The following is a 72,089-nucleotide window of genomic DNA, read 5'->3' on the forward strand; positions in this document are numbered from 1 at the left end:
TGTAGTCGCATATATACATACAGTAAGAATGTCTGTTTCATTCTACTATCTTTCCTATCCCCACACCCCCTCCCATCACTTCCTTCTACCTAATCTAAGGTAATGTTATTCTTCCCTAGTGCCCCCTGCCTTATTGTGAATTAGCATCCACATGTTAGAGAAAACATTCAGCCTTTGGTTTTGTGGGGTTGGCTTAATTTGCTTAGCATGTTATTCTCCAACTCCATCCATTTACTGGAAAATGACAAAAATTCATTCTTCTTTAAAGATGAGTAATTTTCCATTGAGTATATATACCATACTTCTTCTATTCATTCATCTATTGAGGGACACCTAAGTTGGTTCCATAGTCTACCTATTGTGAATTGAGCTACTATAAACATTGATGTGGTTGTATCACTATACTATGCTGATTTTAGGTCCTTTGGGTATAAAACAAGGAGTGGTATAGCTGGGTCAAATGATGGTTCCACTCCCAGTTTTCTGAGGAACCTCCATACTGCTTTCCATAGTGGTTGCACCAACTTGCAGTCCCACCAACAATGTATGAGTGTACCTTTATCATCACATTCTCGCCAATATTTATTGTTGCCTATATTCTTGATGATTGACATTCTGACAGGAGTGAGATGAAGTCTTAGAGTAGTTTTAATTTGCATTTCTCTAATTGCTAGAGATGTTGAACACATTTTTATATATTTGTTGATCAATTGTATTTCTTCTCTGTGAAGTGTCTGTTCAGTTCCTCAGCTAATATATTGATTGGGTTATTTGGGGTTTTGGTGTTAAGTTTTTTGATTCTTTATATATCCTAGAGATTAATGCTTTATCAGAGGTGCACATGGTAAAGATTTTCTCCCAATCTGTAGGCTCTCTCCTTGCGTTATTAATTATTTCATTTGCTGAGAAGAAGCTTTTTAATTTGAATCCATCACAATTATTGATTCTTGACTTTACTTCTTGCACTTTAGGAGTCGTTTTAAGGAAGTCAGATCCTAGATCAACATGGTGAAGATTTGGGTCTATTTTTTCTCCTATTAGGCAGAGGGTCTCTGTTTTAGTGCCTAAGTCTTTGAGTTGATTTTTGTGCAGGTTGATAGAGGTTTAAATTCATTTTGCTACATATGGATTTCCAGTTTTACCAGCACTATTTGTTGAATAGGCTATCTTTTCTCCAGTGAATGAATGATTCTGGCACCCTTGTCTAGTATGAGATATTTATGTGGGTTTGTCTCTGTGTCCTCATTCTGTAACAATGGTCTACAAGACTATTTTGGTGCCAATACCATGCCAGTTTTGTTACTATCGATCTATAGTATTGTGATGCCTCTGCTTTACTTTTCTTGCTAAAGATTGCTTTAGCTATTCTGTGTCTCTCATTTTTCCAAATAAATTTCATGATTGCTTTTTTCTATTTCTATGAAGAATGTCATTGAGATTTTCATAGAAATTGCATTAAATATGTATAACACTTTTGGAAGTATGGCTATTTTGACAATATTAATTCTTCCTATCTAGAAGCATTAGAGATCTTTCCATCTTCTGAGGTTTTCCTCAATTTCTTTCTTTAGTGTTCTGTAGTTTTCATTGTAGAGGTCTCTCACCTCTTTTGTTAGATTGATTCCCAGGTTTTTTGTTTTGTTTTGGTTTGGTTTGGGTTTTGTTTGTTTATTTGTTTGAGGCTATTGTGAATGGAGTAGTTTTCCTAATTTCTCTTTCAGTGGATTCATTGCATATGTACAGGAATTCATTTGATTTATGGGTGTTTATTTTATAGTAATATTTGAGTTCTTCTTTACCCTTTAACTTTTTTCTTTTGTCTAATTGCTCTGGCTAGAGTTTCAAGGATGTTGTTGAATAGAGATGGTGAAAGAGGACATCCTTGTCTTGTTCAAGTTTTTAGTGGGAATTCTTTCAATTTTTCTTCATTTAGAATGATGCTGGTCTTGGGTTTAACATATAAAGCTATTACAATGTTGAGGTATGTTCCTACTATTCCTAGTTTTTCTAGTGTTTTCAACATGAAGGTGTGCTGTACTTTGTCAAATGCTTTTTCTGCACCTATTGAAATAATCATGTGATTCTTGTTTTTAAGTCTATTAATATAATGAATTACATTTATTGATTTCCATATGTTGAACCAACCCTGCATCCCTGGGATGAATCCCACTTGATCATAGTGTACTATCTTTTTAATATGTTTATGTATGTGACTTGACAGAATTTTATTGAGAATTTTTACATCTATGTTCATCAGGAATATTAGTCTGAAGTTTTCTTTCCTTGACATGTCTTTGTCTGGTTTTGGTATCAGAATGATTTTAGGCTCATAGAATGAATTTGGAAGGATTCTCTCCTATTCTATTTCATGGAATAGTTCTAGGAGTATTGGTGTTAATTCTTCTTTGAAAGTCTTATAGAACTCAGCTGAGAATCCATCTGGTCCTGGGCTTTTCTTGGTTGGTACAATTTTGATAGCATTTTCTATTTCAATACTTGAAATTGATCTGTTTAAATTATGCATGACCTCCTCATTCAGTTAGGGTGGGTCATATATGTCTAGAAATTTGTTGATGTCTTTGATACTTTCTATTTTATTAGAGTATAGATTTTCAAAATAGCTTCTAATTATCTTCTGTATTTCAGACATGTCTATTGTGATATTTCCTTCTTCATCTTGTATTTTAGTAATTTGTGTTTTCTCTCTTTTTCTCTTCATTAGCATGACCAGGTATTTATCTATTGTATTTATTTTTTCAAAGAATCAACTTTTTTTGTAATTTTTTCAATTATTTTTGTATGTTTCAATTTCATTTATTTCAGCTCTGATTTTAATTATTTCTTGTCTTCTACTTCTTTGATGTTGATTTCTTCTTCTTTTTTCTAGAGCTTTGAGGTGTAATGTTATGCCATTTATTTGTTGACTTTTTTTTCTTTTAATGAATGCACTCAATGAAACAAACTTTCCTCTTAGTACTGCCTTCATAACGTCCCAGAGATTTTGATATGTTGTATCAGTGTTCTCATTTACCTCTAAGAATTTTTTTATTTCATCCTTGATTTCCTCTACTATCCATTAATAATTCAACTGTTTATTATTTAATCTCCATTTGTTACAGTAGCTTCTATTTTTTATTTTATCATTGATTTCTAATTTAATTCCATTGTGGTCTGATAGAATGCAGGGTATTATCTCTGGTTTTTTGTTTTGTTTTGTCTTGTTTTATTTGTTTGTTTGTTTTTGGTATTTACTAAGAGTTGCTTTGTAGCATAAGATATGGTCTACTTTAGAGAACAAGCCATGTGCTCCTAAGAAGAAAATATCCTTGCTCGGATATAATATATATATGTTAAATCTAAATTATTGATTGTATTACTTAGTCTATAGTTTCCTTATTTAGTTTTTGTTTAGAATATCTGTCCATTATTTAGACAGGTGTGTTAAAGTCACCCAGTATTATTGTATTATGGTCTATTTGACTCTTGAAATTGAAAAGGGTTTATTTGATGTACAGATGCTCCATTATTTGGGGCATAAATATTTATAATTGTTATGTCCTGTTTGTATATACTTCCCTTAAGAAGTATGAAATGTCCTCTTTATCTCTTCTGATTAACTTTGATTTTAAATATACTTTATCTGAAATGACAATAGAAACCCCTGCTTATTTATGTAATCCATATGAGTGATAAGTTTTTTTCCCATCTTTTCACCTTCAACCTATGGATGTCTTTGCCTATGGGTGAGTCTCTTGAAGACAGCATATTATTGGATCTTGCTTTAAATCCAATCTGCCAGTCTATATCTTTTGATTGATGAGTTTAAGCTGATAACATTCAAGGCTATTATTGAGATATGACTTGTATTCCCTGTCATTTTGATTTATTTCTGGTTTTTGATTTGTCTTAGTTTCTCATTTGGTTGAATGTCCCTTTAGTGCAGATCCTCCCTTTACTGGTTTTCACTTTTTTTTTCCCCACTCTGTAGTGTAGGTTTTCTAGTTGTGAATTCTTTTAATTTCTGCTTATAATGGAATGTTTTAATTTCATCTTCAAATCTGAAACTTAATTTTTCTGGATATAAAATTCTTGTTTGACATCCATTTTCTTTCAGAACTTGAAGTATATTATTCCTGGACCTCCTAGCTTTGGGGGTCTGGGTTGAGAAATCAGTTGAGATTGAATTGGTTTCCCCCTATACTTAATTTGATTTTTTTTCTCTCACAGACTTTAAGATTTTATCTTTATTCTGTGTGTTACTCATTCTCATTATAATGTGTCTTTGTGTGAGTCTTCTATATAATTTTGTATATTTGGGATCCTGCAATACTCTTGTATTTCAAATTCCATTCCATTCTTCACATTTGGGAAATTTTCTGCTATTATATCATTGAAAATATCGTACATTCCTTTTGTTTGTACTTCTGCTCCTTCATCTGTTCCAATAACTCTTAAATTTGGTCTTTTTATGTTATCCCATAATTCTTGGATGTTCTTTTCATGGTTTCTTACCATCTTCTCCACATGTTCAATTCTACTTTCAAAACTATATATTTTGTCTTCATTGTCTGATGTTCAGTCTTCCAAGTGGTCTAGTCTGTTGGTGATGCTTTCTATTGAATTTATAATTTGCTTTACTGATTCCTTTATTTTGAGAATTTTGCCTGTTTGTTTGTTTGTTTGTTTTTGTCATGATCTCTAACTCTTTATTGAAGTGGTTTTTCATTTCCTATATTTTTCTTTGATTTTACTTCTCTGACTATCCTTTCCTTCACATATCAATTTAACTGTATACAGTCGGAACTCCTTCTTGAACATTTCTTCTACTACTGTTATCAGTAGCTTCTGTTGTTGAAGCATTTTGGTTTGTTTGGAACACCTTATTTCCTTGTTTTTTTTCATGATGTTATTGTTTTTCCATCTGAAAGTATTGATCTAAGGCAGGATAAATTCTAACCTGTAGACCTATAGTGTTCCTGAAGGTTTCTAGTGCTTCTTCTCTACTGGTGAGACCAATATCGACAGCACCCAGTGTACACAATATATACCCTTAAATCTGATGGCTCCCACTAAGGCATCTACTGTTTTCTCATAATTCACATAAGAATACAATAAAAATGCAAAACACCATTCATATATAATTGTCCTCCACACACTGATACATAAAAAACATCCTATTCCAAATATAGTAGGGAGATTAGTGAATCAGAAAATATAATAAAATAAAATAAATCTTGCTGGAAGGTCACACTGTCTCTGTCAGTTTCTCAGCCCTGTCTCTAACGTCACTCAGGATCACCAAACCCAGATCAGCCCTCACAAACCCAGTCTCTATCCCACCAATCTGGGCTTCAGATACCTCAGGCTTGACCATGTTGCAGTCCCAAGATCTCAATGCTGCTCCTACTTGCAGAGAGAACACTAGGGATACACTCATGCAAAGGAGCAACCCTGAGATACAGCAGCAAGACAAGGGCCATCAGCACTATCAGCTGGAAAACCTCAGGCTCCTCCAAACCCACAGGCACCCCCACATTAGACCGCAGGTCCCAACTGGAGTTCCCAGTCAGAGGCTTCTGTGATGGTAAACCTGCTGGCATCCAGACCTCAGGCCCTGGCTGGTGTCCCAAAATGGGTGCAGCCACAAGCAACCAAACCTGGAATCTCTCCCAAAGCAGTCCTCTAGGCCACGGTAGCAGCAGTAGTGGTAGTGATTGTTGGCAGCAGGCAGCAGGTCAACAGTTGCAGTGGCTGCAGCAGCACCTGTGGGGACAGTGACACCAGGCAATCTCCAGGATCAGCATCAGTGTCAGCAGTGTCAGCAGTGTCAGCCGCGGTTTCTTCTGTGGCAGCAGCACCCAGAAAGAAGGCCTCCAGATGACCTCAGGCTGGCAGCAGGGGAATCAAAGGCAGCAGCAATGGAGGTAGCAGTGCAGGTAGTGGTTAATTGACAGGAGACTTCCGGTTCAGGGGCAGTGACCTCAGAGGTAGGGAGAAGGTAACCAAGGTCCAAGGTCTTTCCCAGAGAAGAGACCTCCAGGCATGGCACCAACATCTGCAGCAGACTCTTGGTATACTTTTTAAGGTTAAAATACTTTCATTTAACAAAAGGAAAGGCTGGGGCAAGAGGCATAGTTCAGTGGTAGAGCACGTATTTAGCATGCATGAGGCCCTGGGCCAATCCCCAGCACGGGAGAATGTGCGAGCACGTATGTGCTCACACTCACACTCACACTCACACACACACACACACACACACACACACACACCTTTGTTACCTCCCATTAGTCACCATTAATATCTATATTAGTCATGTTTTCCTACTTGTTGGTGCCTATTTGCCAAGATCACAGGCCTAGTGGACTGCTCTCATCTTTATATGGTTATCTTCTCTGTCAGTCTGTCTGATTTCTCCACACTCCTGACTTCTTCACCATCTTTTTGTCCAGTATTCCATCCCCTCAGGGCCGTATGCTCATCCTTAATACAATAAAATAAGGTGAACTAATCCTTGCTAACTTCTTCCTAAATATGCTATTAAATCTTCAGTAAGTATTATGTAACCAAATACAGTAAATCGTAGTTTAATTCTAGAGAGATTTTATAATGTGACCAAAAAGAAGTGGCATTGAATTTACCATAATCTGAATTTCTTAGTAGACTTGGTCACATCTGACTAGCTTCTCACTTGCATATAGAATTCCAGAAGGTCTTAATGGGGTACCTCCCTTATGAGTCTGCTGAATGAGAAGACATCTGTTAGGCTGGTTATATAGAAGGACTTAGGTGAAGATGACTCCATGCTAATACTCATGGCTTGTTACATCATCTCATTCTGAATATTTGTATATTCCTTTAATGAGCAAGCAGCATTATCTTTAAAATCCATTCAATCTATTATGAGATAACTATTATAATGTTCACTTTATAAAGCATAAAACTAGGATTAGGGAGAAGATGCATTCCACACTCTTCTTTTTTTTTTCACTTTGCTTCCATATGTTGAACCCTTGAATCCACTCCTAATTCTAATTCTGTGAGTACTTACTTAGTATACATCATAGTCCCCAGTCTTGCCCCAATTGTGTAATGGCATGTTTGAAAGCCTACAAAAAATTCTTGTGTGTTATTATTTCTATGAGTTTTCAATTTATACAAATAATTGTGCCCAGAAGTATTAACAACCATCAGAAGTATAAATTAGTTCAATTGTTTAATTTTAAAAGAAGCATACTGCAGTAAAAAAAAATCCACGGAAGCTTTATAGCTGTCACTAGGATAGGAAGAGTAAAGATAGCAACATATATATATTATGCTAGCTGAGCAAAGAGAAAAAAAATAATTTGTATAATTGAATGAACATGAGAATATTATGAATTGAAGTACACTATATGGTACATAAATGGTATAAGTGGCATGTATATTGAACATCTTATAATTACATTAAGAATTTAATTGTACTATAGTCTGTTTTTTGCAACTGACCTATACATTGGATTCCATACAATATAATGAAGTTCATTCTATATTAATCAAAAACCTTGGTGCATAAAAGGACCTAAAACATCAACAAAACCAGTCTCCTCTCTTTAGAGGTGAGGGCTTGCAGATAAATTAGGGTGAAATGTGTAGCACAGTGCCTGATGGCTTGTCAGTACAGCACTGGAGCTCTGGTGTCTTGTTTTCCCAGAAGTGGAGATGATCCTCTGCCCAACTGTGAAGACCATACAGTAATATAGAAGAAATCATACAGAGAGGTGACTTTGACTGTTCCAGCATCACTAAAGAGTATTCTGATTAATCAAATAGTCCATATAGCATGAGCTATACACAAAATTTTATTTTTCTAAGAATTTGATTTTTTTCCAAAAAATTCAACTTTTCAATTGAATATGCATAACAGAAACTAAATGATACATAACAATTATATGAAGAATTTAAAAGATTCCATGATATCTCATCATTAGTGGAGCTTTAGAGTTCCAGTTATAAACCAACCACTTTGAGCCCTGACTTCACCTGTCTAGCTATGTGATCTTAGGCATATAATTTTACTGCTCTCTGCAGTGTTCACAGTGACATCATAATAGTAAACAGGTACTCAGCATAGGGATGTTGATATGATTAGTTAATTTATACACAGTAGACACTTAGAGTACTTCTTATCATACAAAAGAAGCATGGTAAATATTTTTAATTATTTCTGCAGTTAACATCAATTTTAGACATTGTGTAGACAATGTAGATGCTTGATATGTTTTTCGAATCACTTCAGGGCATGCTCTGAAAAATGTTTATTACTAGTTGTGATAGCAACATATTTAAACATACATCACTTGCCTCTTTTTATTAAAAAAAAAAATAAAAATAACCTAAAATATTATTGACTGTTTGTTGCTTGAATGTCAGATGACTGAGTGGACATTAATTTCATCTATGTGGATATGCCAGCCTATGTAACCCATATGTGTGTTAAACATACAGTTTAAACTGCCTTGTAGATCAATTTTCAACCTGTTGCCTCTCCTTGAACTCTTACTGAAACAAGGACAATTTATCTATTATTAATGAATGATAACTTTTCATTCTGCTTTGTTTCAGCTAACCCATTGAGCTGTCACAATAAAAGCGACAACCATGATATTTTGCAAGATCAATGCAGTGACAAAGAATTGCAAACCTACTTGTAAGGATATATGACCATATAAACACAATGAAATAATATATATTTGGTCCTTGGCATTTGTGTATAAAGTAATAATCATTTTTTAGTCAGAATGGTTTGTATAATTATAAAATACAATTTTCCATGTATTCCAGGATTTATATTTACAATTATGCTGAAATGAAAGCATCTTCAGGCACAACTATAATGGAATGAAAGCATCTTTTGGGAAAGTTATGCTTTAAGTTGTTAACCAAATTTATATAATATCTAACATCAGTAATATTAGGCATAGGCTACAAAATTGAATTTATTTTCTCCTTCATGATTTTCTATTGATTTTATTGGCTTTTAGAAATAATTATCAAAAATAATTTTTCAAACACACACCCCTCTATTAATGTTTAAATAAACATTGGTCACTTTATGTAGTTTTTCTACCAATAAGAATAATCAACAAATAGCTAACTTGGTACTTTTTGTTTGCTTTTTGCCCTTATATAATATCATATCCTTTGTCTACAGGGCCTCATTCTGAAGACTAGACTCCCTTGCGAACATTGCAAGTAAAAAGAATCTTGCTAACTGCTCAGATTTGTCTGAGTTTCATTTGACTTAAGGATAGGAATTTACGTATCCACTTGCCTCTAACTATTAAAAATTACCAGTCATACCAAATAACAGCTGACATTTACTTAAAAATGAATGCCTTCGCAATGTTAATTTTTTGTTTGTTTGTTGTTTAGGAAAAAATATATTTAGTTATTTAGGCTCAGTTTAAATTAAAGAAAACTAGAGCTCTTTCTTTCTTTTTTTTTTTTTTTTAGAGCTCTTTCTTGATTGAGAAAGGATCAACTCATGCATAATCCTTTCTAGTTACAGATCTACCGAATGGACTTTTAAAATATTAACTCATGGTATACTCAAGCTAGAATAGTCTCTTCTTTATTTATCAAATCTGTGATGTTTGATTTATACCTGATATAAATTGATCAGGAACATTTCTGCTTTTCACATGACCCTTTCTATTTCTTTTCCAAATTTACTCCCTTCCCTCAAAAAAAAGCATTGCATTTTGCCAATATTGCATTTGTGTAGATGACTGAAAAAAAGGAAAGTGAGATACAGAGAAATGGGTGAGTGAGAAATGAAAGACGGAGACCAAGCAGAGATACACACCAGAGTTTATTTGTCAGAGCTGACAAATAAAGGCATATCTCTCCATAGACCAAGAGAGAAGACAGGCTTGGGGTTAGGGACTTTTATGGGGCAGGCTCAGGGATTAGAGCCAGGTGGGTCCTAATACTGTTGGTTAAGGGTGGGGTTGGTATGAAGGAGTGGTGAGCCTTTCTCAGAAATGTCCTTGGGCAGGAAAGATAGATTTTTCTTTAAATGGAAGCTGTCACTTAAGATGGCCATCTAGATGCTAAGCAATGAAGGTAAATAAGATAATATAAATATATTTTCTAAGATGCTCTTATTCATCTATTATTAATGATAAACCCATCACATTGAAAATTGAAACTAAAAAATGTCCATCAACATAAAAATTTGTCTTCTCCTAGTTCACAAAATATAATATTTTAAGTATCTACAAAACTAAATACTAAAGAATAGATTGATATGTTGACTTATATGTATAACTGGTACACTGTGTTACAGAACTGGAAATGAGACAATGAAAAAGGTATACTTCAAGCCAAGGAATTATTCAGAAGTTTACAGTATCCCTGAACTATAAATGAACAACAATGTCTTTAGTTATTGTTTTTTGTCTGTTTATTTTCTTCAATTTTTAAATTCTAAGGCCTTTGGTTTTTACCACCAGTGAGAAATAAAAAGTGCTTTTGAACTAAAATTGACAAAATCCTTTATATTTATATTGGTCTGTATAACTCATCGATGTTTTTAAACATTTAAAATCTCTTTTACTGAAAAAAATAATGCATATAAAATTTTAAAGATTTACATAACAATATGTGTCAAATTTACATGTATTGATAATCCTACCACACAGAAATGATAATCAAATTAATCACTCATATAATTTTCACCCTGTGATCAGAACCAGCCCTAGAGATTATGAGAACCAGAGCTGATAATTGAGTATATTGGCTTTCTTACAAAATTTAAATATGGATGAAATCTGGTTTATATAAAAAATACAAGGAAGCCCTAAATGAACAATAAAACTACCTAAAGTGGCCATCACAAGCCACTATATCCTTTAGATACTGCTTAAAATGTACATTCAGCATCAGGAAATACAGCTTAAAAGGACATTTTATTGAACTAGCTAGGTAATTCATGAAGGATGGTAGTTTAGGATCCAAATCTAGAAAGTGGTAGCAGATGCCCTCAGTAGTAGTACTGTTTAGGTGTTGGTCACAGAGTGGTGTTGTCTCCATAGGAGCAGAGTTTATGGATTCTCTGAAGTGAAAGAAAAATCAAAATAAAGCACAGGCAAAGAACCAAGAAGCCTTGAACAGTTCATTTAAGGCCACAAAATACCCTAATAAATGTGTCCATTATTCCACGGCAGGTTAAGTCCTAAGTGAACTAATCTTTAATGCTGGGAGCTAAGAACAAACAATGTCAAGTAAGTAGATTTACCCTCAGGTTTTTCTTGGGGTTTTTCATTTGTTTTTGGTTTTGGTAGTTGGAAATGTATTTGTGAGTGGAAAGATCTCAGGTTGATGCATTGTGTCAAGAAGACACTACTGTTAATAAAAAATAGCTCTGGCCATAAAAATAATCCAGTGCCCACTTGATGAAGAGTCTCCATATAAATGCAAACCTAAGTGGAAATTGCCAAGTTGTTACGTACTAGAGAATGCCTGCTGATTTGCTTTTCCTACATGTACAGTGGTTCCAGAATGAAAGCTTACTGCATTCAAAAAATCTTTTTTAAAACATGGAACAATAGGCAATTAATTTCTCGTTTAAAGTGACTCTTTTTCACAGATGTGTCTGTAGATAAATAGTGTGAGAAATACCAAGTCTGGTGGTCCATTTTCAGAATATAGTATTCAGCCTTAATTGGATCTAATTGTAGCCCTTCCCTTTTGCCCGACCTAATTCTAATCCTTAGCCAATCACGTGGATTGTAACTCCAAACTCCCCAATCAGAGTGAAGGGCAGCGCTGCCATTAGGTCAGACTGAAGCTGGCAGACTGTTTGGCCAGGTGTGTTTGCTAGCCAGGTTCCTGAAGTACAGCCTTTGGCAGAAGTTTTGCCTTGCCCACCAGCTTTCCAGCACGCATTTGATTTCTTACTGCACCTAGTTATTTCTAAAAAACAGACTCATGATTCTGACTTTCATAAACACCATAAATTCAGTGGCAGATCCCACAAGCCCAGTCTCCCTATATGAAGGTGTTTTTCCTGAGCACCTCTTGATTTTGTTCAGTAAGATCACATATTGCTTCTTTCTGTTAGTCCACAGAAAGTTCTCAATAAATATTTTCAGTGAATACTGAGTTAAAGGAGGATATAGAGAACACACTGACTCACCAAAATAAGTTCCTTAGTTACAATCTGCAGGAACCAAATCCTCTCTAAAGCAAAAAAAAAAAAAAAAGAGAGAGAGAGAAAGAAACCAGGAAGCTCACATAATCAAAGATTAGAAACCCAAAGGTCAGGATACACATCCCACCAAGTCACCTGATGTCAATGAATCATTTTGCATAACTCCCCCATGATTTTTTAAATTCCTGATTTCAAAAAAAAAATCAATTGACAAAAGTCAAACTCACAGTCTTTAAATGCCAAGGTGGAAGAAGGTAAGAAGGAGGAGCTAGAGAAACAGAAGGTGGCATTGGAGGAGGGCAGGCGGCAAAAATTTGCATCTGGTTTCCAGAGATTAATTGCCAGGCAGTTGGCCTCTTAGGAGTATGCAGCTGAAATGAAAGAGAAGTCACCGAAACTAGGTGTGGCCATGAGCAAGCTGCTTTTCAAAGATAAGGTGGGAACTGAAGGGCTTCCTGGAAAACATGACAGATCTTTACTTTTTTTTTTCCTTTCTAGAACTTGGTCTCATTCCTTACCACATTTTATCAGTATACCTCAGCTTGATGAGCTTAGGCATTAATAAGTCTTCCGTTCCGAGTAAGCATTTGATAGCATTTTTAACATTCACAGGCACCTGATACGTACCAAGCTCTTTTCATGTGCTAACTATAATAATCCTTTGAACAGTCCAGCAAGGTAGTTTTTTCTCCTTTTTTCTTCTCCATAAAATGACCACCAGTTTATTCCACCATATACTTACTCCCCACTTCCATCCACATACCCACTAGAGACCAAGGCAGTAGATCTGCTCAGTCTTTGACTAAAGCCTCCAAAACTGTGAACCAAAATAAACTTTCTTTCTTATAAGTTAATTGTCTCTGGTATTTCATTATTGTGATGGTAAGCTAATACAGAGGGATATTTGTGTGGGTTAGGAGAACAGAACTTGTGGAAAGAGTGTTTCAATTAGAGAGAAAATCATGCACAAGGATCTAAATTAAACAGCTCTTTTCCAGGTCATACATGATAAAGCATATGAAAGTCTACATTCAGAATAAAGGCAACAAACCTGAACTCCTCCAAATGAACAGACTGAAGTCAAATCCCTCAAAAACCCTTTCACCTGTCCAGATAGAAACTTCTGTCCTCCGTGTGCAGAGTGATTACTGAGCTGATGAAAGTGTCACATAGAAACTGTGATGTAATTGATCCTGTGTTACTTTACCACTTCAATTTATTTGAGCCACATTGATTTTGTTTAGAATGTTTTTGCTCTGTATTATTTTTTACTTGGTTTTCACAAATACTTGTATAGTTTATTAATATAAATACGTAAAGTATATGACTTGCTGGAGTTCTCATGAAGACTCTTTAGACCACTACAAAAGAAGAAATCAAGTATCAATGTCCATGGAAGTTTTCAGAGTTAGGGTTTTGAGTCCACCCGTGACGTGCCTATCATAAAGAACAATGGAAACAGCCATTTTTTTCAAGTCTTTGGGTTATACATTTATGAAATTTCAGAGATCATTTAATCCTAATATCTTCTGTTCCATTGTGGGAAAATGTACCAGAAAGACACACACACACACACACACACACACACACACACACACATTTGCTGTTATTTTTTTAAATAAAAGTTTATTATGTTGTAGTATCTAGCCTACCAGTCATTTGTATCTCTCTTCTACATAGTTTTTATAGAATCTTTTGGAAATAGGCATTAGTGAAAGGAATTTTATTTCACTGCTAGCTCTAAGTTCTCAAACACAGCCTATTATGCTATGAGGGAAATTTCAGATTAGAGACTGGAATCTCTCCATGCATTTAGTAGTTTTGAATTGCTTATGGTCTTATTTACACCATCAGGATAATAGATCCACTATGTACTTGCTCATATTCCTTCTCTCCTTTTTTAAGACTAAAATGTATATCCCAATGCATTTGTGTATGTGTGTATATATTTGTTTATTTGTAAATACATTTGTGTAAATCAGAGTAAGAAGTCAAAAATATTGTGTTAAATAAACAAAACTGCTTTTTACAGTTCTATCTATTCCCCATTGCCAGTGAGATACTATTCAACAACTGGCATCCTGCAAATTGAATATAAGACCCTTAACAGTTGAGCCCAGCTGAGAGTACAGCTTTATATTCACTCCTCCACTTCTCACCTGTGCTCCAGCTTTGTTTAACTCATCGATATTCCTCAAGCATGCCATGTTCTTCGAAGACCTGTGCTGTTCCTGCTACCAAAGATTCATTACTTTTTTATTTTCCATATCAATATCACCTCACATGTTAGTAGTCTTGGCCCAAAGCAAAGTGTATTATAGTTGTTAGTCTCTATAATAATTTATATTCTCTAGTACTTTTATAACCACCATTCACAGTAATTTATTCACATATGTACATAACAGTAGACCTTTTACTATTTGTTTTTCTACCACCATTTCCTTATATTTCTGCCTTCCTAATTTCAAATTTCTTCTTCATGGTTCTGTTCTATATTTTGCTTAAATTTGAGTCTCTTATACATCCGTGTGTAGTGTCTGGTATGTTATAAGCACTTAGGAAAGTTCTATTGCATTAGGTTAAATAGAATTCTAGGCACTTGTGCAATAGACCATTTTTATTAGTGCCATATGGTTATACATAATATTCAAGTTAATTGTGACATGATTAAACATGCATGAAATGTAATTTGCTCCATTTTAGTTCTCTTTCCCTCTCTTACTCCCTCCCCCTGTTCACCTTCCTTTACTTACTGAATCTCCTTTTATTTATTTATAGTTTTTTTAAGTGGTGCTTTATAGCTATACATAAGGTGAAATTCAAGGTAATATATTCACATAAGTACATAACAGTAGACCTTTTGATGTGTCCCAATCTACATTAACATAGAATAGTCCTGACTTCTTCCAATCTATAATGTATGTTCTTCAAACCAACATTCAAAATAATAATTAGATTACAGAGCATAACTTTCTAATGCACAGGGCATTTTAATCAGTATTGCCCTTTTTCTTTCTTGTGATGTCATCAGGGTGCCTTGAACATGCAGTCTAATTTCACACAGAACTCAGCCCTCTGTTCTTATCAACCTCTTGCAGTCTATGAAAGCCTCAGTGTGTCTCTGTCCTTTGCCACAAACATGAGGTTCAGTTTTCCTCTCATGGCCTTAGGCCTGGAGGTGGGTATGATTGTTTTATTTGGATTATTTGCAGAGTATGAGACGGATCATGGTATGATATACCAACCCAATACCACCCAGATAACAGAATCGGAGAGATTCTTCCAGTTATATCCTCGTGAGTAGGCAATTTACTTCATATTATTTGTTTTGGGGTTCTTTGAGTTCTCAGAATGTGAAATCTTTGAATACTATAATACTGTAAGCTCTTGAGCTCCTTGTAGAATATGTGACAGTTGCAAGTGCTGAGAGTATTGTGCCTTTCTCCTGGGGCACTTGATCTTCTTCTCTCCATGATTATGATGTTTGTTAGAATCTGTGTCTATTCAAGTGTCAGAACAAGAAGCTGAAAATTAAAATAATTGGTCAGTTTTTTTGTTGCTTACCACTGCCAGATGACTGTCTTTGTCCCTTGAATTGGCTACTCTTTCCATAAATAATAAAAATATTAAACCCCCTCACCATGACCACAAAGAGTTGAAGGTGACTTTGTAGGAGAGAGAATGGAAACAAAATGGAGTGATAGGAAAGGGATTCTGGGTCCCAGGTAGAGTCCTAAGGTGTGAGAAGGGGTATTTAAGATGACAGAGGGAATTTCTGAAATTCAGTTGAAGGAGATACACAAGGTTTTATAATATTTGAAAGAAAAGCATTTTGTTCCTTTGAGATGAAAAGGAAATTGTGCACACCTGACACATGATAAAAGCAGAATCCTTCTCTGGTAATAGTGACTGAGGAGAAATTGGGTTTTAAGCATGGAAGAGGCAGGCTATGAAACAGCTAACATTGGTAGCTACACTTCACTCAGTGCTTATTATGAGCCATACATACTCATTAGCTTGCTGACCAGAAAGGGAGATGATAGTCATTATTACATAGATGGTTTATTTTTTTTAAATAAGGTTCAAGTAATTTAAATTTTAATTATTTAAATTAGTAGCAAAGCTTATTATAATTTATAGTGTGTTTAAGCTGTTTAAAAACAATACCTGTGTTTTCATTCCTATGTTTTCTGAAGGAGTTAATAACATGGGGAGTCCCATGTAGAAATTAAGACCTAGAGTGACTTAGGAAAAATACAAAATTGAAAGTTAAGAGTATGTTAGGACTATAGGTCAGAGACTCAGACTCTAAATCTAGTTGCCCTTACACTGTGTAGATAACTAAGAGGGCTCTTGACTAAATAAACTTTATAATTTTCAGGTTAAAGAGCAATAGAAAAAATCAGAATCATGCTCAACTCTGTATGCTTAGGTATATTTTATTTATTCATTCATTTATTCATTAGATAAATATATAAGTATCAAATATGTGCTATAGCAAATTTATTCAAAGAGAAAAGAAATACAGTGCCTTAATTGTAAAACCCCACTGGCTAGAACAGATAGCAAAAACATGAAATAAAATATAATAAGCAAAATGCCAAAAATATGATCTAAGATTGTTATTCAAATAAAATTGTATTGAGACCTTAATAATTTTCTCACACAAACTAAACTTTCTAAGTCCCAAGTCTAATCTCCTAAGTAACATTTTAATTCAGAATTTGAAACAAAAGATAATGCTAAGTGAAGCTAGACAATCCCAAAAAACCAAATGCCAAATGTTTTCTCTGATATAAGGAGGCTGATTCATTGTGGGATAGGGAGAGGGGGCATGGGAGGAATAGATGAACTCTAGATAGGGCAGAGGGGTGGGAGGGGAAGGGAGCCAGTATGGGGTTATAAATGATGGTGGAATGTGATTGTCATTATTATCCAAAGTACGTGTATGAAGACAGGAATTGGTGTGAATATACTTTGTATACAACCAGAGATATGAAAAATTGTGCTCTATATGTGTAATCCGAATTGTAATGCATTTCACTGTAATATATTAATTTTAAAAAGACCAATGATAAAAAAGTTACCAAATTAAAGGTAAGTTACTAAAGATCTCAAGATCTGTCGTTCAGCATGTTTATGATAATGGATACTGTATTTCAAGCTTATAATTTACTAGGAGAATAAATCTGTAATCTTCTGACTATATACACTTACATATACTTGCAGTGGTAACTATGTAGAAGTCATGGACATGTTGATTAGCTTTATTATGATGATCATTTCACAGTGTACATACATATCAAAATGTACAAGGTACACTTTAAATATATATAATGTTTATAATAATGTTTATATATCAATTATATCTTAAAACAGTTGTTTTACACATATATTCTAACAGTCACAACTCTATTACTTGTAGGGAATATATAAATTCCTTCATTTTATAATTTGTTAAGAAAATAGTTATTAAGTTCCTACTTCTTGTCAAGAATTTTTAAGGCTTTAGGTCCTAGGCAGTGACTAAAACAGGCAAAAAGGGCAAAACCCATACTGTTATGAAGTATAGTTTCCATGGGGCAAAGGGGTGTGTGTGTGTGTGTGTGTGCACGCGCATGCACGCACGCACACACAATTGAAGGGTCATAAAATGCCTTGGCTATAAATGAAACAGGATTAGGAAAACTAATGCAGCAGGACGAGGATGTCTTTTCAACCTTTCTCATCCAGGGTAATATGAGAGATCTAAGTCCTAATATTCTTGAGTGCAATTAATTAAATTGTCTCCTGTGAATCTGGAATGATACTCATATGAGAAAAAATGAATTTGCATGAACATTTAAATATGTAGATGTACACATTTAGATGGTAGTAAGATGCCACAAAGTAAAATTTTCACAAGGCAGCCTTCATCAATTCAAAATGCTGCTCATTTTCTCATCTATACACAATACTCTCTGCTGTAAGAGTGACTCCCAAGACCTAAAATCCTAGATCATTCTAATATTTTAGCTCAGCTACATACACTATCCTTGTTTAACATATCTTGTAGAATAGTCTGAGAAACTACATGATTGTGGTTCAACATATATTTTTCCTACATTTGAAACAATTATACAAAGTTTATGTAACAGCATAAGTCATTGGAGAACAAATTGTTAATATTCATTATTAGAAAACAATGTTCAAGTCAAATCAGCAAACATTTCAGGTGCCTACCTAGTGCAATGCAAGTGTTCCAAGTGCAGGGATTCAAGCATAGTGAGAAAGCTCCTTTTACGTCTTAAGAAATCCAATGTATTACAATAGTTCTCAGTTGCAGGTTGGTGAAAGTTTGGGTTTTTTTTTTTTTTTTTGCAAATAGGTATAATTACTTATATTTTACTTGCTTTAAAGTGGATACCAGTTTGTTCTCCACAACCCTGCCAACTTATATTCTGCTGTGCTTCTTTGAATAGAAGAAAAGAAACAGTGTTATGTGACCCTTGGATTTGTACACATTCCTATGCACAACTGTGGAAGTGTGATATAATCTGAATATCATGCTTCATGTTATGAATGACCTCTGAGATACTCACTTGAGAAGCTAGCTATGTCCTTTGGCTTCTGTGTACCTGCAAAAGTGTTGATCATTCTGTTGAGTCAAAGAATTTGACAAGAACTGAAGCCTGAGTTAATCTTTACTAACACATAAACAAATCAGAGAAAACTAGAGCTGAAAGAGAAGGCCCTTTGCGGATCCTTTACATCCTATTAGAAACTGCACAAATGTTGGGTCATTAGTATGTAAGGGACATTAAAACCATGTCAGTGATCTATTCATACTCTTGTTACACTAAAATCCCTTGGTATATTCATTCACTTTCAGTGGATCATGTACCTATGTGTAATTTTGTAATATTGTTCATTGTTGATTTGAAACCTATTGACTCACTGAGTTATACAGATCTTCCATGTGTTAACACATTGCATTACAAAATGTCAAAAAAAGTATTTGTTAATACCACCAACAATCTCACCAAAAAAGTATTAAGAAGTAAATAACAGAAACTTGATAAGCTTGTAGTGACAAATTTTTTTAAAAATTCAAATTTTTTAAAAACTCAGAAGATTTCATGGCAACAAATACTGTCAATTATTTTAAATGATTGGCAATTTCATTTTATCCATTTTGTAAAAAGTATCTGCCAAATACCCAAATCTGAAATCATTTTTTCCACATTTTTATTGGTATATTATAATAATACATAATAGTGAAATCTATTGTTACATATTCATAAATAAAAATAACATAAAAGTGAAATTTGGTCAGTATTGGCCCCCAGTATTTCTCCTTCTCCTCCTCTCCTCCTTCCCCTGGTTCCTTTTCTCTACTGTACAGATCTCCTTTCAATTTTCATGAGATCCCCCATCTTTATTTCCTTTTTCCTCTCTAGCTTCCACATATGAGAAAAACACACAACTCTTGTCTTTCTGAGTTTGGCTTATTTAATTTACATGTCAATCTTTCTTTCAAGTAACAATGGAATTCCTTAAAAAAGATTCTCAATCAGCAGCACAATTCACAATAGTCAAGCTATGGAACCAACCTAGGTGCCCTTCAACAAAAGAATGGATAAAGAAAATATGGTGTATATATACACAGTGGAGTATTATTCAGTCATTAAAAAAAGAATCACATTATGGCATTTGCCAGTAAATGGATGGAACTGAAGACTATCATCCTGAGTCAGACTCAGAATATCAAAGGTCAAATGTATTCCCTGATATGGGAAAACTAGTCCAAAATGAAGATGAAAAGAGCAAGAGAGAAAGGGAAAAGGGGAGGGGGAATTCCATCAAAATAGAAGCAAGATCAATGGTGTAGAGGAAGGGGATTGAGGGTTGAGGGGAGGGAAGAGGGACAAGATAAGGAAAGAACAGTGAAATGGATCTGACCTGACTTTCCTTTTTCTATTTTTAATGTTCCTATATACATATATGAATATGTCACAGTAAATTGCACAGTCATGGAATATATATCCACAAGGCACTAAAGACACTGACTTAAAAAAAAAACTAATAATAAATACCTGAAAGATCCATAGAATAAAAAAGAATGTAACAGGGGGAGAGGAGAGAAGAAAGGAGGGAAGAATCAGGGATTTAATTAGAGCAAATTATATTCCATGCTTTTGCACTTTTGTCAAAATAAATCCTAATGTTATGTATAACTAAAAACAACCAATAAAAAATGCTCATTCAGTGAACAACTCAAATAAGCATAAAAGGGCCTTTTTTTTTCCTGTGATACCATTGCATTTCAGAAGGGCTATCTGTGTATTTGTATTTCACTATGCTGATTCACACAAAACAGTAAGAAGACATTTGTGGGAGGATTAGAATGAATACAATTGGTGATTATTTTACTTCTTCATCAAGAAATTCTTAAGTAAAACTTGCTTTTATTTTCCCTGCAAGTGTGTGGTGGAGACTAGCATGACTGCTATTTCAGTTGGTGCTGCTCTTTTCATATCTGCCAAAGCCAAAGCAGTTTTACACACCATTGTTTTTCACCAGATGTGGAAATATCAACACAATGAATAAGGCAAACAACATCTCAGAACTATCATGAACATGGAAGTCGAAAGATACATGACACACAGACACAACACACAGAGTTTATTTAAATGGATAACAAGTCAAAATATCCAGTAAAAGGGCAATTTTGTTATAGGGTCAGTAATTAATTCAAAATAATTATTTATAAGAATGTTGTATGTATTGGTATAATATTGTATCAATCAGTCTTGCATTTCTTTGGATGTTGTGAAGATATTGTGGTTTTTTGGAATGATATACTTTCACTTAGGAGATTTGTGCTTAAGTAGTTTGGGACAAAATATCACCTTACTTTTAAATGGTTTAGAAGAATGTGTGTGTGTGTGTGTGTGTGTGTGTGTGTGTGTGTGTGTACAGAACAGAGAAAGAAAGCAAATATAGGAAATACTGATAACTGAAAAAGTGTAGGTGAATAGTATGTTTCAGTGTGCATTGTACTGTCTTTTTCTAAATATTTGAAATATGAGGGGGAAGGGAAGATATTACCCTAAAGACACTACTACTCTCTCAATAAACAAAGAGTTCAACTTGTACATTATTTGTAGAACTGCAAATTAGTACAACCATTACAGAAATTAGTATGAAGGTTCCTCAAAAGAGTATGTAGGAATGGTACCACATGACCCTCTTACACCACTCCTTGGTATTTTTCCAAAGAATTAATGTCAGCATAGTATACAATACATCCACACCCATGTTTACAGCAATAGCCAAATTATAGGACAAGCCTAGGTGTCCGTCAGAAGATGAATGGATAAAGAATATATGATATATTATATGAAATAAGCCAGACTCGAGAAAATCAAGGGTCCTGTTTTCTCTCAAGTGTAGAAGTTAGGAAATAAGAAGAAAGGATGTCATAAAATTAGAAAATAAAACAGCAGACTAGAGGAAGGGGATCAAAAAGAAGAGAGGAAAGGGAAAGGGGAAGTGCTGGGAAGTGAAATCAATCAAGTTATGTCATGTACAAATATATCACAATGAATCCCACTGTTATGCATAATTATAGCACACCAATTAAAAATATATAGAGAAGGACTGAGGTTATGGCTCAGAGGTAGAGCATTCACCTAGCATATGTGAGGCACTGGGTTTGATCCTCAGCACCACATTAAGTAAAAAAGACATTGTGTGTACCTAGAACTAATATATATATATATATTAGTGTGTGTGTGTGTGTCTGTGTGTGTGTGTGTGTGTAGGAGAACAGTAGAATGTAGAATAAAGGAAGGAGATGGGGAGGAGAGAGAGAGAAGAGAAAAAATAAAGTGTGGGGAATGAAATTCATCAAATAATGTGCATGCATATGTCACAATGAAGCCCACTATTGTGTACAATTATAATATACCAATAGAGACATCTTTTAAAAAAGGAAAAGATAACCTCAGAACACAACTCTACTGATTCAAAAGACTGAGACTTACAAGGCCAAAATCTTATATGTACAGCAAACTTACCTTGCCAGCCCTGGGCCATTAAAAAAAAGAAAGAGGAAAGTCTATGAATCTCTAATTGGAAAGAAGCTTTGCAATTTTCACCAGTAGACCTACAAACACATTTTATGAATAAAAGCCTTATGGTCTCAATTAGAGAAATTTCCAGTGGTCCTTACCTGTGACCCTTTTATTCAGGGATAGCTGAGGCATTTCCTGAAAAGCTGCAAGTGCCAGGAGTTTTGCACAAGCTATCTGATGATTCCTACCTGCAGACTTCCATTCACTTTCCCCTGAAAATGTCTCACTGGATATGCTCCTTCTGTGGTCTGTTTGAATAAATGATAAATGAGAAGAAAGAGAAACAAAACCGATATATAAGCAAATTAAATGCAAGAAGAGGGATATGCAGAAATGTTCCTAGAAGTCTTCCAGGTGTGGGTGGAGGAGACAATTTGTGCAGCTGGCATGTATCTGAAGCATAAGGAAAAGAGAGCTTCGTTTCATTGTTTGTTTCAGGTGGTAGAGGATTAGAACAATATTGTGGAGTTATTGGGGCTTGCCATACATCCTTGTGCAAGGTATATGTGGAAGTAATATAGGAAAATTAGCAAAGTGAATTAAACTTTACTAATAGAATGAAAGGGGTGGTGCTGGTGAGAGTGTTTGTGGTGATGATGATGATAATAGTCGGGTCCTGGCTAGTTTGGTGTCCAACCTTAAATCCAAATCATTTGTAATAGCAAAGGATCATACATTTTAATTTATGATAAAACCAATAATTAAAATGAAGCTTAATTATAATGAAGCTTAATTGCATTTTTTCTAGTCCTCAAAAGAACCACTAGTATACATGTTAAAAAGAAACACCTATGATAAAGTTTGGGTTTAATGAGATTAAGCAGTTTGCCCAAGTCAGATGGTTAGTAAAAGAAAGTGTCTAGTTGAATTCCAACTCTGGTTGTTTACCTCTAAACTTTGTGCTTTAACCACTCCACTACATTATATGGGCAGTGTTGTTTACCAGATTCGATTTTAGGCAACATCTGTCTATAGATGTATTGTCCCAAATAGATTTTTAAAGTATTTTCTGAACTTCACAAACATCCATCGACTTTCAAAGGACAAGAAGATATTCTTTGTGGGATAATGAGTTTACTCAATAGAAGATGAATGATTTTATTTTCCTTATTTTGAACAAATTGTACTGTTCTAAGCAATTACTGAGGATACCTGTAATAAACCACTGTGAGCTTAAAGCATCGCACGTGCGTGTGTGTGTGTGTGTGTGTGTGTGTGCGTGAATTTTCTACACAGGCAAAAAAAAAAGGTTGACTATTTAAAAATGGCTAAATTATTGTGGCCTTCCTTAAGACTGATCCTGATTGTGATAGTCTACTTAATACATAATAATACTAAACATAAAACCTTACCAAGTATTCTGTATGCACTTGAGTTTTACATGCTTATCTGTATTTAGAATGTATTCTGTCCCCAGTGCTGCAGACTCAAAGAGAAAAAAAAAAATCCAGGCCCTCTTGGAGACATATAAAGCAAGATTCATTTTACAAATGAGGAAACCAAGATTCAGGGAGATCCATTGATTATCCAAGGTCACATACAGCATTGAAAATTCAAATAGAGTATTGAATTATTATTTTTTGTAGCACTAACATGGGTTGCACTTAGTTAAGGAGTGTGACACTTCCTTAAAATGTGAAGACACAGTCATCTCAACCAGGGACATGAGAAGTCTAAGGACAATGTAGGATTCTCCACTAAGATTTTTCCACTTTTATGTGTTGCAGTATCTCCATTTTCTATTTGCGATTTTCAGGAAAATGTTTAGAATAAAAACACTGGGGGGTGTGGACTCAGGAAGCAGTAAGCAATGGGAGAAGGGAGCAAGAGAAAATAGACCCTGGTTCCACACCCCTGTTATCCTCATTCCAATCTGTGAAACTTGCCATGTACCAGGCAGAGAGTCTCAGGTACATCGAGGCAGATATTTCTCTTTCAGTGTAAAATGTTTAAAGAAAAACAAAGTTGTATACTATTCTGAATCCTTATAAAAGCATGATATGACTTAGATGAAGGTTTCTCAACAGCAACACTACTAGCATTTTGAACCTAATAGCTCCTTGTTGTGAGGGTCTGACCTGAGCATTGTAGGCTACGAAGCAGCATCCCTAGTCTCCAGCCTCAGGACTCCAGCTGCCCCAATCCCACCCACCCCCTCACATTGTGAGAACCACAGACATCTCCAGATTCTGCCAAGTGTATGCTAGGTGCTAAAAGTGTCTTTTGTTAAGAATAAATAATTTAGGAAAGTCTTGAAAATCCTAAAACTTTTTGGAAAATCTTACCAATGCATAGTTCATTCTTTTAGCAGCAGAAACTAGCACGAAACTAAATTTGTGGCCTCTTCCTTGTTGGCTCACAAATTCTTAAAACAGGGGTAAATGATAATACAAATAATAGATGAGGTTTGTGTGCCCTCTTGTGGTGTAAATCAGTAACAAGCATTAGATGGGAGCCGGTGGACAAAAAACATTTGCACAGTTAATACAGGAAACTCTCTCCCCCTATGGAAAATGTCGAGTTTTCCATCACAGGGAGAAGGGAACAAACCTGAAGAGTAACTTCTCCCTGTGTAACACAGTATAAAATTAGATAAAAACAATTTTTAAAATTAGTTGGTTACTGCAAACTTTAAAATCAGTAGATTATAGAGAGAACAAGAATACTCTAAGAAATATGAAAAGAATGTTTAGGAAAGCAACTTTGTGTAATGACAGTAACAGCGAAGTAAGTGGGTAGTAGCAGAACCTTGAAACAAAAACTAAATCTTTATTTTTATAGGATCCTTATTTTTATTCCAGTCTTTTACAAGTAACTCACCTAACTTCTCTGGGCCTTAGGTTCCTAACATGAAAATCAAATTAAATAAATATTAGATGACACTTTAGACATCATCTAATCCAAATCTTCCTTAGAAAAGGAGAAATGGAGTCCCAGAAAGGTTTAGTAAAATCATGGTTAATAAGAGTCATGCTTATTCTCTAAATTGCCCTCCAACTTAGTCTATTATATAAAGCACATATTTACATGTAAAAGTTAAATGGCGGCTATTTATAAAGAGAAATGAATATATATGGTCAACTATATTTCACAGGTTGGTTTTAGTTGACAGGTGACCGTCAGTGGCTCAGGTGCAATCCCAGCTTTGGGGTTCCCTGGGTAAGTATGGGATGAGGGTCAATGCCATAAGGATCAGCAGGAGAAGGGCTCAGCTCCTCCATGGGAGACTCTGAGGCTGGGATTGTCTATCTTCAGGTGGTCTCTCCTGAGACAAGGGAATGCTTGTGTGAATCAGTCATGGGGTACAGGCCACCCTGGGGAAGAGCTGTGACCATGAGCAAAACAAGAGCATTTTCCAGAAAGAATTCAGAGTTTAGTGCTGTCATCTGGCAGCACTCTGAATAGTTGATGCAAATTGGAGGTATAAGAGCTTTGATTCTGAGAGGATGTCTCAAGGTCTATCTAATACAGAAGGCTAGCCCTAGTGGGGTACCCTGGTCTCCCACCCTCAGAAACACTGCTTCCTGAGCCTGTGATGGAGCAGAAGAGGAGCCAACCGGACACCCCTACATGCCTTGGGAGACCAAGCAGACCTTGGTCATCTTAATACTCCCACCATGCTTGATTAATGGAAAAATGCATGGAATTAGACCCGAATTCCAATCCTGACACCACCTTTTATGAAACTGATTGACTTCTTATCTCAGCTTCCTCTGGGACATATTTTCTATACATGTCTTTCCTGCTATCACTTCCACTTACACCTCCATGTACAATAATTACACTAATTCAACACCTAAAATTTTCTCCCTCTGGTTTCACATTTGCTTCCAATTTAATTATTTTTTGTTCACCTACTATACTGAACTAAAGGAATTGCCAATAGTTGACAATTTTCAGTGGCAAGTTTGGTGCAAAAATATTGATTTGGGTCAGAGGGGAAGGTACCAGGGATTAAACTCAGGGGCACTTGAACACTGAGCCACTCCCCCAGCCCTATTTTGTATTTTACTTAGAGACAGGATCTCACCGAATTGCTTTCACAATCTCATTGATTGAATTCACAATCCTCCTGCCTTATCCTCCACAGCTGCTGGGATTACAGACATGTGCTATGCACCTGGCAAAAAAAAAAATATCAATTTTGCCTATCCAAACACATGTTTCAGTCAACTAAACTCTAGTTTCCTTGAGGGAATAGCCTATGTTTCACTATACCACATTTGACCATGTGTTTCATTTGCATAATATTTACTGTACGCAAATACTTCTACATAGGTTATACCACTTAGAGTAGCCTGTGTTATAAGGTTTGTAGATGAAACACTGAAACTCATAGACAATAGGTGACTACTCAAGGTCACATAATCCTGAGATAGAATAGGGGAGCCTAAGCCCATGTTTCCAGATACTAAGTCAAGTGCTCTTTCTTCAACAGGGCATAGCTTTTATGTTTGTTTACAGCCTCATGGTTTTGTGAAGTGGTTTATAAATGTCTATAACAACATTTTCCTAATAGACTCAAATAATGATCCGATAACACTTCCAGGACTGGTACTATTATACCCATTTGGTAAATGGATACTCCTTATTTATTCGTTCATCCATCAGACATTTATTGCTACTTCTGTTATATGCAAGGTATCTTCCCAAATTCAAGGAGAAAAAGATAAATATGTCCTAATCCCTTCAACCAAGAAACTCACAGTTTAAATCACATATGTAATCCCACGTCTGTAATCCCAGCTACTCAGGAGGGTAATGCAGGAGGAACACAGGTTCAAGGTCAGCCTGGGAGACTTACCAAGACACTGTCTCATAATAAAAATTAAAAAGGGCTGGGGCTCTAGTTTAGTGGCAGAGAATGCTCCTGTGTTCAAACTTTAGTACTCCAAAAAAATTTTTGAAGAACATCATACTAAGTAAAATAAGTGAACCTCAGAAAGTCAAGCATTGACTGTTTTCTCTCATGTGCAGAAGCTAGATAGAGAAAGAGAACATAAAGGAATCTCACAAAAATACAAAAGAGATCAGTAGAGGAAGGGAATTGAAAGAGGGAAGAGGAAAGAAAGGACATGGGTAAATGCTGGGGAACGAAATCTACCAAATTACGCTATCTGTGTATGAATCTCATTTACATACATAACTATAATGCACTAATTGGAGTAATAAAATAATTATAATAGAAGGAAGATCAGTATAGCAAGTGGATCAGGAAAAAAGAGGGAGAAAGGGAGGGAAAGGGAAGGTATTGGGAAATGATATCGATCAAATTATTATTATGTGAACATAAAAATAAGGTATAATAAATCCCACTTTTTATTTTTTCATATTTTTAGTGTTGCACTATAATTATACACAATGGTGGTATTATATATAATTATAATATACCCATTAAAAATATTTTTTAAATAAGATTACAATCCAGTGTAGGAGATAAATACCTCATGGACTAGTTAACCATTACAGTGTAATGTATGCAAGATAAATGCTAATGCAACTTGGCAAACAATAAAACTGAGGTGTAGAAAGAAACTGTGTAAATAACAAGAAGAAATATTAATTTTTTCTGGAATATTGGGAAAGTCTTTCTAGAGGGTGTAATATTTATATTACAAAAAGCTTTGGAAAGCTTTTCTTGGGTACAAAATCTCACACACACACACACAAAAAAAAAAACATCTTTAGGGAGAGAATAAAAATCACATTGGTATTATAGTTTGTAGTTTTCTAAGAAAAAATTCAAATTGTGCATAACTTGTCAAAGTCTTGTGGCTGGTAAGTAGCCAAGTTGGCTTTGGAACCAGCCTTTTGCATCCCAGTTGATGCTCTCCTCTTGTAACGTTTTATGTAAAGGTTGATTTAATAAATGCTGTGTACTATGATACAACACGTTCTTTGTACTCCCCTCATGAAGACTGTCCTCTGTTCTTTTTCAGTATTCCAAGATGTGCATGTAATGATATTTGTTGGGTTTGGCTTCCTCATGACCTTTCTGAAAAAATATGGCTTCAGCGGTGTGGGTATCAACCTATTTGTTGCTGCTCTGGGCCTCCAATGGGGCATTATTACACAAGGGATCCTGCACAGCCATGGAGAGAAAATTCAGATTGGAATCAAAAAGTGAGTATCTTGGCTATGGTCTGAATGTTTTTGCCTCCTCCCCACCAAATTCATCTGATGAAATCTTAACCCCTAAAGTGATAGTAGGAGGTGGGCTCTGTGGGAGGTGATTGGTTCAGGAGGGTAGAATTTCCATAAAGGTAGATGCCTTTAAAAAAGAAGCCCAGGGGCTGGGATTGTGGCTCAGTGGTAGAGCGCTCGCCTAGCACAGGCAGGACCCGGGTTTGATCCTCAGCACCACATAAAAATAAGGGCATTGTGTTGTGTCCATCTACACCTAAAAGTATAATAAATATATTTTTTAAAAAAAAGAAGCCCAAGAGAAAATCTTCTCCCTTTCCATAATGTGAGGACACAGCTGGAAGTAACATCTATGAACCAGAAAGCAAGCCCTCACCAGACACTGAATCTGTCAGCATCTTGATCTTGTTCTTCTAAGCCTCCAGAATTATGAGAAATAAATTTCTGTTACTTTATAAGTTACCCAATTTATGGTATTTCATTCTAGCAACCAAAGAATAGTAAGACAATCCTTTATTTTTCAACCACTGTGTTTTCAGATCAGTTGTTTCTCTGGTTCATTGTCACTCTGGTTCTAAATTATCTGGCAAATTGTCTCTTTAGGCAACAGAAGAGTATTGAAATCTGAGGGTCCAAATCAGTGTTTTGCTCTACTGAGCTGAGTCATCCAGTCAGGTCTATAACATCTCTGGTTTAAAATGAGAAATCCCCATTCATAAAATAATTGTTCCTTTCATCTCAGCTATGAGTAACAAAAATCTGTCATTAGATTTTTTTTGAAGATTTTTTTAGATGGAATTATGTATTCTTGTTGTGAGACTCTCAATAATTGCTCTAGGAAATAATACTGTTTTCAGATCAACAAAACTAAAGTACTCTAAATGAGATAAAGGAAAAAGTGAGTTAAAACAAAGAAAAGTGAGGGCAACTGAAGACCACATGGGCTAAAGGAGGTGGGGGAGGAAGTGGCAGTAAGAGTGGTCCTGGGAGGAATGTGCCCGGCAAGGGTGGTGCTGTAGCTCCACCTTAGGACTCACATACATTTTGTATGGACTACTTTTCAATTGATTCTTTCTTTCCCTCAGCATAATAAATGCAGACTTCAGTACAGCCACTGTTCTGATTTCTTTTGGAGCTGTCCTAGGAAAAACAAGTCCTATCCAAATGCTCATCATGACAATTTTAGAAATTGCTGCCTTTGCTGGCAATGAATATCTGGTTGGTGAGATATTTCAGGTAAGGATTAAAGTGTTTATACTTGGCTAGCTCTAGCCAAGAGCTCTGACCTCTGCAAGTATTGGGTAGCCTCTCTATTGCTGGGGCAAACCTCAATGACAGGTGATAGCACAGCAGTGACGATAGCCATGGCTTACTGAGTGATGTTGTAAACGAGGGTTTTTATACACCATCTCACCCCATCCTCACAACAGTGTAAGGCAATATAGCTGTTGTGACCATTTACACACAATAAAACTGATGACCAAGCCAGGCACAGGGGCACATGCCTGTAATCCCAGGAGCTCAGGAGGCTGAGGAAGGAGGATCACAAGTTCAAAGCCTCTGCAAAAGCAAGGCACTAAACTCGCTTAGTGAGACCCTGTCTAAATAAAATACAAAATAGGCCTGGGATGTGGCTCAGTGGCCAAGCGCTCCTGAGTTCAATCTCTAGTACCCAAAAATAAAATAAAATGATGACCACAGATGCTAAATGATTGAAACTCACCTTTCTGGGATTGAAACTCACTGTTTTCTAACTCCGTGACTCATTTTTATTACACTTTGTTGCTTATCAAATGATTAACTCCTATTCATATTTCAAAATAGCCTATAAAAAGCCTTATACAAGCTATTGTTAAGGTCTTGATCAAATTTCTTACTCTCCATGAAAATTTCATTGATTTCCTCAAGGTTTAGAAACAGATTATTTTCTTATTTTGTTTGTACATCTATTGAACATTTCATGCAATTTTAAATATTTGAATTTCCCAGGTATTGGTGATTCACTGGGAAACAAAATAGTTGAGGCTCCTGTCTTAATAGAACTTAAAATCTAGTGAAGGAAACAAAAATCAAACAAATAATTACACATCCATCCCACCTGCCACAGGCACAAGAAATAAGGAGTAGGGTGAGGGAACATAAGAAAGTACTTAATTTAGATTGTAGAGTCAAGGAGGGGCTTCTCTGAGGAAGTGACAGTTAAGCTGGACCTGAAGGGGAGGTGAGAGTTTCTCAAGTAACTAGTAGGGAGAAATGTAGTATAAGCCAAGGTAACAGTAAGTACAGAGCCTCAAACTGGTATTGAGGATCCGAAGGGAAACCTCTAGTTAAAGCAAAGGACTCAGTGGCGCACACCTATTATCCCAGTGGCTCAGGAGGCTAAGACAGAAGGATCTCGATTTCAAAGCCAGCCTCAGCAATGGTGAAGCACTAAGCAACTTAGTGAGATCCTGTCTCTAAATAAAATACAAAATAGGGCTGGGGATGGGGCTCAGTGGTTGAGTACCCCTGAGTTCAATCCCCGGTACCCTAAAAAATAAAAATAAAGCAAGGGGAAAGGTTTGGCTGGTACAAATGAAGCCTCCAAGTTAAGAAAATCAGATTAATCAAAGACCCTGCAGACATTTGGTGGCTCCAGCAGGAGAAACAGAACAGTTTCTTTTGCCAAAAGTAACGTGGGCTTTTAAAGAGAGACACAGACTCATGTGATATTTGTAGAGTCTAAGTAGGATTAATTGCCGCCTCCTACTCTCCTGAAACCACCAGGTGAAGCTTAGCAAGGTTTCCCAACTGGGAGGGGACCCAGTGTTGTTCCGGAGGCTGGAGGTTGACAGAAGGGTCAGAGGTGCTATGAGGACACTTGGAATCATTCCAGCCACGTATGGCTCTTCAGAGGAACAAGATCCATCCATGTCCAGCAAAGATGGACACATCCAGAATAATCTTTTTACTTCCCCTCAACCCAATTTGAAAATCTTTAATTTGTATTTTTCTCCTGACTGAATAAATGCTGGAGCAACCAAGTCGTCGGCGTGGCACTCTGCTTTGCTCTAGAGGCAGGAAATGCAGAAAACTGGGTCACACTGATGTCACGTCTCAAGAGGAAACTAAAACATGTTCTTTCAAGTCAGTCTGTCTCTCTGCCCCTACTATTTGTTTATTATGTAACTAGTGTAACAGTCCTTTCATTGACATTCCTCCTGTAGTGAGTTTGGTCTCACCTCTATTTATGTGCATGCCATTTTTCCCCCTTAGGCCACTGATATTGGGGCATCAATGACCATCCACGCCTTTGGGGCCTACTTTGGCTTGGCTGTAGCAGGCATCTTATATCGATCTGGCCTGAGAAAGGGGCATAGGAATGAAGAGTCTACATACAACTCGGACTTGTTTGCAATGATTGGTGAGTGGGGATGAACTTGGCTGATTTTTTGTCTCTTTGGTCAGGCATGCAGGAAAGTTACTTCAATATGGTTGTGAAGATGCTTAAAAAGGAACCTCCTTTGAAGACCACTCTGTTTATGCTGCCTCAATGTTCCTCCTTTCTCTTAAATCTAGATAACTAAGCCTAAAATTAGAAACAATGTCAGTGACCTCAGCAAACTGCCTCCTTTGCATGGTCTTCCCCATTCAGAACTAATAGTCCTTCGTATGATTTGCAGGGACTATTTTTCTATGGATATTTTGGCCCAGCTTTAATTCAGCCATTGCAGAACCTGGAGAGGAACAGAATAGGGCCATCGTCAACACTTACTTCTCTCTTGCTGCCTGTGTGCTCACAGCCTTTGCCTTCTCCAGCCTTGTCACACATGGAGGCAAGCTCAATATGGTGAGTGCCCTGTCAACCCCAGTGCAAATTTCATTTAGTGAAGCTCGCAGTTGCTCCAATAAGTCAGGCATTCCTGCCTTACTGCTGAGCTACCAGGACAAACCACAAAACCACAGACCTTGGAGAATGTTTTGAAGAAAAGTAATAACATTTATTCATTCACTCATCAAATGTGTACTCTGACAAATTAAGTATTCTCAAGAGATGTGCAGTCTATAGGAAAGGTACTTGTGTAAAAATCAAAGCTTTAAGGTATACTTCTTTCATAATAGACCTAACTGTTCCCAAGTTCTTAAAAAAAAAAAAAAAAAACTTCTTTAAATACAAGACCTGTCAAAGAATAGGAAAAAAGAATAAGATGGCATATGTCAATTTGATTTTCCTGACTGTAAATATTCCTCTCAAAGAAATAACTACTAAATGCATTGCAGGATCCTGAATAGGATTCTGAAAAATAAAAAGAACCTTAGTCAGAATAATAGTGAAAATCAAATAGGATCTTTATTTATTAACTCAGTGCTAATTTTATTTTTCTATAGTTATGTAAGATGTTAACACAAGGGAAGATGAGTGAGGTATGTAAGGAAAATGCCTACAGTATTTTTGCAACTTTAACGTGTCTAAAACTAGTTCAGAAGAATATACTGTTGGGCTGGGGATGTGGCTCAAGTGGTAACGTGCTTGCCTGGCATGCTTGGGGCGCTGGGTTCGATCCTCAGCACCACATAAAATAAAGATGTTGTGTCAGCTGAAAACTGAAAAACAAATATTTTTTAAAAAATTCTCTCTCTCTCCCTCTCTCTCTCTTCTCTCTCCCTCTTTAAAAAAAAATACTGTTTAAAATGCACCCTATCTGGTATTTTGAGCTTTTTGCTAGTGAAGCTAAAGAAAAAGTAGCGTAACACGGAACGTGATGGCAGGTGGGTTCTTTGTCTTACGCATTTGAAGAATAAAATCCACAGACACAAGGATTAAAGCAAAGTAATAGGATTTGTTAGAATAATAGAAAGCAGAGCCCTCCAAAACAGGAGGAATCCCGAGAGAGATGATAATGGGCATCCACTGTCTAGGAGTTTTTGTGGGCTTCATCTGTCCCTATGGTTGGTGGGATAGAGAACTCAGAAAGGATCAACTCTCTCTATTTTGTCTTCCTCAACAAATCTGAGGAGTGTAGTTTTTCAAGCCTTTATTAACATAAGGATGGGGGTGAGGTTTTGTTGGCAAAAGAGGTAGTGCTTTAGAGATTGTGTAGCTGGCCATTGCTAGGGTTGGGAGTAGGTGTAACTAAGGAAGAGCTGTTGCAATTGAAGTTGTCAGCAGCAGTGACAGGGTGTTCCCAGACCCAATGTCTCTTTCGGGATGTCAAGGCCTCATTCCCTCTTTCCCTTCTCCAAGGCCCTTATCCTATCTGCCTATGGATGGTCTACCTTCCTTCCTCATTAGCCTGGGGAGGAAAAGGGTATTAGAATTTATTCCTTAAAGCATGAATTAAGTCATGTAATTCAATTCTTTACAAACCCTAAGCAATTAGAAACCATGAGAAGAAAAAACATCATACATTTACAGCTCACTGTAAAACATACAGATCATCCTGGGGATTTAGATCAGTGACAGAGCGCCCTCGTGTGCACAAATCCTAGCATTCAATCCCCTGTACCACCAAAACAAACAAACAAAAAGTACCCCCAACTTGAGAGGCTGAGGCAGCAGTATCACAAGTTCAAGGACATCCTCAGCAACTAAGAGAAATCCTAAGCAACTTAGTTGAGCCCTGTCTCAAAATTGTAAAATAAATTAATAAAAATGCCTGGGGATGTGGTTCTGTGGTTAGGCATTCCTAAATCAATTCCCAGTACCAAATAAATAAATAAATAAATGTGAGGATAATCTCTTTTCCTCAGGCAAATGACTAGATTGTGGTTTAGGAGGAATCCTAATAAGGAGAAACTGATTTCCCTCTCTGAATCCCCAAATGTTCTCAGTACAGTGTTACTTGCAAATGCTGTTGTCTTTCCAATGTAATGTGTATATTTCCATGTTTCTACAATGGATATTGAATGAATATTGGCACATTGCAGCCATAGTACTCTTTTCGATTGAGATAAACACAGATGTTTTCCAAAATCTGCATAAATAGGCTAAACACTGCTAGAATATTTGCTTTAAACTCTCTGTACCCTGTCTCCCTCTACAAATTATTTTGGTTTTCTCACATCCCTCCCACCTCTGGTCCCCTCTGCTACCAAAGGACCCTGGAAAGATCAAATGTAGAAGACTTGAGAAAAAGTCTGTAGTTACCTCTTTTATTTTTAACATGAATCATGTTATTTTTGTGGTTTCTGTTTTAATCTTTTACACACATGATTCTCTCAATTAATATTTATATACATATATATATGTATATATATACACACACATACACATGCATATATATGTATGTATGTATCAGTATCCCTTGCAGCTGAAGACTGTGTCTGTGAGCACTGAACTCCACATTTCTGTAGTCTTTCTGAACCCTCCCTCATTCCGCTCACTCACTCATGATTCTCCACACAGGTGCACATTCAGAATGCTACCCTCGCAGGAGGAGTTGCTGTGGGCACTTGTGCAGACATGGATATTAGCCCATATGTGGCTATGATCATTGGAAGCATTGCAGGAGTTGTCTCCGTGCTTGGATATAAGTTCCTGACTGTAAGTATGGCAGATATTCTAAGCCAAATCTGGAATCTGTGTTGTTATCTTCTCTTATCCCATCAGCAGAGAAAAGGCACAAAGTTTCCTTTCATAAGTACCTTTCCTTGCCTGGAGGATGTTTGCCATCCTTTCAGAAATACCACCCACATTCCAGGTGTCCAGTGGTTCTACTCTTTCCTGACCTCTCTGTGGAAGCTGGAGAAAGTCTGACATCAGTTACTTATAATTTAGTATGAATTTAATGTCAGGTGCTTGTGTGTGACTTTCCTCCACAGAATTTCCACTGTGTTATTGTTGTTGTTGTTGTTGATGATGATGATTTTGTATAACTAAGGATTCTAGACTCTTTTAGGGTATCATCAGAAAGTGAGAAGGAATAGGATCTAAAATCACTCCCATCCCAACCCATCCACGGAAATGGTGGTTTTGCCACCAATATCCTCAAATTATTTGACATTGGTAGATTTCAGATATGGATAGAGAACCAAATTATAGAGAAGATTTCTTTTTCTGAGGCAAGGGAGGAAATGAGAAAGATATAGATCAGAGAATACAAAGTAGCAGATATGTAGGAAAAAGAACTTTAGAAATCTAATGTACAGCATGAGTGAAACAGAATTTAAAATGTACTGTATGCAAAATTTGTGGTAAATGAGTGGTTTTTAGTTCTCATGCCACAAAAAAAAAAGGGGGATAACTATGGAGATGTTAATTCACTTCACAATAGTAACTTTTTTACTGTTCATATGTATTCCATAACATATGAACAGTAAAAGATACACAATAAAAATTAATTTATAAAATCTTTATTCTGCATGGTTATTTCATATGTAACACGTATCTAGCAAAATAATAAGCCTTTCTCCTTTTATAATCATAGCCTTGTTTTGCTGCTAAATTGAGGATCCATGATACCTGCGGGGTGCACAACCTGCATGGCTTACCTGGCGTGATAGGAGGCCTCGCAAGCATTGTGGCCATAGTCATGGGAAAATCTAAAAAGTGAGTCAAAGAATGACTTGTTCTCTTCCTGGTACTATCTTGTTTTCTCTCCTTCTTTGAGATATCCTTTAATGGAAGAATAAGGTTGTTTGGGGATTTTGTTTGGGTTGGGTTTGGTTGGTTGGTTGGTTGGTTTTTGTTTTTCTAGCATTTCAGGCCCAGATCTGTATTGTTTCTACCGAGTTCGAAGAGACACAAATGAGAGAACAGAATTGTATTGAAAGATGCAACCTAACAAATTATTAATGCCCTTTTTTAAAAATTAATGATGTTCATTTAAATTTCTCTACCATAGACAACTGTCACCAGACAGATTAGGCAATATGATAAGCACAATTGGATAGCAGTAGGCTTACTCTTTTTGGGGGGTCCCACCAAAATGGAGGAGAGGCACATGTGGTGAGTTGAAGCAGTCACTTCCAGGAAATTTACACAACCAAGGATGAGTTAGCCTAATGTTGGATCTAGCAAATCTGGAAGGCAGTGTGTGGCCCCAAGACGGCTACCAACAAGTTATGTGACTTTTAACATGTTGCTCAACCTCTCTGGTTCCCCATTTCCTCCTCTATTAAATAAGAAGATGGGACTATTTCATCTCTAAAATCTCTTCTAGCTCTAACAGACTTAGATTCACCCAAAGGGGGCATAAATGTTTATTTAAATGGCCAGAGGGAAAATAGCAGTCAAGCCCAGAATAGAAGTGATACTAAAGGCTATCATTACCACTTTTAGGCAACAAGACTGGAATAATTTGATATGATCACTCAGAAAGTAAGTAAAGAATCAGAATTCTCAGTTTTGAAAGCCAGTTTTTCCAGGTACAGTAGCCCATGCCTGTAATCCCAGTGGCTCAGGAAGCTGAGGCAGGAGAGTCAAATTCAAGTCCAGTCTCAGCAACTTAGAATGACCCTAAGCAACTCAATGAGACTTTGTCTCTATAGAAAATATAAAAAAGGGTAGGGAATGTGGCTCAGTGGTTAAGCACCCCTGGGTTCAATCCCCAGTACCAAAAAAATAAATAAAATAAAATAAAAATATAAAAGCCAGTTGAAGCATGAAGAAAAAGTGAACATGTATCTAGAAATGTCTCAGGATAACTACTGACTACAGTTGCATAATTGGAAAAGAAAAAAATCTCTTCAATTTTAGCAAATTAAAATTTAACCCTATTGAGACAAGCAATAAGTTTTTTAAAATTTAATCATACTTTTTTCTGAGTAGAAACTGTGCTTCCAAATTTACACATATAGTTGACCCTTTTCATCTACATGTTATTTTTTAATCCCTTCTGAAATTTGAAAGACAACCCCCAAAATATTCACTCTTTCACTTAATTTCTCTCCAAGACATAACAAACTATTGAGAATGAACATGAAAATATTTTTTGCAAATCAAGCATGATAAAAGCATGTGCCAATGAGCTCAACTCCTAAGTGTTATAATGTGTACACACGGTGTAAAAACATTAGGAGCTGCCTCCTGATTGGGAATTCTTGATCATCATGCCCAGACCTGTAACATAGATGTAATAAAACAAGTCTATCCGGCTCTTCAGAGCTGGGCCTCACTGGGTGGCCAAACATTGGGTTAGTCTCATGGTTAAGGGTTTAGACTTTGCATATACAGGTTTAGTAATATCTTCTTCATTTATTTATGGAGGAGGGGGGACAATGGCAAAGGAACTGAAAGGAGCAAGCCTTGAAGGCTCATGTACCTGGCTAAAATTCACATTTAAAATAAAAACCTTCCTGAGAGACAAGACAATCACAAGTGTCCATTTGGAATATTAAAATTCAAATCAGGTTTTGATGTATGAAGAACAAAGGGAAGTTAATATTCTTAAGAGACATTTTTGCAGATGATGGCAGCCTAACTCCAATGATGTTATTAATTTTGTTTAATTCATTGTTTTCCATACCTATTTGATAAAAGAATAATTTTCATCAAAAATACCTTTTAGCTCTGTAAATGATCTTAGCAAATTCCTGTAAAATTAGCACATAAATTAGAAAGAATGAAATCAAATAAATAATATGTATTAAATATTCAACCTCACTAGTGATCAGAGAAATGCAAATTAAAACAAGTTACCAGTTTTTTCACAAATCAAGTTGATAAAGAATAAATGAATAATAATATTGAAAGGTGGTCAAAGAAGAGAAATGGAGATATAAACTATACACTTATCTGTTTGGAAAAATCCATTATATATATATATATATATATATATATATATATATATATATATATATATATTTATATTTGATAATAGCATTTTTAAAATGGATTTTATTTTAGGAAAATATTTGGACAAGTTTGAGGTCATATTCAGAATATTCAGAGGAGGATATGTTCTTACAACATTTTGAAAATATGAAACACTGGGAGGAAACTAAATATCAACCTATGGGACTATAATTATAGGCTTTTATGCAGTAGTATGCTGTAGCAATTCAAATTATGATCCAGCTCTACATTTGATAACATGAAAGGATATTTCAGACATTTAATGGGAAAATCAGTGCTATATACATTTTTATTTTATTATTTTATTTATTTGTTTTTGGCACTGAAGATTGAAGCCAGGGGCACTTAACCACTGAGCCCCATCCCTAAATTTTTTATTTTTAGACAGGATCTCACTAAGTTGTTTAGGGCCTTGCTAAGTTCCTGAGGCTGGCTTTGAATTTGTGATCCTCCTGCCTCAGTTTCCCAAGCCATTGAAAATACAGGCATGTGCCACTGCATCAGGACTGATATATTTTTTTAATTCGTTATATTTTTATTCTGATAGGGTTTGAGGAATATTAAATGTCTTCTTTTCCTTTTTATTCATTTGTGGTTTCTAATATTTAGATTGATATATTGTTCCTTGCACAATTTTTTATGTAGAAGAAAATTTTTTAAACTTTTCAAATAAAGGAAAAAAATGAGTTTAGTGTATTCTTCCCCTTGGATCATGAAGCTGAAACACCAATAAAAATGAGAGTTCATTTTTCAGTTGTTTGTTTTCCTGCAATTACTCATATCATCTTTCAACAACTCTATTAATTGCCTTCTATGAGAGAGGCCCAGGAGACGCCCACATTCCTAATTCCTTTGTCACTCATATAACAGCCTGAAGCATTTCAGTCACCTTTTATCACATTCTCTGTTCCCAAAATTATAAGGTATTTTTTCATCAGTTTTATTTTGAGGTAACTATTTATAAGATCACAGATATTTACTTAAGTATCTTCAATGAGTTCGATCACATATGCTAAAATTAGCATTATTTAGCCTTTTAACAGATTTTCTAATTCTGTTATAAATTTCTTTAGAGTGTGATGAAGAAATAGTTGCTTTTTTAATATGTTAATTGCTGTCTAGAAGAGAAGCTGACACAGAGCTAGTACTTAATAAATATTTATTGAATAAATTAAATCAGGGATCAATTTTTGAGAGTGCTAAACTCTTTCTAGGGAAGACCTTCTTATCATTCCTGAAGATGCATCAAAAGATGATTCTTAAGTTTATTTAAGAATCTTCTACCACTACTCAAAAGTCTCAAAGAAATCAAATGTACAAAAGGAAAATATTGGTCTGTTTGCTAGTGTGTAATTCTGGACTCTGTCCTGAAGATGGCAGGATCCCCCACTGTCAGCAGGTGAGATTCCTTGGCTGGTATCCAGGAAAAACAAAATTCTTTTGTCTTCTTAGGTCTACCATAGCCATGCAAGCAGCTGCCTTGGGTTCTTCCGTTGGAACAGCAATTGTTGGAGGTATTCTTACAGGTGAGTAAAAAAGTCAGTACTTCCCTGTACCCTATGGTCTCTGGATAATAGCTGGTTAATAAGCAAGTCAAATGGTAAATTCAGAGTATTCTAAACTTCTGGCTATAAAATAATTATGTCAGTTTAAGGAGGTGATTTTGTAACAGTGTTTTAATTACTATTTCCTCTTCAGCCTCACAATATGATTTATTTTCCCTTTACCTTCACAGGTTTAATTCTAAAGATACCTTTCTGGAAACAGCCATCTGACCAGAATTGCTATGATGATTCTGTTTATTGGGAGGTACTGTACAGAATCCTAAACAATGTAGTTGGGAACTGTGGTACACACCTTTAATTCCAGCAACTCAGGAGGCTGAGGCCGGAGCATTGCAAATTCAAGACCAGCCTCAGCAATTTAGCAAGACCATCAGCAACTTAGTAAAACCATGTCTTAAAATTTTAAAAAAATTAAAATAAAAAGGACTGGGGATATAACTCAGTGGTTAGTGCCCCTGGATTCAATCCCCAGTATCAAAAAATAAAAATTAAAAGAAAAAGAATATAAATGATAGCTCCACTAGTAAAAAGTTTTGCTCATCTTAAGCATACATGTCTGTGTGGCATCCATAAAGATGAAAATGGATGATATCCCCGTTTAGACAAAAATAGAGACTGTACATACAGCCAGATAAAATCAGAATTTATGAGTTTTTTCCAAAGCAGAAACTTATGAAGAAAAGACAAAATTTAGTTGACAAATGTCTTGTCACTCCTCTGATAACAATTAAAAAGAGCTACTTATAAAAAGAAATAAGTCCTGAGCAAGAGTGTGAGACATTATTCCAAAGGTAAAAGTAGGAAGAAGCAAATGGAATGTGTAAAGTTGAAGACCTTGAGTGAGTACACATCAACAGGCCCTATAATAACAAAATCAGCTTCTTTCTATTCTCCACTTTCTGCCTATTTACTCCATTGACATTTTGTTCTACTGTTTCTTGTAAAACTCAAGTGAGATAGATGTTTGCGTTTTTCAGCAGGACTTCCAGGGAGAAGAGGCTTGGGAAAGGAGGAAGTGTAATCAAAGTGGATGAGATAAATAGTTTTGTTCTTTAATTTTTTTCCTCAACTCCAACTTATTCCCAAATCTTTCTAACTTCAGATAATAATTAAGAAAATACCATTGTTTCAATACCCAACGTCTGTCAGACCCAGTGAAAGAATCTTGTTTTCTTTAAAGGTCCCTCCAGAGAAAGAATATGAGAGACACTTCCAACTCCACAACATGCTGGAACCCGAAGCCTAATACCATTGCTGCTCTCCAGCTTTCTTTTCTATCACATACAGTCAAGGTTAAATAAAGAAAAAGGCAGCATGTGAAGAGAATATGGACCAGAGTGGACCGATGCTAATCCCCAAATAGTCAATGTAAAAATGTCTGTATATCGGATGCTGTCTCTTGATATTAGAATGATTGCTTAATTGAAGGGATATGGCTCATAAAACAGATGGTCAATGCTTTCTATCCAGAACTTAGTATGCTTTTGCCAGTAAGTAAGTTCAGAATGACAACTGATGTATATTCTTGAATTTTTCCCAAAGAAGTAGTCATGTCAGACTTTTAATGTAAATACAATTGATATAATTCCTTCAATCCTTATGATTATAGAAGGGAAGCCAATGAAACAACAATAAGTACAAGGAATCTACATAAGAAAAATGAAAGAAGTGCTTGTAAATAAGCAATGATATTATTGTTTTGGGTAGTGTTTGTTATTTTAATAGATCACATTAGTAATATTATATCTTGAATATTTTTAATTCCTTTAGCAAATTTAGTATTTTCAGAAAGAGTTCAAATGTTATATTATCACCATCCATTTTGTATAAAATTTCAAAGAATTAAAAATTATAAAATAAAGCATTAGTCTTTAAATCTCCTTTTTGTTGGTTAAAATTCATTTTAGTAACATGCACGAACACACACACTCACCCCCTCATATGTTATCCATACTTTAATTAAATGTATTGCTAATGTATTTTAAAACCAAGTAATTGTATTATAGGATAAGTTTTTTAAAAATCAGTTTTAGGGCTTGGGATATGGCTCAGTGATACAGCACATGCCCAGTGTATGTGAGGCAGGGGTTTGATTCCCAGCAATCTAAAACAAAAAAGAAAAGAAGAAATGAAGAAAGAAAACTTTCAGGAAAATCAAAAAACTTTTTTTTTTTCTGTCTGGAAAGTTTTAAGATTTATCTTGTATCCCTGAAGTCCTGAAATTTTGCCAGAATGTGTATCAATGAGGAATTGGGCGCCACCATAATTAACAGAACTTTAGTTTCTGACTGCTAGGACTTTAAAATTACAGCTAGGAGTAGATTGCTTAATATTTTATTTCAGGGAAAATATATTATCATTTACTTATATTGCACTGGCTATTCAGGTGACTTCTTTCACCCAGGACCTCCTTCAAACAACTCTTCTAAGTGTGCTGTCTTACAAGTAAGTCCACTATTCCCTCCCTTGCTAATAATCGCAAGGCTTTTGAAACTGCCTAAGGCTTTTGAGACTGCCTGAGTCCCTGCTGATTACAAGGCAGATCTCAGAGGGTCTTGGCTATGTTCGGGTCTAGGAAAAAAAAAAAAAACTATTATTTTTATTTGCTCAAGAACTAAGTCATGAAGGCCATCACGTTCTGGGTTGTGAACACTCAGATCTGCCTCCCTGCAATGCAGTTTTTACCAACAACAAAGCCTTGTTTTTTAAATTTGGAGTTAACATCCTTTTTTCACAGTAGTATATCACCTCTTTCTTTCTATCTTGCCTGGGATTTACTGAATCACTTTAATCTGAAGAGCTGAATCTTTTGTTTAGATAAATTATCTTACTACTTAATAAAATTCCTCTCCTCTATTCATTTTTGTTCTGCTAGCACTATATCAATCTCATGGAAAGTCTGTTGGATCTGTTATCCAAATCTTTCTCACTTTATTTCATTAGTTCACTTCATTTTCTGCTTTAATTCATTTTTGCTTGTTTGTATGTTTGAAAATTGTTGTCCATTTTTATAGATCCAAGAAAGTTTTGTGTGTATGTGCACAGGTATATATGTGCTGTTCTTAAATTTCCTTAATTTCTTTCATAATTTTGTTTATTGGGAGGGGTTTATTTTTGTTCACTTTTAAAGTCTAATCCTGCTCTTAAATTTATTTATTTATTATCTATTCCCTGCAAATATTAAGATGTCAAGTAATACCAGTTTGTTAGCTGTTTGCTTTGATTTAAAATCTCAAGTTCTACCTAGATGATCGGTTTCAGGAAGCTTTGTTATTCTTTGCTCCTTTGTCTAAATCTGAAAGATTGGCCTATAATTATTAACTGCAATTTCAGAAAGTTTTGTGAAAGCTGAGATAGTTTCCGGCTTATTCTAGCCCTTGTTTTCATAGTCTTTAAGCTGTTTATTGCACTAGATAAGAAAGCTCTGTTGATGGGGTCAAAGGGAGTCTCCACAAACTCTATTTTGTTCGAAATCATTATCGTTTAAAACAAACTCTTACTGGTCTCTTGATTCTTTACACTCTAAGTGCTGGAACCCTACTAGGTAGATTGTCCATTTCTTCTATCTATTCACTAGAAAATAAGTTCCTGCGCTGAAGTATGGGTGCCGGAGGGAGGCAAAAGTCTTGAAAATGTAAACCAGGTATAATCTTTAATCTCAGTGGCTCAGGAGGCTGAAGCAGGAAGATAGCAAGTTTGAGGCTAGCCTCAGTAACTTAGCAAGGCCTAACCAATTTAGTGAGATCCCAGCTCAAAGGTTGGTGACTTACCTCGGTGGTAAGTCACATTCCATTTGCTCCTAGGTTCAATCCCCAGCAACAAGAAAAAAAAAAAAATGTAGAGAGGCACAGCAATTTCTGAATGAATGCTGAGAGATTTCCTGGGGGTCATAATTCACTTCCTCTGGATTGCCACCTCAAGAAAATCTGTTTTCTAGTCTTTTCAACAAGCAAAGCTTAGCATTCTCCTAGAATTGTGGCTGAAAGTGACTTAATATCAAGACCTTCTGCAGCTCCTGGGGGACCAGGAATACTTACTACCAACCCAGAAACATCAATTGAGAAAATAAATCAACAACCCATTGGCATTCACAAATCTCTGAGAACTAATAATACCCAGATCTTTACCTCATGGGTCTCCTTCAACAGCTTCCAGCCTCCAAACTCTCCTCCACACAAAGGAGAAAAGTTCTCTATCAACACAGTTTTTTGTTTCTCCAGAATCCATACAAATGGCCAACAGAATCCAAACTTTTACATCTTCCAGGCATGGTTGCTGCTTATCTCAGGAGAAATCCTATAGTTCAATTAGAATTGTGGAATGAGATCAAAAGAGACACATGCAAGCTCCCATCTCCCCCACTTAAATAAAATATAAAGATTTCATGTATTTTACAATTTAAAATTGTTTCTTATGGCATTTAAGTGTGAAAAAATAAATTTCTTAAGAACTGACACACTCATTTTTTGCATAATCTTTACATTTGGAATAAAGCACATAAATTAGATGCTTGTTTAGTAGGTGAGTGAATAAATAATCAAATAAAAAAAGAAGCAAAGGGACATATTTTTAATTTTTGTTCTTCTCTGTTCCAGACTCTGTAAATACAAAAATGATCAAGTTCTCAATCTTTCTCTAACTTTTCATAACATTGACCCTTTTGAAGACTATAGGCCAGTTATTTTGCAAAATGTCTCCAGTCTGGATTTGTCTGATGTTTCCTCATTAGATTCAGTTTATATGAATTTACCAGCAGTGTTGCAAAAAGAAATGTAATTGTTGGACCACATCCTACCAGTTGGAGAAGTTTTTGAACTTGTTGTGTTATTGATGATTGCTCACTTAGCTCACTGATTAAGGTAGCATGTTTCTTCTCTTTAAAAAGTCTTCTTTCTACCTTTGTAATTAATATTATTTTGTGGGAAGCAATGTGAAGTGTTCTATATCCCTATGCCAATGTCTTATTCCTCCTCAATCTTGAAATGTATTCATTTACAAATTTATATCACTATAGTCTCATTATTTTTATTTTAGTAAATTATATACAAGATTGTTGTGATGAGAAAATTGTCCCAGACTTGACCCATGCAAGCCTATTCCAGCTGGTTTCTGTGTCTTTTTGACATGTACTTCACCTTGTGCTTTGCCTGCTCCAGCTCTGGCATCAGCCATTTCTTTGAGTCCTGCTTCCTTTCTACAAGGTAGATGTGCTCATTGCCTCTTTTTGGCCCTCTCTGTTGTTGTAAGAGATAGGGAATGTAAATGTGTGTTTGAATAGATAGATTTGCATCTATTATAATTTCTTCATTGACATAAATATTTCTATATACAATGAGGGTTGTTATAATACTTGTTTTGAAAATGTGAATTTGTTCCAGTACAATTGATATCTTAAGGAACATATTAATCATGGCATAAATTTCATGGTTACATATGCATGATTTCATTTGCAAGAAACACAAAGTGAACACAGAAAACTGCACCTTGCTGAACAAGACAGTCCACAAATGTGCCTATGCATGTACATGCACAAAAACCTCTAATCAGCTCCGTCAGTTTATCTCATGTTTTAAGACCACATCCATTTTATCTGGTGCCTAACTTTCTGATTACAAGTAACCCTCCTTCTACCACTTCATAATAACTCACAAGTTGCAATCTTTCTGAAGTCCACTTCTACAAGCAAACTTGAGGTCCTTTTCAAGGTAAAGTGCCATGTTTAGAAAGTAAACACACAACTCCAGAAAGAATCTTCACTCATACTATCAAGTTGCTTTATCTTCTTTTAAGAACTTGGAATGGGACCTTATAGCCAATGCCAATTTTATGTAGTTCATGCCAAAAGAAAGATAGTAAATTTTAATCAGTAGACTCAAAGGAACACACTTCGTTTTTATAACACAAGGTTGGTAAATAAATGCATACATGTGTACTTTTATTCCCTAACTACTTTTCATTGATTTTAAGTAAGTTTTTCAATTAAAATGCCAGACTTTAGATGGCAGAGATTTAACAATGTTGAATTTTACCTGACCCCTTGTGAAAATAGTGAGGGGTGAAAAGAATCCACCCAACCCTGCTGTGTTCCAGAAAATGGCTTTCAGCAAAATACACCATTCCTATACAACCTAAATTGTATTCACAGATTCCCCCTGGCTTACCTATGACAAGGCCAACCACAGGTGTTTCAAATACTTTCATAAATGATTAGCTAAGCTACTTAACCCCACTGGTTAATCTTAACCACATTAGTTAATATTCTCTCCTTGCCCTAGGCTGCTGAACTTTGGCCCACCCTCAGCCCAAGCCAGCATGAAAACTCTCCAGACAATAGACCGGTCTGGCTAAAATATTCCCTGATCTATTATCCAATTATGCCAATCTTTCATCCTACAGACCCAACTCTTTCTAATCTGTTTACTGTTCTCTATACTTCTAAGACTCAATAAATATAATTGGAATTCCAATTTAGTGACCAAGTTGCCTTCTTCGTGAATAATGGTACATATTTCTCTATTTACAGATTAATGGATAATCCAAATTCTAATTATATTTTAGTTTTGAGGAACAATCTTGGGAGGGAGACACACAGATTAATAATAATAGCACATTTTATTAAAAAATTAACTATTTACATAATAAATTCTACCACAACCCACCAAAGTAGATCAAATTTGGGGAGTCAAATTGTCCTTTTGTAAAATTAGAAGTTTGGTAATCTGATTCTCTATAATGGTAGAAAACACCCTCCACCATTAACAAAGAGACAACTGATCAATGAATCCTATTATTTCCATATATTTATTTCAACCTTAATAAACATGCTAGATGAATAATACTATATACTGAGACACAGAGAATTTAAGTAGCTTTCCACAAGCAAACTAATAAAAGGCAGAACTTAAATTTAAACTCAGATCAGTTTGGTGCCAAAGGTCAAACTCTTTTAATCATTGTGCTATATCAGACCCTCCTTAAGTCCAGAAATTAATTACTATAGTATCATATGTGAATATTAAGGGAGAAGAATTTTTGGTGATATTCAAGAATTTAAGTTTGCAAAAGGGAGTTGTATTTTTCAGCAAAAGTCTAATTTTTATTAAGTTATATTAAGGCAAGCAATTTATATTTCTGATTTTTTTGTTTAATCTACTTTTTAAATTTGTTTTGACTTCATAGCTATATTAAATATGTAAGAAGAAAATAGATACTATTTAAATTTTACAAATATCTAATTATTATACTAACATAATTTAAATTTTAAAAAGTACTAGTGCTTGTGATATAGCTGATATATGGACAATATATATATATATATATATTATATATTATTAATATTATATATTATAATATATATATGGACAATATACATATATATATATAATATACAATCAGAATAGCATAATTAATGTTCCTGCATTGTTTGAAAATAAGGAAATTCAAACAGAACTTTGAGATCACTTTCACATACCTATTTATGAAGAAAAGGAAAAGAGCTAATTAGAGCCATTTCATATAATTCATTAACTTTGCTCTGAAATTTTTAGCTTGGTGGTTTGTGTCCAGGCCAGTCTATGACTCCCCCCACCCCCATTACTCTCTACTTGTTTGTGCCTAAATTTTCTGTAATCATCTGTTATAGTCTGAATTGTGTCTTCCAAATTTCATAAGCTGAAGTCTTAACTTCCACTATCTCAGGGTGTGACAATGTTTATATTCAGAGATAAGACTTTAAATAGGTAATTAAAATTAACTGAAATCTTGGGGTAGGCCCTATTACAATAGGACTAGTGTTCCTATAAGAAGAGATTAGGACATGGATACATACAAAGGAAACCCTGTGTGGAGACATATAGAAAAGAGAGCCATCTATAAGTCAAGGAGAGAAACCAACTTTGTGGACACCTTGATCATGACCTTCTTGCCTGCAGTATTGTGAGAAAATAAATGTCTGTTGTTTCGTTTCCTCATTTTGTCATACTTTTTTACAGCAGCCCTAGAAAATTAACATGTATCCTCTCTGACTTGGGAATTGCTCCAGGTACTCCTCACTGCCTCTTTCTTTTCTCCATCTTACTGCTACCAGGTTTACTGTATTTTCATCCTGTTGTCTCTCACTGTATACTTCCCTCTCAGAACTTTGTGTAACAGTGTCTTGGTTATAAGGCCCTTGAATAGGCTGGGAACTCATTTTGTCTTGCAGAATCTGCTACTTGGGTTGGATCCTCAGCCACTAAAGCGCATGGTCAAATGACAGTTTTTGCTCGTAATATATAACTAACTCTGCACCTAAGACTAGTCTTAGCACCCAAGAGCTAAGATGAAATGGAGGCTGGTAAGGTTGTATGATTATGGTACGATTATGACAATAGTACTTCAGTATGAGAAAGTGTGAATTCTGGAGCCAGACTGCCTGAATTTGGACACACATTCACACACGCCCAGTTCTTATGTAATTTTGTTTTTCTACCAAGAATGGTGAAAATATTACCTGTTCTCATGCACTTACTCTATTTATTCTGTATATACACATCAATAGTTATAATATAGTAAATACATGGTAAACTCTGTAAATATCATTATGGTAACCATAAGCAATAATATCACATATTACCCCAATCATCTGCCTTGAGCAATGACCACCTATACCCATCAATTTTCAGGCATGGTAGCATATATATTACTTGTCCAGAATTAATACCTCATCTCTGACCTGCAACATAATCCACCCACTCAGATATATAAGGAAAGTCCTAAATTTACTATGAATAATGGTACATATTTATATATTTACAGATATTTACAGAGGAAACTAATGAGTTTTCTCTCTGGCTTTCTTAACTCTATGACAAGATTTGTAAATTTCTAACTTTTTCTAAAATTATAAAAATAATTCACATAAATGACAAGTATTTGGCAAAAAAAAAATCTAAGAGTACTCATTTTTTTCTAAATAACAAATGATAGTTTCCCTTTCCTTAAACACCATCCAGATGCCCTGTCCTTCCTAACAGATGTTGCTATTATTAATGGTATAATTCGATTCTTTAAAAAAGGATTTATAAACAAGTTATGGTAACATAAGGCCAGAAAGGGAGGCTATTTTAAAGTTCTTCTGCTATATAAAACCCATATAATGTCACTAAAAGATAGATGATAAATTAATATTGTGTGCTAAACCTCCAAAGCAACTGCTAAAATAACAAAACAGAGTTATAGCTAAGAAGCCAAAAAGAGATATTCAAGAAGGTAGAAACGAGAAAGAGAGAGAAAAGAAAGAACAGATGAGCTAAATAAGAAACAAATGACTTAATCATGTCACATTAAATATAAATGGTCTAAGCATTTGAATTAAAAGACAGAGATTTTTAGATGGAATAAAAAAAATTGCAAGACCAAACTACGTGCTGCCTTCAAGGAGCCTTTTATATAAAGACAAAAATAGGTTAAAAGTAAATTAGTAGGGAAAATATGCGCCCTGTTTATATTAGTCACAAAAAGTTGGAAAAGCTATACTAATTAATAGAGACAAATCAGATTAAAAATAAAAAACAGGAATATTAAATGTAATCTCAAAATAATAAAATGGTTAATTATTCAGGACAGAATAATAGATACTCTTCTAATGTCAAAACCTCAATAATAGATAATCCTCTAATGTCAAACTCCTTCAAAATCATGAAGTAAAAATATATAAAAATGCAAAGAGAGATAGAGAACTCAAAGATTTCATTATTCCTCTCTCAATAATTAATAGCAGATAAAAAGACCTAAATTTCTTAACTCATATGTCAGAAAATAATGGTGATATAACCAACAATTATCCTTAAATATTCAGAAGTACATCAATAAGAGACATTTATGACTATATTTTTGGGCTGTTAGGTATAATCAAATTTTAGGTGCTATGTTAATGAAAGCCAGATGTGTGAATCACCAACATCTGGAACTAGCAACACATGACAGATTAAGAGCTTTGGAGTCAGGCACACTTGAGTTCTTACCAATTATGTGATCTGGGCCAGATTACTTAACTTCTTAAAATTTGAACTTCTTCATTTGTAATGTTGGAATAATAATGGCATGACTAGTACCTGTTATTACAGTATTACCTCTTATTATATAACAATTTGAAGGAATCGATTATTGCAAGTAATTTAACTCCTGTCACGCTCCCATTTGTCTGATTGAACTCTTTGCTTCTTCCTCTGCTCTTTGTCTTGAAAAATGACCCTATTGCCCTGCAACACTATTAAATGTAAATGTCAATGAGAAGATGGATTTGAGACTAACAGTCATTTTCTATGCAAAGAAACACTGCCCTTTGTTTTGTCCCTGTAGCTGCCTCTCTTACACTATTCAATTGTTCAAGATTTGGCTCAAGAAAATTATCATCAGTGTCTGTTAGGGAAGTTTATCTGAGATTATGTTCAATCAATCCAAGATCATCGCAAGCAGGGCCTTTAAACTATAAAACTTTTAGAATTATGTAAATACAAGTGGTCGGAGGAGCACTGTAGGAGGAGTGAACTTAATTGCACCTCTGTTAAAAAGTAGCTATCAGAGGGGCTGAGGTTATAGCTTAGCTGTACAGTGCTTGCCTTGTACATGTGAGGCACTGATTTCAATTCTCAGCACCACATAAAAATAAATAAATAAAATAAATATATTGCATTCATCTTAAAAAAAATCTTTAAAAAAATGGAGGTATCAGATCCTCACCAAATCCCTGACCTCTCTGAGTTACAATTTTCTTACTCATAAAATGGCAGAATTTGACATCTATAGTTACTTGGTTCTTCCCAGTCCTATGTCACCAGGAATAATTATCTGAAAACATAAAGTTTCAAAGATGTCAGTTATTCATTCACTCTTTTATTTATCTACTAATTGAATAAATATTTATTAAATGCCAGGCACTGTTCTAAGTTTTTGGGAATTCCACAGTAAAGCAAAAAAAGAAGAAGAAGTCCTCACTTTCAAGAATTTCTGATTTCTTGCAGAAAACAGATGATAAACTAAACATTAAATATATAATATGATGATGACTAGAAAAAATTAAGGAAAAATTGCTATCAAAAAGGCAATATATCAGTTGGTCCAATCTGTTGATCTAGTTCCTGGTCAGTCATTCTGACACAAAAAGGGAAGACTGCATTTCTTTCTTGAGCAAGTCGAGAAGAATGAGCAACTGTCTTTCAGACACATGGTTAAAAGTACACAAAAAAGTGGCAAATTTGATGAAAAAAAAAAAAAGAAAACTTCCCTTTACAGAAAAGAATTCAAACATAATAGATGAGAGTTTGTCAGTGGACCAAAGATAAATGAGGAACGCCAGGCACTGAGCTTTTAATACACACTAGGGGCAATATACATGTTAACTCTGTATTCATCACAGTCCAACCTTTGTCTACAGTATCATTATCATTTTTCTCATTGTGAACTGAAGAAATTAAAGCTCAGTAAGTCAAGTAATCTGGTGAGACTGTGCCAGGATCTACGCACAGCACTAAGTTTAAAATCACTTATCTTCCACTCCTTTAAGAGGGTGGAAGAGGCTGGTCATTATAAGGAACTTGAGTAGCAAAGTGAAATTAAGCCACTCTCTCTCACCATGCACAAAACTCAACCCAAAGTGGATAAAGGATTTAGGAATTAGACCAGAGACCCTATACCTAACAGAAGAAAAATCAGGCCAAATTTTTATCATGTCGGATTAGGTCCTAACTTTTTTAACCAGATTCCTAAAGTGCAAGAAATAAAATCAAGAATTAATAAATGAAATGTATTCAAACTAAAAAGCTTCTTCTCAGCAAAGGAAACAATCAATAATGTAAAGAGAGTGCCCACAGAATGGGAGAACATCTTTGCTATCCGAACATCAAATAGAGCACTAATCTCCAGGATATATAAAGTACTCAAAAAACTTAACACCAAAAAAAATAAAAAACCCAATCAATAAATGGGCCAAGGAACCAAACAGACACTTCTCAGAAGAAGATAGACAATTGATCAACAACTACATTTAAAAAATGTTCAACATCTCTAGTAATTAGAGAAATACAAATCAAAACTACTCTAAGATTTCATCTCACTCCAGTCAGAATGGCAATTATCAAGAATACAAGCAATAATAAGTGTTGTTGAGGATGTGGAGAGAAAGGTATACTCATACATTGCTGGTGGCACTGCAAATTGGTACAACCACTATGGAAAGCAGTATGGAGATTCCTTAGAAAACTTGGAATGGAACCACCATTTGACCTAGTTATTCCACTCCTCAGTTTATACCCAAAGACTTAAAATCAGCATACTATAGTGACACAGCCACATCAATGTTCATAGCAGCTCAATTCACAATAACTAAACTGTGGAACCAACCTAGATGCCTTTCAACAGATGAATGGATAAAGAAAGTGTGGTATATATACACAATAGAATATTAGTCAGCATTAAAAGAGAATAAAATTATGGCATTTGCAGGTAAATGGATGGAGTTGGAGAATATCATGCTAAGTGAAGTTAGCTAATCCCCAAAAAACACAGGCCAAATGTTCTCTCTTATAAGTGGATTTTGATCCATAACTAGGGGCAATGGGGGATGGCAGTGTAGGGAGAATGGTGGAACTTTGATTGGGCAAAGGGGAAGGAGGGAAAAGGATGGGGTTTGGGAGCGGGAAAGATTGTGAAATAAGATGATTAACATTACCCTAGGTAAATGTATGACTACACATATGGTGCAACTCTACATTGTGTACAACCAGAGAAATGAAAAGTTGTGCTCATTTTTGTACAATGAAGCGAAATACATTCTTCTGTCATGTATAACTAATTAGAATTTTTTTAAAAAAACGCATCTACAGTTGAGCTCCCCCAACCTGAAAGTCCAAAATCCAAAATGCCCTAGAATCTGTATTTTTTTTGAGCACTGACATGATGCCACAAGTGGAAAATTCCACACCTGATCTTATGTGATGTCACAGTCAAAATGAAGATGCATTAAAAATATTGAACACAATTACCTTCAGCCTATGGGCATAAGGAACATATGAGACCTAAATGAATTTTATGTTTAGACTTGGGTCCCATTCCCCAAGATATTTCATAAGTATATGCAAATATTCCAAAATCCAAAGAATCTAAAATCTGAAAACACTTCTGCACCCAAACATTTCAGAAAGAGACTCTCAAGCTGAATATACATACATGAGGATATTATAAATTTACCAATATAAATATATGTGATACAACTGGCAGATAATAAGCTACTCAGTGGTCCTTCGTGAAGACCCATACTGTTCATTGATTCTCAGAACGGCTTTTGTTGATTTTTGTTAAACAATGGTTGCAATTTAATGATGGTTTGACAAATGGAGTTGTATCTCAATCTTTTTCCCAGTATATTTATTGTCACTATCTATGAGATCTATTTATAAACTAATTCTTATGTAGAAAAAAAAGGAACTTGAAATTCTTGATATTGAGCTGTTGTTATTTAACCAACCACACAAGAATGTGGTGCGCCTTAGCAAACTGCACAATCAATTGTATTATAAAACCATAGTTTCATATTGAGGATTAAACATGTACTATCTATCAGAAAATTTAAGACTAATCTCGGTTTTACAGGAAAAGAAAATCCTTCCAGATTTTATTTAATAAAGAAGATTGAACTGAAAAGTGAAAAAGGAGAAAGGCGGAAGGAGTTCAAAAAAGGCAACAAAACAGTGTAGGGCTTAATTCAGTTCTATTATAAAATAGATGAAAAACCATAATGTGGAGCAAACATTACCAACATCTTCAAGATTTTGGTTTGTTTGGAAGCTGTTGGTTTTTGTCTGGTTGTAATTGTGACAAAAATCTCTATTGTTTAAATACTTATTTCAACTTACTGAAAATGAGTGGGTTTGATTCTTTTGCCATACTTTCAATTCTGGGCCTTATTCTTATTTTTATTTTAAATATTAAAATATTTATGGCTAAAACATCCAAGCAACATTCTCCTCCAGGACCTAAACCTTGGCCGGTTATTGGAAATCTGCACATCCTCAATCTGAAGAGGCCATATCAAACCATGCAAGAGGTAAAAAAAAAAGAAAGAAAAAAGAAAAAATATATATTGTTAATTTGATTCTTATTTATAATTTCTAAATCAGTCTTGCCCTAGTATGTTCATTAGTATGCATATTAACATCGGTTCCTATATGTATTGGGAGGGAAGTTAGGTAGTATTTGAAATTAACAGAGCTGCTTTAAATTGAACATATGTTAAAAATTAGCACAAATACTTCTATTTTGAAAGCAGTATTTTAACACTAAAATATTTTAAACTTGTACTTGCATTTTCACATATAATCTTCTAAAAAAAGAATTGAATTTGTAGTAATAGTCTTACTCTAGAGTCTTCAATTTAACTACTCAAAAGATTGTACAAAAATTACAATCAAGATTGTGTCCCCCAAAATTTACTTCTGGATATGCCAATAATTTGCAGTGTGAATTAGCCAGTGTCTTTGTTTCCTCATCTGTAAATTTATAGGGCTGGACAAAGTACTAGACCAATTTCTCTAATTTTCCACTATGATTCTATAGCTATTGATTATGGAGCTACATAGGTAATACAAAGACTCAAAGTTGGCATTTAGTTATAAATTTTAAGTTCCAAAGAGCATGTAACTGAAGTCAAGTACTGCTGTATTTTATAACTTTTCAGTATAAAATCTTAAGGGGAATTTACTGAAGGAAAAATCATTATTTTATCTCAGTAGGTATAATAAAAATGCCTATATTAGTGTTGCATTTTTTATTAAAGCACTGTAAAAATCACACTTAATCCTCACAATCATCCTAGAAGAAAAGAGGGGTGAAGTTTTCATCTTCATTTTACAGATATGTGTGGTTCTTTCTCCAACATCCTAAGGTAACAAAACAGGTTCATTCTTCAGAAAAAAAAAAAAAAAAAACATGGACTTCCTTCAATAAATCCTTCATCTAAGTCCCTGTGCTCCAAACTCATTTGTTGATTCCCACACCATTCCTGTCCTTCACTTACATTTTCACCAGCCTAATTTATGATTTAGTCTTTCATTTTTACCTTTCTACATTGTTCTGAATTAATTCCATCTGTAAAATATCCTTTCTTCCCTTTTTCCCCAACTTCTATAATTTTTTTTTCATAAAATTTCCCTCTCAGAATTGTTTTCTTTGCCCCACTCCTGCTACATCACCTTACATACCAAGGTTCCTAACAGATTGTCCTCACCACATCAAATTCCCATTTCAATTTTCACTCCCTAGAATACTAATCTTAATTATATTAATTTCCTACATCACTGAGCCCTTCTGCAATTTCTTTTGCAATTCTAATGGATTTTTTCTTTTTTTTTAAGTTTTCTTTTAAATTTTGTGATACTGGGGATTCAATTTAGGGGCACTTAACCATTAAGCTACATTCCCAGTCCTTTTTATTTTTTATGCTTTTTTTTCTTTTTTGATTTTATTTTAATGTTTTACTTTGGCTTTATTTTTTACTTTACCTAAGTTGCTGAGACTAGTCTGGAACTTGCAATCTTCCTGCCTCAGCCTCCAGAATCACTGAGATTAGAGGTATGCACTCTGGTGCCTTTTCATTGCTTGACCATTTTTCTGTATTTTATTGAAAAAAACTTTCTTTAAAAAATTCTTCTCAGTTACCACAGTGAACTGGGGACCATAATTACAGTTCATGAAAAACAGCACACACTCCATCAAGAATCACATCAAACCCTTTCATTCAAAAGAAGAATCCAATGCACAAGTGTCAAATATAAACACTGTCTTTTTGTTATTTATTAGAAGGGGAGAAAATATTCATTTATTTTGGCAGTACTTTTACAGTTTCAGGAAGTGGCTTTGATGTCACAAGTTACAGGAATAGGAACCATAACAAACTTGGAGGGCATTTCTTTCTTTCTTTCTCCACCCCCCGACCCCTGGTTACTGGGGATCGAATTCAGCAGTGCTTTAACACTGAGCCATATCCCCACAGTCATTTTTATATTTTTATTTTGAGATAGGGTCTCAGTAAGTTGCTTAGGGCCTCTCTAAGTTGCTGAAGCTGGTTTTGAACTTGAATCCTCCTGCCTCAGCCTCCCCTCCTCAGCCTCCTTCAAGCATGTGCCACTTGCCCAACTGGAGGGCATTTCTTTGAGAGGCACAGGACTCTGTGGTTGAAAAAAATTCTTCTTGTGCTTAGTGAATACATGGTCAGCCTAGGCTGGCCACTGAGTCTTCCTGGGTGTTTAAAGATAAAATGGAATTTCCTACACAGACATTATTAAGCACTCATGTAGAGCAGAGTGTTTCCTGTATCTCCAACCCTCCACTCATGCTGAAGCAGAATCTCTCACTTTTCTGGAACTTCTTGTGTCATATGACCTTCCATCAGACCACCCTTTGGCCAAAATGCACTTGCACTTGGTGCCAAGTTCCCTCTTACACTGCTTCTCTAGAGTTCAGATGACAGCACAAAACATGACTTGTCCAGAAATAACAGATATTAAGAACATGAGCATTTATTTATGTTCGTGAAAATAGCAAACACTTTGCAGGATATCTCACCCAATAGGGCATTATTTTGGCTTAATGTGGTCCTCTGGGGAGTTAGCGCAGGTTCATACACTTGACTTTTTCAAAGGTTTGGTTAAGGTAAGTTGATTTGACAAGTAGGAATTGTCTCACTCCAATTAAAAAACTAACCGTCCAACAATTCAATGGTTCATAAAGCAATTAAATATTACCATTCTGTTCACACACGCACACACAAGAACCTCGGCAAAATGATTGACCAGATTAGTTTTGTGACTATGTTCTAAAAGGACAATGAAATTTCAAATTAGAAGTGTCATATTCAAGTATTTAAAAATGTAAAAAATAGTTTGATCACCCTTGATTTTAAGATCATAAGAATCATAGTCATGTAGCCCGGGCTTCTGGAGTCAGTGAAGTTAACTCCTAGGGCACAAAAAATTCTACAAAAATTAATTTGTCATCTCTCAAAGTACAGCTATTGGTTTGTTATTTTTTAAAAAATACATGGAGACCTTGTGTACTGTGGCATCCCCAAATATAAGTGAGAGTGATATCGGCCGACCTTCTGTCTGACACTGGTGGGAAATGGTTTTACACATTTTTCTGACAATTCTAAGAGGAGGCAGAAGAAATCTAATGTTCTTTCTAAGGACAATTTTTATGAGGAAAGGAGCATTTAAAGTTGTCATCTCATTCTCTGCCAATGTTAGTTGGGTTAATACCACAGATTCCATAGCCAAGAAACTACAACAATGCGTGCCCCCAGCTCCACAGCTGAACAGCACTATTTACTCTGTGATTTCTTAAAGTTACAATTCCTTGCCTATACAATGGAGGTGATAATATCTACTTTGCTGTTTTATACAGTGCTGGGGTCCAGCCCCATGGGGTGATGGGGGGGAGTGGGGATTCCAGGGGTCCTTAAGGAGGAGTGGCATCAACAAAAGAAGAAGAGTTGAGATCACAGGTTGCAAGTAACAAGCAGCCTCCAGAAAAAATCTTGCTTCCCCTAGAGGGACCTTTATTTTTATACCTTTTTTACAGGTTGTTTTTTAGGTAGTTAATGGATACCTTCAAAGCCCGAAACTTCTTTGATTTATATAAATTTCAAGAGTTACAATCTTTTCTGAGCTACATTGATTACCTAAGATATTGAGTACATTGTTCAAAATATTTTTCTGTAACCTTAATCAATCATGATTAAGCTTTTATGTTTTCATGTCAAACACTAGGTGCTAGGTGACACAATTATACTACATGTCTCCTGACCTATTATTCACTTCTAACTTTAAAGCATACCTATAATTATTTCATTAACCTTTAACTTTAAAGTATACTTATGATTAATGGTAAGCTTTCTTACTTCTAAACTAAAATCCCATTAAAACACACTTAAAGTAGTGAAAGTCTATTATTTAAAAGCCTGCTACTCTGAAGTGCCTCTAAACTACATCTATGTTAATTTTACATTATTTTATTTTTTAATTTCCAAGGTAATTTCCTTTTTTCATAGGACCAATTTAACTGTTTTCTTACAGCATTTCCTTGATCCTTGGACAAAGCACACCAATTCTTATGTCTTTGTAATCTTTAACTAAAGGGCAGGCTTTACACCTCAACCCATTTGTCATTTATATTAACCATTTCATCATAAATTTCTGTGTAAGGCAAAGGAGGATCTGTTGGTGGGAGTAATGTATTTTTATTAGCCTCTTGTCCTTGATGGGGATACCATAAGCTACTTACCGGTGGTCCTTGCACTGTTGGCACAGCAATTGTTTTTCTATAGGTAGGCTGTTGTATAGGTTGTGGCTTCAGGACGGGGTTGGGGGGGTAGTATAAATTGTTAACCATGGGATAAATATGTCTTGTTTTTAGGCTTGAGGAATAAGATTATTGTTTGTATCCTGAGAGAGATTGAAACACACCTCATGGCATATCTCAATTATATCCTTAGTCTCATTCTGGGAATTTTCCTGCAATCTCAGGCAATATGTACTTTTATTACTGATTGACGTATGCCCTGTTATTCATATCATGAGTATCATAAACAAAACACTTAACATTCCCAGTGGTTCCGGTTTCCAGATGGATTGGCCCTGGCACAGCATGCCTACTCTGTGACCCTGTCAGACAGTGGGTACAGGAAGGCCTTCACCAATGAAGCACAGTGAAGAAAATAATAGTGCTTGGAATACAGTCAGGAGGCAATAAATGTTGGCTCTTAGGACTTCCAATTATCAAAGAAAATGGATTTTTTTCTGTAGTAAGCAATGTCACAGAGTAACAACATGGTCTATTAAGATCATAGCACCCCATAGGAATAGGGTGTAAATATAGTTTTCGGGTGTCAAGTGTGGTAGTAAGCAAATTTTTGTCTCCTGAGAGTCCTGGCTGGGTATATTCTGATATCAAACAAAACTATAATGTCAGAGCATCATTAGTACAAAATTTGAAACAAAGTAGGGTGAGTATACAATCAAACGATGATTATAAAAAATGACCCTGAATGGTGTAATAACTGCAGGAATATCCATAGTAAAACAATCCAAAATTCTGACTTTATCTGATCACAAAACTGGTTAGTTTTTTTAACTTAACCAATTTCCCAAAGGTCAAGATCCAGTTCACTTTTTACCACAGTACAATGTTTTAATCATTTTTCTTTTTCTCACACCAAAGCTTTCCCAGAAATATGGCTCCATTTACAGCATCCAAATGGGGCCCAAGAAGGTGGTGGTCCTCTCTGGCTATGAGACAGTGAAAGAGGCTCTCATTGGTTGTGGTAATCAATTTGGGGAACGATCTCAAGTGCCTATATTTGAAAGAATTTTTAATGGAAAAGGTAATGAACTCTAAATTTAAGATATATTCCTGTGGTTAAAATTATTAAATCAGCTGTCCTCTATTTTCTTACATAATTTCTTCCATTGTTTGATTTTGCTTCATCAATGTATATTACACAAATAGGATTCTAATTAAAAAAATAGTAATTTGTGGGCTTCATTCTTATTTTACATGATAACTACTTCTGTTAAATAATTACCTACTAAATGGAAAGTCTGATGTTAGATGTCAGGAAAATAAAACAAAAAGGAGGCAGAGGCCATCAATATAAAGAGATCAAAAATGGTCTAATGCAGAAATAGATCCTGAAACAACATACTTAGTGTTATAAATATACAGAGCCCTATTTTTACCTGGACAAAATTGTTGCATCTTTCTTGTGTCTTTGCTAAATGCCCTGATGCAACATAGATACTCTGCTTTTGTGGCTTTCCACTAATTAATAGCTATTATTACTATTTTGGTACTAGAGATTGAGCCCAGGGGTACTTTACCACTGGGCTACATCCCCAGTCCTTTTTATATTTTTTGAGATAGGGCCTTGTTTAGTTGACAGAGCTGGCCTCGAACTTGCAATGCTCCTGCCTCAGCCTCCTGAGTTGCTGGGACTACAGGTGTGGTCCACCGTGCCCGGCTACTAATTAATAACTCTTTAAAAATGGAAATAATTTCACTTTGACATTATTTATAGTAAACTCATATTGTCTCCTAATAAATACCATTAGGTTATTCTATTGCTTCAAAAACATTTCTAAAAAGTGTTTTCTGTAATATTGTCCACAAAACAGTAGTTTTGCAAGGTGTAAGTGGATGTTCCCTGAGGTAAATTGGTCTCTCACATGTCCATTAGCATATTAAAACCTCAGGAAACATCAAAATCCTATTTAACTTTATTCAATTTTCCACACATAGTAGTCTTGGAACATTTCTTTCCCTTCTAATCCCCAGTAACACTTCATGAAATTAGCATTGAGGAGGTATTTTCCATTCAAGATCCCATGTCTGGAATTTCCAGGAGTCAGATGAGTCATCATCATCATTTTTTTTTTTTTTAGAAAATTGGTACAATTTCTTACTTCTTGCTGCTAATCTTTTTCCACAAGAGCTCAAATTTGCTGATGAATGTAATGATCACACATGAAATTGTTTTTGCTTTTGTTTTTGTTTTTTTGTACCAGGGATTGAACCCAGGGGTGATTAACCAGTGAGCCACATTCCCAGCCCATTTTAATGATTTATCAGAGATAGAGTCACACTGAATTGCTTAGGGACTCCCGAAATTGCTGAGGCTGGCTTTGAACTTGCTATCCTCCTGCCTCAGCCTCCCAAACTGGTGGGATTATAGGCATGTGCCACCATGCTCAACTTAACTTTTATCTCTTGCAATCTAACAAGTGAGCCAAGAATTCATTTTAAGAATTTTTTTTTTGAGGGACACACTGCCACAGAGCTACATCCCTAGCCCCATTCTTATTTTTTAATTTTGAGGCAGGGTCTTGCTAAACAGCCTAGCCTGGGCTCAAACTTGCAATTCTCCTGCCTCAGGTTCCTGAGTTGCTGGAAGTACAAGCATGTGACACCATGCCCAGCCAAAAATCAGTTTGTTTGTTTTTTTAAGTGTCTTAACTGGTCATAGAAAATCAAAAGATAATGACTATATTTCCTCTTCCTGTGTCTCGAAGTCTAAAATCATTCAAATGAGTATAAGCATGTTATAGACCAATTTTGCATAACCAAAAGATAATTTTATGTTTGATACCCATTAGACCATTTGGGGATATTTATTACATCAACTTGTTGTATAATTTAAATATATTTAGGGCTAGAGTGTCCTATACTTAAAATTTATATTTATATATTTAATAGCACTTCAATCTTTCAAGGTCTTAAACTAATGTGCTAAGGAGCTGATAAACATAACTTTGTGGTAGAGTGCTTGCATAGCATGTGATAGGCCCTGGTTTTGATCTCCAACACAGCAACATAACAACAATAATAATGATAATGATATTCTTTACGAATACACAAATATTTTATTCTCTGAAATATACTGACTTCTGCGACTCCTTAAGGGTCAAATACTGTATTCTGAAATGTGAAATGTGAAATTTCAAATATAAAATGGGATAGTCTGAAGAGTCACATATTTTATGAATGAGTCTTATGTAATATAGGAACCACAGGCAGAATATCATTGTATTAATCTGAGGATTTAGTGAGAAGAGAATCTAATCCTTTGGTAGTATCCTTCCAAAGGAAGACCTAACCTGAAAGGAAGAGGCAACAGTAACTCTGAACATATCTATTCTTTATTTTAGATTTCATGTTAAGACTAGCAAGGCTGATACTGCCCCATCTCCAATGCCCAGGCTGCCTTAGTATATTCTAGGTTTGTGTTTATGATTATCAATTAAACATAAAAATTCCCCCAGTCTCTTTTGCCTTTATATAATATGAGGAAAAATGCAAATGGAGGAAGGTTTGGGTGTAAAGAATTGAAACAGAATGAAAAATACCACTATCACCAAAAAGCACCACTGGAAAGATGTGGGCAACCTTAGAAATCATCTTTTTCCTGATTTTTCTATGAAGTATGAGCATATGCTCTAAATCCTTTAGAAAACTGATTTCTTGACTGATCATTATTATTTTGTGTAGTTATATACAAATTTGCTTGACTGATCATTATTATTTTGTGTAGTTATATACAAATTTGCTTATCCAATCAATAAATTTATTGAGAATTTATGTGTTAAAATATGTGTCTCTAATTACTAGGTATAACACTTAATTACTTGATTACTATATAATCAAGTGGAAACTTGATTACAGTCATTGGTGATTATTTATTTCTAAATTTTTACTTGGGTGGTGTTGTATGTACTAGACTCTATTACTCCCTGGCAAAGAAAAAAAGGGAAAAAAACTTTATTTACTATTATTCATCAACTCCTTAACCACATCCAGCATGATATAAGTATAAACTAGTTACTCAATTTATTTGAGTAATTGCCTATTTAATTTGTTGAGGAGAGATAATTTAAAATAAAACAAAATGGTTTCCCAATCTAGAAATCCATTTCATGAAGCTGAGGCAAAGAAAACACTTTATTATTGAATAAGCATCAAACCAGAATAATGTGTATCACAATCTGGTAAAAAAAAAAATACAAAAATAGAAAGGAACTTCAGCCTTTTGCATAGTCCAGCAGAAGGAACTTCATTACATACCCATTCTCAGGATAAACAATAACTAGTCCTCAAGCAAGCGGACTTAACAGCCCTATTTGTTGCACATAGTTTATCCTTGATTCACCTGGTAATTCAAGTGGCCATCTGTGTTAATTGGGTTTCAAAGGAAAAAAATAATTTCCCAAATATTTGTGACAGTTCTGCAATGTGGAGCAAGTGCCCCCTGAAATTAGACTCCTATCTTCACACAGAAACTGAGTGATAGGACAATCTTCCCTGAGGTTTACATTTCAAAGAGATGATTCCTGGGTTCTTAAGAAAGACATTCCTGGGTCTCAAGGCTGACAAAAGACCTATCTAGCTTTCAGAAAGACTTTATGTACAGAGAAAGTAGTTTAAAAGTTTTATATAGTAAATGCTCTAAGAAAAAAAAGGGAATTAGACATTTTTTCTCCCCCAACCCTGCCCTCTCCTTTACCCTGCCCTCTCTTTTCTATTCTCTCTTTACATGCTGGGGACTTAACTCAAGAGCTGGCTTATTTTAGGCAAGCATTCTACTACTGAGCTATATCCTACGTCCATTTTTCCATTATTTTTGACAGGGAGAATTAAGACTTTTATTTTGAATTTGCATTTGTCTTCAAGATTTCAATTTTAAACCAGGTGTGGTAGCATGTGCCTATAATCCCAGCAGCTCTGGAGGCTGAGGCAGGAGGATCATAAGCTCAAAGCCAGCCTCAGCAACTTAGAGAGGTCCCAATCAACTCAGTGAGACACTGTCTATAAATAAAACATAAAACAAAAAGGGCTGAGAATGTGGATCAGTGGTTAAAATGCCCCTTTGTGCCCCACCCACCGAAAAAAATTAAATTAAAAAATTTTAATCTGAAGATATTTTTTTTTCATTATAAGGAATTGTCTTCTCTCATGGTGAAACCTGGAAAATCATGAGAAGATTCAGCTTGACCACATTACGGAATTTTGGAATGGGCAAGCAGATCATAGAAGACATAATTATAGAGGAATGCCAGCATCTCATACAGAACTTAGAGGCTCACAGAGGTGTGTAGAACAAATGAAATCTCTTTATTTTTCAAGAGAAAGAAGTCAACAAATGTTATCTTTTAATTTCTTATTTTTGACACAATTTCGGACTCTTAGAAAAATTTAAAGAATATACAAATCATTCCCAGTACCTTCAACTCTTCTTGAAGATTGTCAACATTGTACATTTGCTTGTGCCCTCTCGCTCTATATGCGTGTGTGTGCACATTATATATTTAAATTTATTTATACATAAAATATAAAATTATATTTTTTCTTGACTGAAAGTTTTTGCAGACATGCTGTCCCTTCATTTTTAAATTTTCAACCATAACACTGTCGTAACCACAGTAAACATCAAAAATCATGAAATTTACAGGATGTGATAGTATCATTTAATTTTCAGACTTCAGGACGATTTTGTGGTTATCCCAGTAATGTCCTTCAAAACCAAGGAAAATCCTCGCTCAGGAATTGCATTCAGATGTCATGTTTCTTCTGCCTCCTTTAATCCAGAACAGCTTCTCAGTAATGAAGTTGTTTCTGGTCGCTTCACAAAATAAATTAGAATTGATTTCACATAATGTTTGTAAATATGTGGGAAGAATAATCAAAAAGTCTAATTTTTGTGTCAAGAGTTTTACTCATTTCCTTATTAAAATGAACTCATTCCTTACTAAAAAGAGCAAGTTGGTATTATTCGACTGATGTAAGAACTCATGAAGAAAATGATCAAAGGTAGATAACAGACAGAGGGCTCAAGGACCCATGTGCTAAATTAGCAGTACTTGTCAGTGACAGAGTACAATCTCAGCAGTTTGGAGAAATTATGCATACAAAAGCAACTATTCATTCCCCAGTGTTAAGCTCCTAAAACACACTAACTACCCTGAGTTTTGTGTACACATCCTCCAAGTGTGTTTATTTTGTGTGGAAGAAGAAAAGTTATTCTCTTGTAGGGCTCAGAAAACAACATCACAAAGTGAAGATCTCAGAAACTGAACTGTCCTCCTGTCTCCTGCTCCCTTTTCTGCTTCTGTCTGAAGGCAACTCATAGAAACTAGAATTTCTCTTCCTTTAATAATTTGCTTTGCTCAAGCAAACCATAAAACCTAGTAATGATATTCTAACCTTTCCCCACCTCTCTGTCATAGAACTGGTCAGCTATAAATAAATTCTCTGACCTACTCTGTCTCATACTAGTTCCTGAGGCCCTCACTTCTGAAGGGGCTCTACCCACTACCCAAAAGAAGGAATGCGCCACAGAGGGGTCAAGATGAATCTGAACTGATGGTTTCCTAAAATCTATTAGCATTTGGTCATACAGTTTTTGTCCAATCATATTCTTATATAATGGTCCACACTTAATTATACCAAAGCATAAAAATGGATTATTCATACTGTGTCTCTGGGTCTTCAACCTGAAGGCTATGTTGTCATATGAAGATCAAACACAGTTATGAAGTTCTTTTCTCTTGTTACCTTGTCTCCTGGTATAGGTGTGTCAGTTATGCTGCTTTAAAATAAACGAGAAAGGGTCCATGTACTCCCCTTTCCACCTCCCCGTTTCTCAAGTAGAGGAAAAGACATTTTTATTTGTATTTCCCTAGGCTTTCAGTCTCTGCATTAAAGATAGTAGCTGTCTTAAGAGTAAAACTTTAGAACAGAATACTCTTCAGTCTAAAATAAATGTCCATCTATTGGTGAATGTTTAATAACTAAGCCACTTTCAATGATGCAGAGAAAATCAGGATGCAGCAGCAGAAGGGAGGAAAACAAGGAACTGCCCCATGAAGTTCTTTTTTATTTATAGACAGGGTCTCACTGACTTGCTTGGTGCCTCACTTTTTTGCTGAGACTGGCTTTGAACTTGCAATCAGTCTCCTGTCTCAGCCTCCCAAGAAGCTGAGATAAGGAAAATCATTTTACTCACCTAGATGCCTAAATAATGTTCTCTCTCTCTCTCTCTCTCTCTCTCTCTCTCTCTCTCTCTCTCTCTCTCTCTCTCTATCTCTCTCTCTCTCTCTTTTGCACTGCAGATTGAACCTAGGGGCACTTTACCACTGAGCTACATTCCTAGCCCTTTTTTATTTTTATTTTGAGACAGGGTCTCCACACTTCAGGGCCTTGCTAAATTGCTGTTTGATCTCAAATTTGTAGTCCTCCTGCCTCAGCCTTCCTAGTTGCTGAAATTAAAGGTGTGTACCACCCCAACATGGCTAGATGTTCTATTTTTAACTTGAATGCAGCCTTAGGTTGAATGATTTTTTTCCCTAAATAGAATGCATTAACACACTCCCCACACACACACAACACATACCCACAGAGACAAACAAATATTTAAACACACCTGGCATATTTTTCTTTCTTCAATTGAGCCAAATGCAAATTTTCTTTTACATACAGTTTTCTAGGTAGCCACTGTTTAGACAAATTCTGGGCATTTGTTAAAGCTCATTCAAGTCTTATCTCTCCTTGGAAGTTATGGTCACCAATAATCTCTATGAAATTTTTTTCCTTCATGGACTGTCCCAATTAGTGAGGAACTTGCCTAACACTGGTTTTGTAAATATTCCTAATCTGATTAATGAATTGTCTTGTAGGAAATCCATTTGAGATCACAATAGTAATGAACGCTTCTGTTGCTAACATCATTGTGTCAGTGCTGTTTGGAAAACGGTTTGAATACCAAGACCCCCAGTTCCTGAGACTCTTAACCTTGATTGGTGAAAATGTGAAACTTGTTGGAAGTCCTAGAATTACGGTAACTATATCTTTCCCATTCACTTTTAGTTCCCCTGAGAAACACTTGATTGACCACGAAAAGGAATCATTAGAGAACTGTCATTTCAAAAGTAGATACTTTCTGAAATGTTCTGAGTACAGTGATATGACAAATTTGTTTATACATATGATAATTCTCCTATCACCAAATGCTGCATGAAATACCTTGATGCAGGAATTGTGAATTTGGCCAGTATTACATGGTATCTTGTAATTTTAGCCACTTTTATTTTACCTATAGCAGTACTTATATGTGGAAAATGAAATAAGCATTGAGTAAGTTTGACCTTAAATAAGCAGTCAGTAATGCTCAATTAGAAGAATTTTTTTTTGAGAGAGAGAGAGAATTTTTTTGATATTTTTTTTTTAGTTTTTTTTGGCGGACACAACATATTTGTTTGTATGTGGTGCTGAGGATGGAACCCAGACCAAACGCATGCCAGGCGAGCGCGCTACCACTTGAGCCACATCCCCAGCCCTAGAAGAATAAATTTTAACAAAGGAGGACTACCAACTACCAAAAAAAAAAAAAAAAAAAAAAGGTGGAATATAATCTTAACACTTATTCTAATCCATACAAATTCACAATAGTGCCACAATATAATTTCTTATCATTGTGAGTGACAAAGCCTCTGTATTCTAGGATCCAGGGGAAAAGAGGCTTGTCCAAAAGTTCTCATTTTGAATAACACCACTGACAACCCTATTATTTCACTCTGAAATTTAGGCTGTGTTATTATATAACCCAGATTTACTCCAAATACAGATTTTTGAGAGAGAGAGAGAGAGAGAGAGAGAATTTTTTAATATTTATTTTTCAGTTTTCAGTGGACACAACATCTTTTTTTATTATTATTATTTTTATGTGGTGCTGAGGATCGAACCAGGCGCCCAGCACATGCCAGGCGAGTGCGATACCGCTTGAGCCACATCCCCAGCCCACCAGATACAGATTTTTAGAACAAGCAACTGTTCTAATTTTAGATGGGAAACTTTTGTCTCTTATGTAAGGAAAGTGTATTGGGGGGGAGCTCATAAACCCTTTGAGAATATAACAAAGTGTATAGACCTTATATCCACCAAAATTAACACACTGACAACATAAAACTTAGCAAACAGTGAAGTCCTTTCTGAACTTTTTAAGAGTTAGTGGATAACAGATTAAATGGTACTACTCTGTAAGACATACAGATATTAAATGTGATAAACTTAAAAATTATTGTGATCCCACAGAAAAGCTTTACTGCCTTATGTAGAGCTAAAAGAATTTGTTTTCCTGGAATTATATGGGATTTTTTGAGAAAAATACTTGGGTTTATAGCTCTGATGAAAAAGCTAATAGTGTTTTTACGTCTCACCCAACCTCTAACTAGACCTACTCCCATAGAAATGATATACAAAATACTCTGGGCACATAGACTTGTAAGCTATATTGATATTCATTATAAATTAATTAGTTCTGATGAATGTGGAAATTTCATTTTCTAGTTTGGTCTGTCACTGTTGGTTGAGATAAAATTCAAGGTGTTATTTCTATAATGCTTTCAAAAATAATGTTGCAATTTGCATTACCACAACCAATTCATAGGTATATTTAATTTACTCTTTAAAAAATTCTTCTAGCTTTTTAATATGTTTCCTGTTTTGGGATTTCTCCTAAGAAGTCATAAGACAGTTCTCAAGAATAGAGATGAATTATTTTCTTTTATAAGGAAGACCTTCCACGATCATCGTCGTAAATTTGACAAAAATGATCCAAGAAGTTTCATTGATGCTTTTTTGGTCAGACAGCAAGAGGTAATGATGTTTTCTTCAGAGGCTTCCTTACCTTTTTATTTATTATTTAGTTTAATTAATAGCTGTGGAGGAGAAACACTCCATTCAAAGAAGAAAGATAAAAGTTTAAGTAAATAATGGTAAACTTATATTCTCAGAATAATGCTATTTATTCCATTTTACATTCTTGAATACTTTCTGACACCTTTATATCATAAAAGACATAGATTTCTCACATGTTAGTTTTTGGAATTGTTACACACACACACACACACACACACACACACACACACACACACCACTCCATGATCGTGAGAAATGTGTTTTAATTGCCAAACCCAAGGATTTTTTGTATGCATGGGATGGGGGGTAATTACTGGAGATTTAACCTAGTGGTGCTCTATCATTGAGTTATATCCCCAGTCCTTTATTTTTGAACAGGGTCACCCTAAGTTGCTGAGTGTTTTACTAATTTGCTGAAGGTGGCCTCAAACTTGCAATCCTCCTGCCTCAGCCTCTTGAGTTGCTGGGATTACGGGTGTGAGCCACCACACTGACTAAGAAAGATTATTTTATTTAAAAATTTCTTAAAAGAAACAGCTCTGGAAATAGTCCAATCATTCAATAAAGAACTAATCTGCAACTGTCCTACAACACTGTTTCTCATTTTTAGGATTATTTACCATTATCAACATCTGTGATATATATACTTTGTCTCCTAAAATTCTCTACATTTGTATAAAGAAAATTCCTCTAAATTGAGGGAAGAAAGCAATGCATTGTTTTTATGAATTCATAGTAGGTAATTTGTTATGATCACCCATTACAAAATTATTTCATTGTTAATGATTCCTTTTACCCTTTTAGGAGAAAGATGCATCTGCTGATTATTTCAGTGATGAAAATTTGGTGGCACTTGTTAGTAATCTGTTTGCAGCAGGTACAGAGACCACAGTCTCCACACTACGCTGGGGAATTCTGCTCATGATGAGATACCCTGAAGTTCAGAGTAAGTTTTCATGACTAAGTATCACCTGAAAAAAGAGAAAGCAAAATTGTCTTGGACAGGACAATGCGGAGTTCTATAGCCATGCTGGATGCATGTAATTTGTCCCCTTGAGGTTATTTTGTATTTTCAGATTCCTTTCAGTATGACGAAGTTGGTTTTGCTTATTAAGCATCCTAAGATGCTCTAAAGACCCTATGACATACACTTTTCAGAGGATCCCCAGGAATAGAGACTGAGGAGGTGGGGAGAAATGCAGGAAAAAGAGCCAAGACTGGGAAAACACTTGGGTTTGACTTTCACAAGTAAAGAAAATGAGGAAGAATGTTTCAACACCCATGCCCAGCCCAGACATTAATCACTGTAATTTCATTTTATCCAGAAAAGGTCTGTGATGAGATCACCAAAGTTGTGGGATTGGCCCAGCCCCGCATTGCACACCGTACTCAAATGCCGTACACAGATGCTGTCATTCATGAAGTACAGCGATTTGCTAACATTCTGCCCACAAGCTTACCCCATGCGACAACCACAAACGTTACATTTAAAAATTACTATATCCCGAAGGTAAGGGCTCAAGAAAGGAAGGTGAAGGGAGAGAGGCGTCAGATGGTTGCAACCACAGATGTGCTAAGATAAACTGGCAAAGACAATCCTAGCTTGCCTTTCCTGCCTTCCTCGCTCCTTGGTATCTTTCCTTCCACTTTCCTTCTGGCTCTGCCTCCCTCCTTCCTCACCATTCAACAAAATGGATCTATGCATATATGTGTAATAATATAGATGACAATCATTCTCTGAAACTTTGTAAGATATTTTAGGTTATAGTTGAGAAAAATAGGGCTCAGAGAAGTTAAGCCGTTTCAGGAATGACAGGTTTGTCTGCAAGGCAGCCAAAATTCCAAGTAAGCCGTAACCTTCAGAGCCCTGTGCTTCTGCCATGCAGGCCTCTCTCCAGCAGCACCTCCATGCTTCACTTCTGTCCTCACACAGAACCATGCATATATATGCCCTCTGCTTCCCAATGTGAAAACATCTAGATGTAACCCTCTAATTTCCATGGTAAGCTGGGGAAATATGTATATGCACGTAGCACTAGCTCTTTTCCTTGATATCTAGTCTGTTCACTGCTTCTGGGCCCATTCTACATGAATCCACAGAGTCACTGGGTATGTGAACCCTGACCACATTATTATCACTTCCTATCCTTCAATCACCTGTGAACCAGGAGACATGTTCATCTGTGGAGCTTCACTTCTTGGTACACATTAAACACAAGGTAGGGCTGAATTAACCAGATGAGCAATGAAATAGAAAACCAAATACAATGTTGTGTCAGTCATCTCGATTTATCTCACTAAAATCACCGAGACAACAAATTAACTTAGAAGATAAATGGTTTATCTTTTGGCATTTCAAGTCCAAGATCAGTCAGTCCCATTGGTTTGGACCTCTGGTGCTAAAAGGAGTGCTTATTGGAGTAAGCAGTTACACCTCAAGCCAGAAATAGAGAAAGACCAGGGTCCCCCAAATTCCCTTTGAGGGAATGTCCCCAGAGACCTAACAACCTCTCTCTAGGCTCCATTTCCTAGATGTTTCACCACTTCACCATAGCACCACCTTGGGGACTGAGCACTGAAGGTGGACATTTGGGAGATACTACCCACATTCAAACCACAGCAAATGTTAAAAAAAAAAGTTAGCATGACCCAAAATATGAACAAAAAACCAGTGAATGACCCTGTTGATTCATGTAGAGATGGACCCAGAAGCAGTGAACAGATTCAGTATCAAGGAAAAGAACTACAGCTATGTGTGTGTGTGTGTGTGTATACATATTTTTTTTTCTTTTCCCTCAGCTTACTAGTGGAAGTCAGGGATACATCTAGATGTCTGCACATCGGGAAATAAAGGCCATGTTTATGTTTCAGTTAATAGAGATGGGAACTTATTAACTTATTTCTAATTTATTTTCTGCAAGCCCAAGGTAGATGGCTAGAAATAAAATATTGTATTAAATAATGTATTTAAGCCAGGTGCCTTGGCACATGCCTGTAATCCCAGTGACTTTGGAGGCTGAGACAGGAGAATCGTGAGTTCAAAGCCAGCCTCAGAAACTTCGAGGCACTAAGCAACTCAGTGAGACCCTGTCTCTAAATAAAATACAAAATAGGGCTGAGGATGTGGCTCAGTGGTTGAGTACCCCTGAGTTCAATTCCCAGTACAAAAAAATATATATATATATATGTATATGTGTGTGTGTGTGTGTGTGTGTGTGTATATATATATATATATATATATATATATAAATTTTAAAAGGTTTTGAAGTTATATAGAGATCTCACTGATAAAATATTGTATTTAAAAGGGTTTTGCAGTTATACAGTGACCTATCATGCCACCAGGTGTTAGGTCACTTAGTCTCAACAAGTCCCAATCATCTCTTTGGTGAAATGGAAATAACATAATCATTATAGGAAAAGAAAGTCAGTGTACAATGCCCAGGTATATCTAATCATACATGAATGCATGGATGGATGAATGGATGAATGGATGGATGGATGAATAAGATGAGGAGGAAAAATTATAAAACAAAAATATTTTAAAGAAATTGTTAGCTGTTTGTGATTCAAATATACAGATATCATATGATAAAACAGCTAATTAGAAGAAGATAAGAAGGTATTACCCAGCAGAAGATGGTAAATAGGTATTACAAAGCCTTTGATATAGCTGGCAAGATGAAGTAATGATTAGTGTCCATAACTTGGGGGAAGGCTTGGGGGCAGGGTTGGGAGAGGAGCTGAACCTAGGGTCTTATGTTACAGGCAAACATTATACCACTGAGCTATATCCCCAGTCCAGGGTTTTGTTTTTATCATTATTTCACTTTATTTATTTTAGTTCTCAGATTATCTTTTCCTGTGTCACAATTAAAATTGCTTCTTTTTTTTTTTTTTTTAGAAAGTTGTTTTACAGCATGTGGCAAGCTATGGAAGCCAAAAAGCTCAATTTTGAGAATCTGTTTTGATGGGCTTGTTTGATTTAGCATCCACTCTCATAGTCCCTGAGGATAAGA

At 35.5% G+C, this 72,089-nt stretch overlaps 2 protein-coding genes across 2 annotated transcripts in view; both read left to right on the forward strand.

Moving 5' to 3' along the window:
- The first annotated feature begins 15,332 nt into the window (after positions 1–15,332).
- Rhag (Rh associated glycoprotein) lies at positions 15,333–40,093 on the forward strand. Its single transcript, XM_077801490.1, has 9 exons — positions 15,333–15,489; positions 28,251–28,434; positions 29,541–29,691; positions 31,711–31,858; positions 32,118–32,284; positions 34,841–34,978; positions 35,862–35,983; positions 39,683–39,756; positions 39,966–40,093. Exons 1-9 carry the CDS (start codon positions 15,333–15,335, stop codon positions 40,091–40,093), a joined length of 1,269 nt encoding a protein of 422 aa, XP_077657616.1.
- A 13,599-nt stretch (positions 40,094–53,692) lies between these two features.
- Positions 53,693–72,089, forward strand: part of LOC113201529 (cytochrome P450 2K1-like) — a 22,923-nt gene continuing 4,526 nt past the window's right edge. The window contains exons 1-7 of the mRNA XM_026415284.2: positions 53,693–53,878; positions 59,047–59,209; positions 63,316–63,465; positions 66,051–66,211; positions 67,855–68,028; positions 68,875–69,016; positions 69,396–69,580. Of these exons, the coding sequence (XP_026271069.2) occupies positions 53,693–53,878; positions 59,047–59,209; positions 63,316–63,465; positions 66,051–66,211; positions 67,855–68,028; positions 68,875–69,016; positions 69,396–69,580 (1,161 nt within the window). The remainder of the gene's footprint in view (positions 53,879–59,046; positions 59,210–63,315; positions 63,466–66,050; positions 66,212–67,854; positions 68,029–68,874; positions 69,017–69,395; positions 69,581–72,089) is intronic.

Source organism: Urocitellus parryii, chromosome 8 (assembly GCF_045843805.1).
Source record: "Urocitellus parryii isolate mUroPar1 chromosome 8, mUroPar1.hap1, whole genome shotgun sequence".
Classification (NCBI taxonomy): Eukaryota; Metazoa; Chordata; class Mammalia; order Rodentia; family Sciuridae; genus Urocitellus; species Urocitellus parryii.

What these genes read in the sequence shown, in the direction of transcription:
- Rhag (XM_077801490.1), top strand. Translation starts at nt 15,333, where the DNA reads ATGAGGTTCAGTTTTCCTCTCATGGCCTTAGGCCTGGAGGTGGGTATG. An exon ending in ATTCAGATTGGAATCAAAAA is followed by an intron (nt 28,435 to 29,540) that starts GTGAGTATCTTG and finishes TCTTTCCCTCAG; the next exon opens with CATAATAAATGCAGACTTCA. An exon ending in GTCATGGGAAAATCTAAAAA is followed by an intron (nt 35,984 to 39,682) that starts GTGAGTCAAAGA and finishes TTGTCTTCTTAG; the next exon opens with GTCTACCATAGCCATGCAAG.